The sequence below is a fragment of the Silurus meridionalis genome, chromosome 10, assembly GCF_014805685.1.
Source record: "Silurus meridionalis isolate SWU-2019-XX chromosome 10, ASM1480568v1, whole genome shotgun sequence".
In the NCBI taxonomy this organism is placed as follows: domain Eukaryota; kingdom Metazoa; phylum Chordata; class Actinopteri; order Siluriformes; family Siluridae; genus Silurus; species Silurus meridionalis.
In genome coordinates this window covers 25467648-25539736 of record NC_060893.1, presented here as the reverse complement: position 1 = coordinate 25539736, position 72089 = coordinate 25467648, and the positions used below count along the sequence as shown (strand labels likewise).

The following is a 72089-nucleotide window of genomic DNA, read 5'->3' as shown; positions in this document are numbered from 1 at the left end:
GGATTTAAATGTTTAGCGGTCCCCTTCTGCTTTCCAGATCATCTTGATGCCTATTTTATCTGAATGGAGGTCTCTTTACTTGGTACCACTTACATCTGCTAAAAATGGTCTCTATGTAGACTCTAAAAATACATCAGATTAATGTGGATAGTGGCCATGAAGGTCACCTTGAAATTCAAATAGTAGCATGTGATTTTTTCCTGTGGGGCTCGGCAAAGGACATGGTGTGCAGGACAAAGCCTCACACACTGGAGGAGTGCACGGTTTCAGGAGGTTCTCAGCAATATCCCAAATGAGTTCCCATTCAGGAACTTGAGCTGCTCTCTTTGTTCCCTGATCGGATGCCTTGGCATAGGAGGCCACGCTGTTAGCCCTGCCACAGGATGTGCTTTGGAGCGCCACCTCCCTCCAGCGGATGTCCCCCTCCATTTTCCGCCCAAGAGATCGTGGCAGTTGGAGTAATCCCGTCACCTCTCAGGAGGTTCCAACGGCTATAGGGCACTGCTCCAGCCACTCTGCGAGGGTCAAAGGTCAGCCTTGAGAGGCTCCCTTGAGGGATTTCCTGGCAGCTTGGGAAGAGCTGCCAGACATATCTCGGTGGGTCCTGCGTGCAATAGAGAGGCACTACTTGATTCGGGTCCTCTCCACCTCGGTTCCACGGGTTGAACTACTATCAAGGTTTCGAGGCAAGCTCTTTGACCTTTCATATATGAAGGGAACACACGTATCTGTCTCAAGGCCCCGTCCTGGGAGTGCCTTGTCATCGCATAATGCTAACGACAGATGTATCCCTCACAAGGTGGGGAGTGGTCATGAGTGGCCACTCTGCCCAAGGTCGGTGGGACGAGCTACATTGTTCATGGCACATAAACTGCCTGGAGATGATGGCTGTGCTTTTGGCACTTAAACACTTTCTGCGAGACCTGAGAGGTCACCACGTGCTGGTCCATGTGTACAACACGTTGGTGGTCTCGTACATCAAATGCCACGGGGGTCTCTGATCTCGCCCCCTGTACAGGCTGGCATGCCGGGTCCTCCTGTTGTCCCAAGAGGAACTCCTCTCACTGAAAGCCATTCACATCCCAGGGCCGAGGCCCAGGGAATGGAAGCTCCACCATGAGGTATTACAGAGCCCAGGTAGATCTGTTTGCGACTCTGGAGACCTTGCACTGTCCCCTCTGGTTCTCTCTCTCTCACCCAGCCCCACTGGGGTTGGACGCCATGGTCCAGATGTGGCCGAGGCTTCATCTGTGCACCTTCCCTCCCATCGCGCTGCTCCCGGGAGTTTTGAAGAGTACATTTCCCCTTTGTGGCACCTCTTTGGCCCTGTACCCCACAGGAGAAGCAGATTCGACTGTGTCCATTGCGAGCACTGAATACGTACCTCCACAAGACGAGTCCTTGGAGGAAGTCAGAGCAAATGTTTGTCTGCTTTGGCCCTCATTGGATTGGTTTTCCAGCCAATAGGCAGACTCCCAGCAGGTGAATAGTGGATGCGATTTTCTCTGGTTATGAGTCCTCTGATCATCCCACTCCTTTCGGCTCATTCGACCTGGAGTATGGCCCCTCTATGGCCTGGTCCGCAGGGGTGCCCCTGTGTAACGCTGCGGGTTGGTCCTTTTGACCTTTGTCAGGTTTTACAACCTTGACATCAGAGCTACTCCTAGCTCCTCTGCCCTGCACGCTGGTGGTGGCCAGACACACTAGGCAGGGACTAGTTTGTATGGTGTGATGGTATGTTTGTTCCCAAATTGTTTTGGCACAGCTCGAGTTCCTGAAAGTGAACGTCTCCAGATAACGTATGTAACCCTAGCTCCCTGAAGGAACGAGATGCTACATCTCGAGCCCTACTCCTTGCATCCCTGCATGTGCTTCCCTTCTCTTTCGTCAGAAGCTAATGTTGCTACCATCGCTTAGCCGTTTTGTAGATTCCTGGTTTACGCGCCACTGATGATGTGACGACTTGCCTATTGGCCGGATTTTACACCTGATTCAGAGCATGGACAATGTGGGGGCATTCCCAAAGTGTTTTGACCCAGCGTCTCGTTCCATCATGAAACTCAAATAAAATTTAAAATTTTATTCATCACATACACATACATACAGGGTACGACATACAATGAAATGCTTTATACGACAGTGTGGCATAAGGGAATAGGATGGGGAAAAAGAAAAGAAGGCAGATAAATAAAGTATAAAGTATAAAAAAAACTATATAAAATAAAATATAAGAATATAAAGATATAAAAGATATATAAAGATATATGTATGTGAAACAAAGAGAAAAATGTATATACAAAAAAATTCTTATAGCAGTAGACAGTGAAACAGTAAACAATGTGTAACAAAGTGTAAACAATAGACAATTTTTGTGGTGGGTTGTCCATAAAGTGTCCGTGTGTTGTGTGGTGTGGTGTAAAGTGTCCATAAAGTGTCCATGTGCAGTATGGTGTGGTATAAAATAAAATAAATATAAAGTGCACTGTATAGAACGGTGCAGGTGTAGAAAGTCTTAAGCACCTGAGAGGGAAGTTTAAAGTCCTTTAAGCATCTCAGATGGTACAGACGCTGCCGGGCCTTCTTCACCAGGCTGTTGGTGTGACAATGAAATGTTCCTGTGTGATCCTGTGTGATTTGAACACCCAGGTACCGGAAACTGTCCACTCTTTCCACTGGGGTCCCGCTGATGTTTAGCAGTTGGTTAGACCACTTCCGCTTTGTGCTGAAGTCCACGATTAACTCCTTAGTCTTGCTGATGTTCAGGAAAAGGTTGTTCTCCTGGCACCATCTCTCAAGGTTTTTAACCTCCTGTAGGTAGGCCATCTCATCGTTGTTGGAGACCAGACCCACCACAACAGTGTCGTCAGAAAACTTGATGATGGTGGTGGAGTTGGATGTGGCCACACAGTCATGTGTGTACATTGAGTAAAGCAGGGGGCTCAGAACACAACCCTGGGGAGCGCCAGTGCTGAGGGTGAGGGTGGATGAGGTGTGTTTTCCCACCCGTACGGCTTGTCTGTCTGTCAGGAAGTTAGAGATCCATTGACACAGCTCTGGTCACCGTGTACAGACCCCCAGGACCCTACGCTGATTTTCTTCAAGAGTTTGCTTGTTTTCTATCAGATCTCTTCATCAATTTTGATAAAGTGCTGCTTGTAGGAGATTTTAATATTCATGTAGATGATGTAAACGATGCTCTAGGATTATCATTTGTTGACTTATTAAACTCTTTTGGGGTTAAACAAAACGTCACCAGACCAACTCATCGCTTTAACCACACACTAGACTTAATAATATCCCACGGAGCAGACGTCACTGATATAGATATTTTACCTCAGAGTGATGACATCACAGACCATTACCTCATACTGTACACACTACCGGTAGAGCAGATTAGCCGTGTTGCACCACGTTATCGACCTGGTAGGACTATTGTTCCAACCACTAAGGACAGATTCATAAATAACCTGCCTGATTTATCTCAATTTCTCACTAAACCCATAACTACTAATAATCTTGATGAGATAACTAAGAACATAGACCTTATCCTCACTAGCACATTAGACACCGTTGCCCCTATCCGGTTAAAAAAGGTTAGAGAACAAGCACCTGCACCTTGGTATAATAGTCATACATGCCCTCAAGAGAACAGCACGTAATCTGAGAGAAAATGGAGGAAAACTAAATTGGAGGTATTTAGAATTGCGTATAAAGACAGTATGCTCAGCTACAGACGGGCGCTAAAAGCTGCTAGAGCTGAACACCTGAGCAAACTTATAGAAAACAACAAAAACAATCCCAGGTTCCTTTTCAGTACTGTAGCTAAACTAACTACAAATCAGGGCTCTGAAAATTGTGTTCCATCACAGTTTAGTAGTGAGGACTTTATGATTTTCTTCACTGAAAAATAGATAACATTAGAAAACAATTGTGGCAGTTCAACCTCTGACAGCATCTCCTGAGACAGTGTTACCTTCAACTCCACAACTCCACTGTTTTACATGTATAGGACAGGAAGAGCTGTATAATGTTATTGCCAAAGCTAAATCAACAACATGTCAGTTAGATCCAATTCCTACTAAATTACTGAAGGAAGTGTTATATACAACTGGTGAACCTCTTCTAAATATTATTAACTCCTCACTATCTTTAGGTCACGTCCCTAAATCCCTCAAGTTAGCAGTTATTAAGCCCCTCATTAAAAAACCTAATCTGGATCCAAACACGTTATCAAATTACAGACCAATTTCAAATCTCCCATTTATGTCTAAGATTTTAGAAAAGATTGTCGCTGCCCAGTTATGTTCCCACCTGCAAGAGAACAATATCTTTGAAGAATTTCAGTCAGGTTTTAGGCCCCATCATAGCACAGAAACTGCTCTAGTTAAAATAACTAATGACCTGTTTTTAGCTTCAGACCAAGGCTTCATCTCGCTGTTGGTTTTACTAGATCTTAGTGCTGCATTCGACACTATAGACCATGATCTCCTCCAAGATCGCTTACAAAATTACATCGGCATTTAGGGACAGGCATTAAACTGGTTTAAATCCTACCTGTCCGATCGTTACCATTTCGTAGATTTAAATGGAGAGCTATCCAGGCTAATGCAAGTAAATTATGGCGTGCCGCAAGGTTCAGTTCTAGGACCCCTGCTCGTCACAATATACATGCTTCCGTTAGGAAATATTATTAGAAGGCATGGAATTAGCTTCCATTGTTATGCTGATGATACTCAGCTATATATTTCATCTAAACCAGGCGATATAGCTCAATTAACCCGGATAACTGAGTGTGTTAAGGAACTAAGAGATTGGATGACCCATAACTTTCTACTTTTAAATTCTGATAAGACTGAGATTTTGCTCATCGGCCCAAAACTAGTATACAGACGCTCCAGCATCTCAACCTGCATTTAGACGGATGTTCTGTAACCACTAGTTCAACGGTAAAAGACCTGGGTGTTATTTTAGACAACGACTTGTCTTTCAAAAATCACATCAATCAAGTTACAAAAACAGCCTTCTTTCACCTTAGAAATATTTCTAAGCTAAGAAATATGTTGTCCATATCCGATGCAGAGAAGCTCGTCCATGCGTTCATGACCTCCAGAATAGACTACTGTAATGCGTTACTAGGTGGATGTCCTGCATCATTAATAAACAAGCTTCAGTTAGTCCAGAATGCAGCAGCCAGAGTTCTTACAAGGTCAAAAAAATATGATCACATAACCCCGATCTTATCGTCCCTACATTGGCTTCCTGTTAAGTTTCGAATAGACTACAAACTATTACTTCTCACTTATAAAGCACTAAATGGTTTGGCTCCCATGTATCTATCCAGTCTTTTAACACGCTACAATCCGCCATGCTCCCTGAGATCTCAAAACTCTGGGCTTCTAGTAGTTCCTAGAATAGCAAAGTCCACTAAAGGTGGTAGAGCATTTTCACATTTAGCTCCTAAACTCTGGAATAGTCTTCCTGATGATGTTCGGGGCTCAGACACACTCTCCCAGTTTAAGTGTAGATTAAAAACATATCTTTTTAGCAAAGCCTACACATAACATACGTCTCACATCATAACCTTGTGCTCCAGAACATCTGATCACATGCACATTATCAACTTGTGCTGTTAATATCATGAACAGCAGCTACGCTAATTCCTCTTCACTGCTTCTCTTTCTCTCCCCATCCCGAGACACCCTGAGGTTTGGCCAGCTCCAGTCACCTCCCACCTCGTGATGATTACAGACCTTTGAAGAAGTAGATGCCGAACTAAAAAACATCCCGAACCATCTAGAGACGTACCAGTGCCATTTGGATCCCGCTACATGTGTGGAGTTTTGACATTGGACCTCCTGGAGTGTTTAAAGGCTCTGGCATGGAGAAGCTGATGTTGGATCTGTGGTGATCACAAATGCTGAGCTCATAAAACTCGGAGCTACTAACCATATAGACTGTATAAGACTGCAGAAAGAACATCACTTATAATCTTATACTCCAGTAATCATGTTAGTTCTCATTGTCCAGTGTTCTGTATTGTTGAAAGATTTATGATCAAACTCTTGATGTCACCCAGATGAGGATGGGTTCCCCTTTTGAGTCTGGTTCCTCTCAAGGTTTCTTCCTCATAACATCTAAGGGAGTTTTTCCTTGCCACAGTCGCCACGGCTTGCTCATCAGGGACAAATTCACACCATTCACCTTAACTGTTGATTTGTGTAAAGCTGCTTTGAGACAATGTCTGCTGTGAAAAGCGCTATACAAATAAACTTGACTTGACTTGACTTGACTTGACTTGACACAGCGGACCTCCAACTTAGAGGTGAGTGTGGAGGGAGTTATGGTGTTACACGCTGAACTGTAATCCACGAACAACATCTTTGCATAATTCCTGTTTCGTTGGTCCAGGTGGCTCATCGTGGTGTGGAGGAGATGAGCAATGGCGTCGTCAGTAGAACAGTTCTGACGGTACACAAACTGTAATGGGTCCAGTGTGTCTGGAAGTGATGGAGTGATGAAGTCTCTGACCAGTCTCTAGAAGTACTTCATCACTACTGAGGTCAAGGCTACAGGGCAGTAGTCGTTAAGGCAGGCGGGCTGCGGTTTCTTCGGGACAGGAACAATGGTGAACTGTTTAAAACATGAGGGGACAACAGACTGTTCCAGGGAGAGGTTGAATATCTCAGTGAAACAGGTGCTAGCTGGTCAGCGCAGGCTTTCAGAACCCGACCTGTGATGCGATCTGGTCCTGCTGCCTTCTTGGTATTCACTCTCTTGAATGCCCTCCTCACGTCATGCTCTGAGATGGTAAACGTGTTTACCTCTCCGGCTCTCTCGGCATGCATGCTGGTTGTGCCGCTAGCACCGCTAGCATGGTTAGCTGCAGCCTCGAAATGAGCGTAAAAGGTGTTTAGCTCGTCTGCCAGAGAAGCGTCCGCATTCACCATTATAGAAGATAGTGTTTTATAGTCTGTTATTGTCCTTAGTCCCTGCCACAGGCTCCTAGAGCCACCATGTTGAAACTGTGACTCTAGTTTCCTCTCGTAGCAGCGCTTTGCATCCTTCACCGCTCTGCGAACACTGTAAGATGCAGCCTTGTATTCATCCATGTCCCCGGTGTCGAGCCCCGTGTTGTAGGCGGCGAAGCGGAATCTCAGAGCGTCGCGGATGGTTTTATCCACCTACAGCTTCTTGTTGGGAAACGTTCTGATAGTGGTTTTCTGCACTGTATCATCCGCTAGTCTCCCGATGAATCCCATAACCGCTTCCGTAAACATGTTGACGTCATCAGAGCTGCGCCACCGATTGGTCAGTCAAGTCAAGTCAGCAGCCATATCACCCTGTAGCCCAAGACAGCTTGCCCACTGAAGCTAAGCAGGGTTGAGCCTGGCCAGTACTTGGATGGGAGACCACCTGGGAAAAACCAGGTTGCTGCTGGTAGAGGTGTTAGTGAGACCAGCAGGGGGTGCTCACCCTGTGGTCTCTGTGGGTCCTAACACCCCAGTATAGTGACGGGGACACTATACTGTAAAAAAAAAAATAATAATAAAAAAAATAAATAAATAAAAAAAAGCACCGTCCTTCGGATGAGACGTTAAACCGAGGTCCTGACTCTCTGTGGTCATTAAAAAATCCCAGGATGTCTTTCGAAAAGGAGTAGGGGTGTGCCCCGGCATCCTGGCCAAACTTGCCCGCTGGCCTACTAATCATCCCCTCATATTAATTGGCTATATCACTCTATCTCCTCTCCACTAATATGCTGGTGTGTGGTGGGCGTTCTGGCGCAATATGGCTGCCGTCGCAACATCCAGGTGGATGCTGCACATTGGTGGTGGTTGAGGAGAATCCCCCCTTTCATATGTAAAGCGCTTTGAGTGCTGCAGAAAAGCGCTATATAAATGTAACGAATTATTATTATTATTATTATTATTATTATTCAAGTCAAGTCAAGTTTATTTGTATAGCTGCTTTTCACAACAGACATTGTCTCAAAGCAGCTTTACAGAAATCAACAGTTAAGGTGAATGGTGTGCATTTATCCCGGATGAGTAAGCCGTGGCAACTGTGGCAAGGAAAAACTCCCCTAGATGTTATGAGGAAGAAACCTTGAGAGGAACCAGACTCAAAAGGGGAACCCAACCTCATTTGGGTGACATCAAGAGTGTGATCATAAATCTTTCAACAGTACAAAACACTGGAGAGTGAGAACTAACATGAGCACTGGAGTATAAGATTATAAGTTATGTTCTTTCTGCAGTCTTATACAGTCTAGTTTTATGAGCTCAGCATTTGTGATCATCACAGATCCAGCATCAGCTTCTCCATGCCAGAGCCTTTAAACACTCCAGAAGGTCCAATGTCAAAACTCCACACATGCAGTGGGATTCAGTTGGCACTGGTACATCTCAAGATGGTTCGGAATGTTTGCGAGTTCGGCATCTACTTCTTCAAAGGTCCATAATCATCACGAGGTGGGAGGTGACTGGAGCTGGAGGAACCTCAGGGTGTCTCGGGATGGGGAGAGAAAGAGAAGCAGTGGAGAGAAATTAGCGTAGCTGCTGTTCATGATATTAACAGCACAAGTTGATAATGTGCAGGTGATCAGATGTTCTGGAGCACAAGGTTATGATGTGAGACGTGTTATGTGTAGGTGTTGCTAAAAAGATATGTTTTTAATCTGCATTTAAATTGGGAGAGTGTGTCTGAGCCCAGAACACTGTCAGGAAGACTATTTCAGAGTTTAGGAGCTAAATGTGAGAATGATCTACCACCTTTAGTGGACTTTGCTATTCGACGAACTACTAGAAGTTCAGAGTTTTGAGATCTCAGGGAGCGTGGCGGATTGTAGCGTGTTAAAAGACTAGATAGGTACGTGTGAGCTGAACCATTTAGTGCTTTATAAATAAGAAGTAATAGTTTGTAGTCTATTCGAAACTTAACAGAAAGCCAGTGCAGGGATGATAAGATTGGGGTTATGTGATCATATTTTCTTGATCTAGTAAGAACTCTGGCTGCTGCATTCTGAACTAACTTCTTCTTATTCTTTCGGCTGCTCCCATTAGGGGTCGCCACAGCGGATCATCCGTCTCCATACCACCCTGTCCTCTACATCTGCCTCTTTCACACCAACTACCTGCATGTCTTCCCTCACCACATCCATGAACCTACTCCTTGGCCTTCCTCTTTTCCTCCTACCTGGTGGCTCCATCCTCAGCATTCTTCTACCAATATAATTCACGTCCCTCCTTTGCACATGTCCAAACCATCTCAATCTCGCCTCCCTCACCTTGTCACCAAAACATCCTACATACGCTGTCCCTCTAATAAACTGATTTCTAATCTTGTCCATCCTCGTCACTCCCAACGAAAACCTTAACATTTTCAGCTCTGCTACCTCCAGCTCCATCTCCTGTCTTTTACTCAATGCCACTGTCTCTAATCCATACAACATCGCAGGTCTCACCACAGTCCTATAAACTTTCCTTTCATTCTTGCAGATACCCTACTATCACAAATTACTCCTGTCACTCTTCTCCACCCACTCCACCCTGCCTGCACTCTTTTCTTCACTTCTCTAACACACTCTCCATTACTTTGCACTGTTGACCCCAGGTACCTGAACTTCTCCACCTTTTCCAGCTCTTCTCCCTGCAACCGCATCACTCCACTGCCCTCCCTCTCATTCACACACATGTACTCTGTCTTACTCCTACTGACTTTCATTCCCCTTCTCTCCAACGCATATCTCCACCTCTCCAGGCTCTTCTCAACCTGCTCCCTACTCTCACCACAAATCACAATATCATCCACAAACATCATAGTCCAGGGAGACTCCTGTCTGACCTCGTCCGTCAACCTGTCCATCACCACTGCAAACAGGAAAGGGCTCAGGGCCGATCCTTGATGCAGTCCAACCTTTACCCTGAACCAGTCTGTCGTACCTACTGCACACTTCACTGCCGTCACACTGTCCTCATACATGTCCTGCACCACCCTCACATACTTCTCTGACACACCTGACTTTCTCATACAATACCACAACTCCTCTCTTGGCACTCTGTCGTACGCTTTCTCTAAATCCACAAATACACAATGCAATTCCTTCTGTCCTTCTCTATACTTCTCCATCAACATCCTCAAAGCAAATAAGGCATCTGTGGTGCTCTTTCTCGGCATGAAACCATACTGTTGCTCACAGATGGTCACCTCTTCTCTCAGCCTGGCTTCCACTACTCTTTCCCATAACTTCATGGTGTGACTGATCAACTTAATTCCCTCTGTAGTTACTGCAAGACTGCACATCTCCTTAATGCTTAAAGATCGGTACCAGCACACTTCTTCTCCATTCCTCAGGCATCTTCTCACCTTCCAAAATCCTGTTAAACAACCTGGTCAAAAACTCCACTGTCATCTCTCCTAAACATCTCCATGCTTCTACCAGTATATCATCTGGTCCAACCGACTTTCCACTCTTCATCCTCTTAATCGCTGCTCTCACTTCCTCCTTACTAATCCTATCTACATCCTGCTTCACCAACTTCACATCGTCCAACCTTCTCTCTCTCTGATTTTCCTCATTCATCAGCTGCTCAATACCTGTGCCAGTCGTTGTTAACCCTGGCCTCGACCGATCCAGTATGAAATTCTCATTTGTGATCCGCATATTTGATTTGGCACATGTTTTACGCTGGATGCCCTTCCTAACGCAACCCTCCCCCCAACCCACCCTCCATTTACCCGCGCTTGGGACCGGCACTAAGAGTGCACCGGCTTGTGCATCCATAATGGCTGGGTTGCATTCTGAACTAACTGAAGCTTGTTTAATAATGACGCAGGACATCCACCTAGTAATGCATTACAGTAGTCTATTCTGGAGGTCATGAACGTATGGACGAGCTTCTCTGCATCAGATATAGATAACATTTTTCTTAACTTAGAAATATTTCTAAGGTGAAAGAAGGCTGTTTTTGTAACTTGGTTAATATGACATTTGAAAGACAAGTTGCTATCTAAAATAACTCCCAGGTCTTTTACCGTTGATCTAGTGGTTACAGAACATCCGTCTAAATGCAGGTTGAGATGCTGGAGTTTCTGTATACTAGTTTTTGGGCCGATGAGCAAAATCTCCATCTTATCAGAATTTAGTAGTCGAAAGTTATGGGTCATCCAATCTCTTATTTCCTTTACACACTCTGTTATGCTAGCTAATTGAGCTATATCGCCTGGTTTAGATGATATATATATAGCTTAGTATCATCAGCATAACAATGGAAGCTTATTACCTGCCTTCTAATAATATTTCCTAACGGAAGCATGTATATTGTGAAGAGCAGAGGTCCTAGAACTGAACCTTGCGGCACGCCATAATTTACTTGCATTAGCCTGGATAGCTCTCCATTTAAATCTACAAAATGGTAACGATCGGACAGGTAGGATTTAAACCAGCTTAATGCCTGTCCCTGAATGCCGATGTAATTCTGTAGGCGATCGAGGAGAAGATCATGATCTATAGTGTCGAATGCAGCACTAAGATCTAGTCAAACCAACAGCGAGATGAAGCCTTGGTCTGAGGCTAAAAACAGGTCATTAGTGATTTAAAACCTGACTGAAATTCTTCAAATATAATGTTCTCTTGCAGGTAGGAACATAACTGGGCAGCGACAATCTTTTCTAAAATCTTAGACATAAATGGGAGATTTGAAATGGGTCTGTAATTCGATAGCTTGTTTGGGTCCAGATTAGGTTTTTTAATGAGGGGCTTAATAACTGCTAACTTGAGGGATTTAGGGACATGACCTAAAGATAGTGAGGAGTTAATAATATTGAAAAGAGGCTCACCGGTTGTATATAACACTTCCTTCAGTAGTTTAGTAGGAATTGGATCTAACTGACATGTTGTTGATTTAGCTTTGATAATGACACCATACAGCTCTTCCTGCCCTATATGTGTAAAACAGTGGAGTTGTGGAGTTGTAGGCGAGATAATGTCAGGAGATGCTGTCAGAGGTTGGACCGCCACAATTGTTGTTCTAATGTTATCTATTTTTTCAGTCAAGAAATTCATAAAGTCCTCACTACTAAACCGTGATGGAACACAATTTTTAGATACCTGATTTGTAGTTAGTTTAGCTACTGTACTGAAAAAGGAACCTGGGATTGTTTTTGTTATTTTTCTATGAGTTTGCTCAGGTGTTCAGCTCTAGCAGCTTTTAGCACCTGTCTGTAGCTGTTTGTATACTTATTTGCAGCTGTATCATACAAATAAATAGTTAAAAAATCGTATGTTGTGATTTCTGGATTATTTTTTTAGATTATGTCTCTCACAGTGGACATGAACCTACCATGACAATTTCAGACCCCCCCATGATTTCTAAGTGGGAGAACTTGCAAAATAGCAGGGTGTTCAAATACTTATTTTCCTCACTGTATATCAGTGACGTCTGCTCCGTGGGATATTATTAAGTCTAGTGTGTGGTTAAAGCGATGAGTTGGTCCGGTGACGTTTTGTTTAACCCCAAAAGAGTTTTATAAATCGCCAAATGATAATCCTAGAGCATCGTTTACATCATCTACATGAATATTAAAATCTCCTACAAGCAGCACTTTATCAAAATTTAGGTCAGTCCAGCATGCGAACTCCCTCTGAACCGGAGCTTCCTGTTTCAGCCTTTGTTTGTAAACAGGCATGAGGAAGATGGCTGCATGGTCTGATTTCCCAAACGATGGACGTGATTGTGCCTTGTAGCTGTTCTGAATGTTGTATAGCAATGGTCCAGGGTCCTTTCACCCCTGGTGGGGCAGATGATGTGCTGGTAAAAGTTCGGTAGTGCGCACTGTTGAAATCTCCGACCACACAAGAGTTATTGTCTCGTGTAAATCCCATACTGCAGTGTCCGTGTCCGCTTGAGGTAAAATATAAACGGCACTGACTATGACCGAACTGAATTCCCGAGGTAGATAAAAGGGCCGACATTTGATGGTCAGTAGTTCCAGGTTTGGTGTGCAGAAGCGTGAAGGAGGAACGATGTTCGCGCTGTCGCACCAGTGGTTGTTCACCATCAGACACACTCCACCTCCTCTTGACTTCCCCGACTCCAGTGTTCTGTCCATGTGGTAAACCGAGAAAAACTCGGCCGCCTGGATAGCGTGGTCCGGTACCGCTGGGTTCAGCCATGTCTCGGTGAAGCAGAGAAGGTTGCAGTCCCGAATGTCTCTCTGGAACTTGACCCTTGCCCTGAGGTCGTCAAGCTTGTTTTCCAGTGACTGGATGTTGGCTAACAAGATACTAGGTAAGGGAGCGCAGTGTGCGCTTGCCCTCAGCCTGTTCCTGACGCCAACTCGTTTCTCTACGGGTCGCGTCCTTTGTTCTCCCTCAAGATCTCGCTCAGCCAGCATGGGTCCGGATTTAAAAATGGCGAAAGGTGAGTGCATTATACACCAGTAGATATAAGAGTGTCTCTGTCATACCTAATGATGTCCATCTTGTGTAGGTGGAACTGTAACTACTTAAATGAAAGTATAAAATAAACAAAAAAAGGCCGGTGCCATCTTGGACTCTTTAGGGTTACAGACGTAAGACGTTCCTTCAGAAGACATTCCATTCTCAGCTGTTTGAGAAATCTGTTTGACGCCACATTAAAATTAAAAGATTTGCTTACAAGTACAATTTGTTTCAATAAATTTGTATTCGAAATATAGACTTTATTACCAATTTTTAATGCCTAGATACTTTTCACTCACCCTTTATGACGGGTAACAAAATACCCTTCATAGTTATTTCAGACCACACAGTTATAGAAGTACATTATTTCTAATTGTAAATTTTGTTGGGGATGAGGTTTGTTTTGAATCTGGAAAGTTAACAGCTACACTTAAGGGATTGCAGGAAGATCTGATATGTACTGATTATCTGCATGTGATAGTATCTCTCATTTTTCCCAACTGGACTATAGGGTTGGTGGTTAGAGTTTATGGTTTTCTCCAAAACAAAAACAAAAATGCATCTTAATGTGGAAAAATGGTTTATTGACTGATAAAATAAAATCCAAAAGGTATAAAAATTCATATGTTTTTGTGCAAATAATAAACATCATCAACAGAATAGTAAGTGGCGTAGTAAAAACAAAACGTACTTTAACAAAGTATTGGTTTATGAGGGCATATACTTATGCTTAACAATGTTTTCCTATCTTTCTTTTTTTCCCTAAAAATTCTGATTGTTATTTACTTAATTTGCTCGAACTGATAACAAATGGGAAGAGAAAACTCTTCTCGATTTTTATCTTGATTTTATTTTTTAACCACACATGGCATAATCCTGCTGTATTATCAAGGCTATGAAACCTTTTTTTATTCATCGCTCAATCCATTGTTAAAATGTGCTGAACTGCCCCCTGCTGGCTGGATGGAAAAAGTATTTTGTGTAGTGCAGAAGAGCCTACAAGCTTAAAGTTGCCATGGTTACCCTCATTAATTATTTCATATTTTTCATAAATAAATATATAGTAAACATGATTCTGTAATCTGACTGTGTGATCTGATCTCAGATTTCCTGCAAATGGTGAATGAGTTCATATTAAAATTTTGCAGATGATGAAAATGTTTCAAATAGAAAGTCACTTTTTTTTTTTTGTCCTCCACTGGGCGGCAAGGGCCTGACTGCATATTTGCCTTTTCTGTAGCAGTTACGCAACACCCGACCCTTCTTCTATCGCAGCCAGGCGGAGTAATTTATACCCTCCCACAACTGAGCACCAATTGGGGTTTAGGGCCTTGCTCTATGGCCCAAGAGTAGCAGCTTGGCACGGTTTTTTAAATACATTACACAGAGACAATTTGATTAAAATACAAAGGAAAAAACAATCTTTTTCTGTTCCTTTTCTATATTCTTTTCATGTGTATATTATAATAGCAGAATGAATAAATGGTGACTGTGCATCAGTACAATAAACAAAAATGTAACAGTAACAGTAGAGTATAATTTGAGATTGGAACTGCATTACATTACATCCCGATAATGACACATGAGGTAATATGCAAAAAAAACTTTCTTTACAAGAGAAAACCTCAGACTTTACCCCAAGATTTAGCATAAGGTTTTGCCTTATATAAGGTTAATACATTTGTAAAGAAATATATTAATAAAAGTAAAAAACGTTTACCTGGTGTACAGCTAACCTTACCAAAACTACACCAGGTGGCGCTCCCCTCTAACTTTATATGTCCTAATAGAGGAATGTAGAGGGACAATATTACAGACTTCTCTGTCCATGAAGCATGGAAGATATAAGTGGCTTTTAAAAACAGAGATCAAATCAAATCAAATCAAATCAAATTGTATTTGTCACATACATACAGAGTACGGCATGCTGTGCAATGCTTTGTACAACTGTCTTAACATTTAAGCATTAAAAAGGAATAGAATTTAAGGATAAACAAATAAAGTAGATAAATAAAAATAAAAAAGTACTATAGAACTATAGAAGATATATGAAAATGTGTATATACATGAATGAGTATGGCAGATATTGGAAGCACAGACTAAAGTGATTTAGTGATTGTCCTTAAAGTGTCCATGTGCAGTGTGGTATAAAGTGATTCTGTGCTGTTCAAGTCCAGAGTTGAAGTGACAGTCCAGAACTAAGGTGTCATTTTAATGCAAAAAAGGTTGTGCAGAAATGATTGACGATGGAGAGAGAGAGGTCCCGTACTAGTTCCTAGGTGTTTCCTGGTGTAAACTCCGAATGGCCTGCGGGAAGAAGCTCCTCCTCATTCTCTCTGTGTTCGCTTTCAGGGAGCGGAAGCGTTTCTCTGAAAGTAGCAAAGAAAACAGCACATTGTTGGGATGGCTGAGGTCCTTCACAATCTTCCTGGCTCTGGTCCTGCACCGCGTGCTGTAGATGTCCTGCAGGTCAGGGAGCTCGGTGCGGATGGTACGTTCAGCTGAACGCACCACCCTCTGGAGGGCTCGCCTGTCCTGCATGGTGCTGTTCCCGAACCAGGAAGTGATGCTACCCATCAGAACGATCTCAAGGGTGCAGGTGTAAAAGGTCCTTAGCACCTGCAAGGGTAGTTTAAAGTCCCTTAAGGATCTCAGATGGTACAGACGCTGCCAGGCCTTCTTCATCAGGGTTTTGATGTGACAGGACCAAGACAGGTCCTGTGTAATGTGAACACCTAGGTACCAGAAACTGTCCACTCTCTCCACTGGGGTCCCGTTGATGTTTAGCGGTTGGTCTGACCGCTCCTGCTTTGTGCTGAAGTCCACTCCTTAGTCTTGCTGATGTTCAGGAGAATATTTTTCTCCTGGCACCATCTCTCCAGGTTTTTAATCTCCTGTAGGTAGGCCGTCTCGTCGTTAGAGATCAGGCCCACCGCAACAGTGTCATCAGCAAACATGATGATGGTTGTGGAGTTGGAACAGAGTACAGAAGGGGGCTTAGAACACAACCCTGGGGAGCTCCAGTGCTGAGAGTCAGGGTGGAGGAGGTGTGTTTGCCCACCCGTACGGCGTGTGGTTTGTCTGTCAGGAAGTTGGAGATCCATTGACACAGCGGCAGGCTGAGTCCCAGGACCTCAAACTTAGAGGTAAGCGGGGAGGGATTTATGGTGTTGAACAGCATTTTTGCATAATTCCCTTTTCTGTAGTCCAGGTGGCTCATCGTTGTGTGAAGATGTACATGTTAATACAGTGTTTTAGACTTGGGTTGACCTGCTTTGTTCAGCAAAACATCTTCTATGCATTTCCTGATGAAACATGGTTTCAGCAAAACCCTAAAGGAAAAAAATCACTTCATACAATCTAAAAAGTCAGGTAGCAGAGAATCTGGTTCATCTGAGCAGCACTATTTTGTACATCCTGTCCACACCCTGCACGGAAATACCCACGGCCTTATGACTGGCTGCCTGATAACCCTAGAACCTCCACAGACATTCAGATGAATCAGACAATGCAACAGTCCATGCTTTCAGTTCACAAAGTTTGTTGTCCAGAGATAAAATATTTGCCAGTACAATACAGGGAAGTGCATTGAAATGGAAGTTTCAAGTCAGTTGTGGTCACACAGCAGAATCATAAGGCCTAGTCATGTGTTTGCACATAAACATTTGCTCTAAGAAATGTTTTTAGTGTTAAACAGTTTTCAGTGAAATTCATGACATGTTTATGAACAATGTGCATTGAAAAAAATGTAAGAACCATTGCTTAATGCCAGAAATTGCGCATTGTGATATGAATACTTTACCTAGTAAAGCACCAGGATGTGGGATGTGGTTTTTCGAGGTTAATAACCGCAAAAACGCTAAAGTTTCAGTCAGAGACACTCCCAGTTAGTTATTAGTGTACATGTACAATATGTTCAATGTTGCTCTGCCCTGCAGATAAAAAAAAATAATAAAATAATTTTTATTGAGCACTTATGAATAATAGCATTAAAGACAGAATGGATTTCCATTGAAACAGGTAGAAAATAACACACTAGACGTGATGCTTTTGTTTCCATATGCATTCACTGGTCAGAATTATTATAACAGTTTTCTTTGCTTGTATAATATTTAGCAATCCAGCCTGTGGAAACAGTTAGCACAAGTAAAAAATATATACAGTACCGACAATATCACATTGTTCAGCATGTTACCAGAATCGCACCGGGGTGTAGAACATGAGGCCTCTGGATCAAATTGTCCTTCTGGATAAAATTTTAAAAAGTATTTTCCACAACCGAAAAACAGAACAATAATGTCAGCTACAGGATTATTATAGAAAAAAATAATATTTTTTACACTATTAATACAGGTGTATAAACTCTATACTAATAACAATTAGAGTTTTTTTATTAATAGCTGAGTTTATAGTAATTTTTTTTCAGGTATAAAAAAATGAATGTAGTTCCTAAAAACCTAAAATAATTATTTAATTGCAACATCACCCTATAAAATGTAATATATACACACACATATCTCGCTTAACCCACTTATCTCGACCTCGGTTCACTCGCCAACCTTATTAAGTCGACGTTTTTGAAGTTGAACCGCCAAATTCCCTCTTTGTCTTAGCATTTTCTCATCCTTTATGTCGTTTCTTTTATGTCTCTGAACCCTAATATCTCGAACACAAGGGGGGGGCAAATTTGCCACTTAACGTCGTTTATCTCGATCCCCATGACCAATCGCCGGCTTTTGAAAATGTTAGTTATCGATGCCACTTCACCGTCTCACTACCGTATTTTCGCTTATATAAGACGCGTCTTATACAAAGTTTTCCGTACCCCTCACCCAGAGTGCGTCTCATATTAGAGATCAGCCTGGAATGACGTGAAAAAGAAAACAATTTCAAACTGCTGGATGCTCTGTGTCATTCAGGATATTTCCGATGATGAGTTTCAGGCACAGTGCCCTGCAGCCGCAGAAAAACTTGCGGAAGTGGCGGAAAAATAAAGACTTACAGATGCGATGTTGGAAGTGGAGGCACAGGAGTGTAGGACACACATCACTGATGGCATGGAGGTGCACTTGTGCTTTTCAGAGCTGTGTGTCAGAGTGAAATGACTGGAGAATTTAATGTTGACACTGGTTAGCTTTTTGTAAAAACGAACTACACCCCGCACATTTTTAGTGATTTTGTGAGCGATCTTTGTGATGGCAATGTTGGAGAATATAATAAAGGTTTGTATGGAGAATGGACGGTGGTTTGTATTGTATACTGGTGAATCTCTGCTGTTAGTTGGTGCACTTATGCCTTTTGTTGTTAGCAAACATGTACATTTTTATAGCATGCCTTCATCAAACAAATCACGGCAACGCTGTTGTGTAAAAAAAACTCCAAAAACACGTGCATGCACATTCTCATTTATTAACGCACATCATGTACATAAAGAAATTTCAAGCACGTTAAACAAAAATCAAAATATCGGCAGTATATTATCTCGATCATCGGTTATCTCGATGCTTTTTGGCGTCCCCCTAGGACATCGACATAACCGGGTTCCACTGTATATATATATATATATATATATATATATATATATATATATATATATATATATATACACCACATTCGAGGTGTCATGACATATACAATTTCATTTTTTCATTTTTATCTTTTATTGTGGAAAACAAATGTAACAATTGGATGAGAAGGTAAATAAACAAGTGCAAGATAAAAGTATTAATAACAAATTTTTAATATATAACTGATGAAAAAATGCTTGAGATTACGGTCATTTCTTCACACACACACACACACACACACACACACACACACAAGCCCCAAACCCCCCTTCTCCAGGCCCCAGGTTGCCTTTGTCTAGACACCATGCTGTCTGAATGACAGAATTTATTACAGGATTTATGTGGCTGTTGTTTTTGCAAGAGAACAATGAAGACGGTTTCTTACATTAGTGCTGAGGATATTAAGGGGAATATTTTTATCTTCTATGAAAATAATCATGTAAAACTTGGCCACATCATGTGTGTGTTTATTTTTATATTGGGGATTTTCAAGGCCAGGCTATTGGATCTTATCCAACACACACTGACAAATATAACTAAGGGAATAAAAATGTATGCATATATTATTTGCTCATGCAATTCAACACACACTGTTTATTAACCATAAAACATTGTTATTATAAGCAGAGTGAGAACAGATTGTTGTGCATTTTCTTTCTGCATTTCTTTTATTTTTGTATTTTTCTATGTAATTGTATGTGTCCATTATGGTCATTGCAATAAGAAGTTATTTTCTACTAAGGCTGCACTGGGTAACGACAGACAAAGGCCTTAGTGTACACATACTGCACCATGTGACTTACATGAACATTTATTTAATTCCCCCTCCCTCATATTCTCTCTCTCTCTCTCTCTCTCTCTCTCTCTCTCTCTCTATATATATATATATATATATATATATATATATATATATATCTTTCTTTTCCAGTAGCAGACACTACATCAGAAACAGAATCAGAAATAGCTTTATTACCATGTATGCTCACACACACAAGGATTTTCACTGCGCTTCAGGCGCTTCCAGTGCGGGAGATTTACAGACATAATATAACAGAAAAGTAAACCAGACAGTTAAATAATGCAGTATATACAGAGTAAAAATGTGTTAAATAAATGTACAGATGGTAATAACAAGTGTGCTGTTTACAAAAAATAGATAACATTAGAAAAACAATTGTGGCAGTTCAACCTCTGACAGCATCTCCTGAGACAGTGTTACCTTCAACTCCACAACTCCACTATTTTACATGTATAGGACAGGAAGAGCTGTATAATGTTATTGCCAAAGCTAAATCGACAACATGTCAGTTAGATCCAATTCCTACTAAATTACTGAAGGAAGTGTTATATACAACTGGTGAACCTCTTCTAAATATTATTAACTCCTCACTATCTTTAGGTCACGTCCCTAAATCCCTCAAGTTAGCAGTTATTAAGCCCCTCATTAAAAAACCTAATCTGGATCCAAACACGTTATCAAATTACAGACCAATTTCAAATCTCCCATTTATGTCTAAGATTTTAGAAAAGATTGTCGCTGCACAGTTATGTTCCCACCTGCAAGAGAACAATATCTTTGAAGAATTTCAGTCAGGTTTTAGGCCCCATCATAGCACAGAAACTGCTCTAGTTAAAATAACTAATGACCTGTTTTTAGCTTCAGACCAAGGCTTCATCTCGCTGTTGGTTTTACTAGATCTTAGTGCTGCATTCGACACTATAGACCATGATCTCCTCCTAGATCGCTTACAAAATTACATCGGCATTCAGGGACAGGCATTAAGCTGGTTTAAATCCTACCTGTCCGATCGTTACCATTTCGTAGATTTAAATGGAGAGCTATCCAGGCTAATGCAAGTAAATTATGGCGTGCCGCAAGGTTCAGTTCTAGGACCCCTGCTCTTCACAATATACATGCTTCCGTTAGGAAATATTATTAGAAGGCATGGAATTAGCTTCCATTGTTATGCTGATGATACTCAGCTATATATCTCATCTAAACCAGGCGATACAGCTCAATTAACCCGGATAACTGAGTGTGTTAAGGAACTAAGAGATTGGATGACCCATAACTTTCTACTTTTAAATTCTGATAAGACTGAGATTTTGCTCATCGGCCCAAAAACTAGTATACAGACGCTCCAGCATCTCAACCTGCATTTAGACGGATGTTCTGTAACCACTAGTTCAACGGTAAAAGACCTGGGTGTTATTTTAGACAGCGACTTGTCTTTCAAAAATCACATCAATCAGGTTACAAAACAGCCTTCTTTCACCTTAGAAATATTTCTAAGTTAAGAAACATGTTATCTAAATCTGATGCAGAGAAGCTCGTCCATGCGTTCATGACCTCCAGAATAGACTACTGTAATGCGTTACTAGGTGGATGTCCTGCATCATTAATAAACAAGCTTCAGTTAGTCCAGAATGCAGCAGCCAGAGTTCTTACAAGGTCAAAATATGATCACATAACCCCGATCTTATCGTCCCTACATTGGCTTCCTGTTAAGTTTCAATAGACTACAAACTATTACTCCTCACTTATAAAGCACTAAATGGTTTGGCTCCCATGTATCTATCCAGTCTTTTAACACGCTACAATCCGCCACGCTCCTGAGATCTCAAAACTCTGGGCTTCTAGTAGTTCCTAGAATAGCAAAGTCCACTAAAGGTGGTAGAGCATTTTCACATTTAGCTCCTAAACTCTGGAATAGTCTTCCTGACAGTGTTCGGGGCTCAGACACACTCTCCCAGTTTAAGTGTAGATTAAAAACATATCTTTTTAGCAAAGCCTACACATAACATACGTCTCACATCATAACCTTGTGCTCCAGAACATCTGATCACATGCACATTATCAACTTGTGCTGTTAATATCATGAACAGCAGCTACGCTAATTCCTCTCCACTGCTTCTCTTTCTCTCCCCATCCCGAGACACCCTGAGGTTTGGCCAGCTCCAGTCACCTCCCACCTCGTGATGATTACGGACCTTTGAAGAAGTAGATGCGAACTCACAAACATCCTGAACCATCTAGAGGCGTACCAGTGCCATTTGGATCCCGCTACATGTGTGGAGTTTTGACATTGGACCTCCTGGAGTGTTTAAAGGCTCTGGCATGGAGAAGCTGATGCTGGATCTGTGGTGATCACAAATGCTGAGCTCATAAAACTCGGAGCTACTAACCATATAGACTGTATAAGACTGCAGAAAGAACATCACTTATAATCTTATACTCCAGTGCTCATGTTAGTTCTCACTGTCCAGTGTTCTTTATTGTTGAAAGATTTATGATCAAACTCTTGATGTCACCCAGATGAGGATGGGTTCCCCTTTTGAGTCTGGTTCCTCTCAAGGTTTCTTCCTCATAACATCTAAGGGAGTTTTTCCTTGCCAGCCACAGTCGCCACGGCTTGCTCATCAGGGACAAATTCACACCATTCACCATCACTGTTGATTTGTGTAAAGCTGCTTTGAGACAATGTCTGTTGTGAAAAGCGCTATACAAATAAACTTGACTTGACTTGACTTGACAAATGGATCATTTGGATTCTATGTACAAATGTGACAGTTATGATAAACAATGTGTAGTTATGAATATTTTAATTGTTCATGCTGATTATAGCCTGTGAGGAAACACCCCCCGTAAACAGAGAGAAGTACATGACCTCCAGAAACCTCCTTCAGAGCACAGCATCCGCTTAATTCTACTTAAACTGACCCTTTTTTTCTCTGATTCTCTCTGCATGCATGTTATTAATGCTTTAAAAAGGAATCATCTATAAAAGAAAATATTTCAGTTTTGCAAAAGCACAGTTCATTTCGTTCCTTTTCTGGAACTTGTTTACCAGCTCACAGTATATTTCACACTCGCAGCTCAACACAGGAAATGTTTACATGCAGCTGGTAAAATGACAGGATGTGGTTAAAGTTGAAACTGTGAAGACAGAGTTTTAAAAACTTTTCCTCCATATGTTAATCTGCAGTAAAGATAAAATAAAATACACATTTTAATTGCACAAATCGCACTGGATTTAATAGTGTGATACTGTCAGGGATCCTCCTGCCATGCCTCCCTCTGCGGCTCGCTCTCTCACCTACACCTGTCCCTCGTTACCATTCCCCTTTATAAGCTGACGTCTGACGTCACTCGCTGTCGGATCTACTAAATCATGCCAGTGATCTACCAGCTTCCTAACCATCAGCATTCCCCGCTGGTTCCAGCTCCTTTTCCCGAATGCATGGCTTACTCTTGCTGTAAGGATTACACCCGCCGTACGGATATCACTTGCTTTACGTATTATACCGGCTGTACAGATATTACTCGCCTTATGGTTTATACCCGCTATACCGATCATACCCGCATTCGGGATTCTACTTGTGTTACGGTTCGAGCCCCTCCTGGACTCTTGTTTGTGTTTGAGCTACTCCCTTTCCCTACGTGTGGTCATTGTCCTGACAGATACTTTAACCCTCTGATAGCAGGTGTTTTTGGTGTGCTGTGAGGCTCAGCATACAAACAACACTAAGAAGTTGTAGTTATGATCATTTAATGTTTCTCTGATGGAAAATAGAGTCGTATTCTTTGGGCTACAGTCATGTGGGGAGTTCAGAAGAAAAACACTTTATTATTGCAGGTTGACTGGACAGTAGTTATGGTGGGTATAAGCACAGGAATCATTAGTAACTTATTACATTACAGTACACGGCCCACTGTATAATTAGTTGTATAAAACGCTATAATACATCAATACAGTAATGTTCATGGTCCCCATATTTATGTAGGATTTAATATAATGCCATTATGTTTATCTCTAATCATCTATCTATCTATCTATCTATTTATCTATCTATCTATCTATCTATCTATCTATCTATCTATCTGACTATCTATCTATCTATCTATCTATCTATCTATCTATCTATCTATCTATCTGTCTGTCTGTCTGTCTGTCTGTCTGTCTGTCTGTCTGTCTGTCTGTCTGCCAATCACATGACAGCTGTTTAACATATGAAGTTCAGCAGATACACGTCTTCACTTGTCTGGAAAACAAAAAAAAACCTCCACTGAGCAGCAGTGCTGTGTGTAGGACAAGACAGAGGATAATGGTCAGTTGTTTGCACTGACAGACTTCCCAAAACTGGACAGCTGAAGAAATGTGTAGAACTACTGAGTGAGAGAGAGAGAGTACGACAGTAGTGTAGTACTACTGATGATTTTGCTGCCATTTTAGCAAGTGAACAAAATTCCTTTTATTTGCCTACACATTATGACATGTAGACATTTCTGTAAACAGATGCAGCTGTAGACTGATCTAAAACCTCTCTGTATAAAACCTGCTACTGATATATATTCAGATATATTTGTACTGACTCACTTTGGCATAATTAATATTGCTTTTATATAAGTGGCAGTTTAGTGGTTAAGATTTTGTACATGAGTTTAATCCCCAGCACCACCAAACTGCTACTGCTGGCCCCCTGAGCAAGCCCCTTCACCGTCAGCTGCTCAGATGAATTTATGAGATAAATGCAAGTTGCTCTAGATAAAGGGGATCTGCTAATGGGTGATAATGGCTGATATTTCCTGCTCTACTCAGTAGGCCATGTCTTATAAATAACAAGCTTTTTAGGGCACAAGTTTTAGGGAACTAAAACTCAAACATATTTCAGTCCCTTAAGTAACACATGCTCAGTTCCTTTTTATGAAGACATGCTGTACTTTACTGCAGTGGTCACATGTTCATACACAAATCTCTCAAAACTGCTTGCTTCCTCACAGGGTTTTTTTTTTCATTTTAAAGTTCAGCAAATCCCACTTAGGTCATGTCCTAATTTACAGCAGTAATGAGCTACTAAATATTGCTGATAGAAGGCCAAACATCTGAATTCACCATAAAATAAGGTTTTAGCCATCAGAACTACACCCGCACTTAACATGAATTTAAAGCCCTCTAATGTGGAAGTTCAGTCATGGGGGAAAATAAAGGCCTATGTGACAGATGTGCGGTCCTCACAAACTTCTACAAACAACTGTGCGGTCCTCATAAACGTCTATAAACAAACAAATAACAAGTGACAACAAACATATTTCAATGTTTATGCATCCCAGTTCACCAAAACATTATAATTACGATCCTGAGGGGATACTGTAATTTATCTACAGTAACACCATTATTGTCTTATTAAAGTATCCCAGAAACACCAGGCTGTTAGAATAACAGGGAAAATAAATCATTTAAAGATGAAAGCTAAGACCAAGGGAAGGTTTTATTTATTCATATAGTTCGAGATTTTAAGACTAAATTTAAAGCTACTGCTAAAGCAAGAAAACAAAACAATAGATTTTAATGTGTAGGCATTTTTATTTCCCTAAAAGCAAACTTATACATATATACTATACTTTATAATATATGATCTACAGCCAGTGTGGATGATTTCTGCTCATCTGCTCTCTGGATATATGGTGTTTGGTAACTGTTTGTGGGGTTTTACCTGTTGTGCAGTGGAACTATTAATCATTTTCCTCTTGAACATGAGTCATGTTTCAAGAATAAACCAAAAAGAAGATGTCATAAAAATCTCCATATATATGTTGAGATCATTGTTAAAAGTGTTAGTTTCATAAGGTTAATGTGGATGAAGTACATTTTTGCATCTTCTGTGTATGAGCCCAAATATAATCTATTTTTTCCAGTCTGGGTGGCAGTTAAACCAGAGCCCTTCCTGGAGGTACTGGAGGTGTGAGCCTATGTGTACCACATAGGCCATGTGACCAACCATAGTACATAAAGCAGCTGCCCAATTATGTTTTTTACCTTTGGGTTTAAAAAAAATATATACACAGCTTCCAAGATCAGAATCTGCTTTTTCAAATATTTATATAATTAAAAACATGATATTTACAAGCCATTATATTAATAAGTATAATTACACATTCATATTTGGTCCCAAAAATAATCAAGTGGAGAATACATGTTACATGGGTGGGGTTTATATTCAGAACGAAAGCACCTCCTTCTAGTTTCAGTTTTAACAGGCCGTTATTTCTTAGAAAAAAGGGAGGGTTTTTTCCATGAACTGTGTTCTGATGCACAGGAAACATCACACCCTCGTTTCTAAGCTAGATTAAAAATAAAAACACTTGTATTCAAAGAATTTAGCCATAAAGCTCACAGGAGATGTCATTTTCTGCTTGGAGGTTTGATGTAAACATTAACTCAAGCTCTGGATCTGTAGTTGTGTGATTTTCTGCATTGTGCTGTCTGGGTTATTGCAAGAATAAAAAGTAGTGCAGGTATTTCTAATAAAAAGGCCAGTGCTTGTATATTTTCAATTGTTTAAACATTACTTGAAAATTCAAACTGTAGGGTTTTACCCCAAGGAGTTATAACCTAAATACAGTAGGGGAAATAATTATTTGTCCCACTGCTCATTTTGTACATTTACAAATGAAATCCAGAAAAAAAAAACATCAAAAGAAGGTTATAAATTAATTTGTATTTGATCGAGTGAAATAAGTATGTGTTCCTGTACCAACCAGCCAGAATTCAGCACCGGCTCCCACAGGCTCAAATTATTCCTGTACCTTTAGGAAAGTTCTCCTAATATCGACTCTTATGTGTATAAAAGAAAACTGTCACAAAATCAACCTCTTCTATTTAAACCTCTCCACCACCATTGGAAAGACCAAAGAGCTGTCAAAGGATGTCAGGGACAAGATTGTAGACCTGCACAAGGCTGGAATGGGCTACCAGACCATCAGCAAGAAGCTTCATAAGACAGAGACCACTGCTGCCACGATAATTCTAGAATGAAAAAAATATAAGAGAAGTCAATCGCCCTCGCTCTGGAGCTCTGTGCACACCTCAAGGGGCATCTCACCTCAAGGGGTAAGAATGAGTCTGAGAAAGGTAAGGGATCAGCCCAGAAAATCATGAAAACCATGAAAATCATTGGTAATGTTATGAGGTCTTTCTGCGCAAGAATGCACATGAACAGACCCATCTGAAGTTTGCCAACGAACACCTATATGATTCAGAGTAGACTTGGGAGAATGAGATGTGGTTATATGAGACCAAAATTGAGCTCTTTGGCGTCAACTGGACTCGCTGTGATTGGCGGCAAAGAAATGCTGTATATGACCCCAAGAACACCATCCACACAGTCAAACATGGAGGAGAAACATTCCTTCTTGGTGGCTGTTTCTCTGCTAAGGGTACAGGATGACATCACCAAATGAACGGGTCAATGCACTGTAGAATCTTGGATGAGAACTTCCTGGCCTCAGCCAGAACACTGAAGATGGATGGTTGACGGGTCTTCCAGCATGACCCAAAACATACGGCCAAGCCAACAATCTGTTGGTCTTGTAGCCCATTCCAGCCTTGTGCAGGTCTACAATCTTGTCCCTGGTGTCCTTCGAGAGCTCTTTGATCTTGCCCATGGTGGGGGAGAGGTTTGAAAGGAAGAGGTTGATTCTATGACGGGTGTCTTTTATATACACATAATGGGGTGATATTAGGAGAACTTTCCTAAAGGGACAGGACTAATTTAGGTGTGTGGGAGTCAGAATTCTTGCTCACTTTATTAAAAAAATAAACCAATACAGGTGCATAATGTGTCCTCTGAGTGGTATTAAAGCATGGATCTATTTTCAGCTGCATGTCTGCCAAAGAGCTGCAGGGTAAACAGCTGTTGGTCCAGGACCATGTGATTTAGGGGAACATAAAGCTCAACCTGTAACCCAGCCATTATGGATGCACAAGCCAGTGCACTCTTAGTGCCGGTCTCAAGCCCGGGTAAATGGGGAGGGTTGCGTTAGGAACGGCATCCAGCGTAAAACATGTGCCAAATCAAATATGCAGATCACAAATGAGAATTTCATACCGGATCGGTCGAGGCCCGGGTTAACAACGACCGCCACAGGTATCATTAGCCGTCAGGGTACCGGTGGAAATTGGGCTACTGTTGGCCGAAGGAGGAGAAGGAGAGGAGGAAGACGTCTACAGAGACAGCAGGGAAAGGAGCAGTGTAGGAGAATGGAGGTTCAGGTTGGTACTTTAAATGGTGGTACTATGACGGGTAAAGGGAGAGAGATGGCTGATATGATGGAGAGGAGAAAGGTAGATATGTTGTGTGTTCAGGAGACCAAGTGGAAAGGGAGTAATTCCAGGAGCATTGGAGTTGGGTTTAAACTGTTTTATCATGGTGTGGATGGAAAGAGAAATGGTGTTGGGGTGATTTGGAAGGAAGAGTACAGTAAGAGTGTAGTGGAGGTGAAGAGAGTTTCTGATAAGGTGATGATCATGAAGGTGGAAGTTGGAGGTATGATGATAAATGTCATCAGTGCCTATGCTCCACAAGTTGGCTGTGAGATGGAGGAGAAGGAAAGATTCTGAAGTGAATTAGATGAAGTGGTAGATGGTGTACCTAGGAAAGAACGATTGGTGATTGGGGCAGACTTTAATGGTCATGTAGGTGAAGGGAACAGAGGGGATGAGGAGGTGATGGGTAGGTATGCTTTTAAGGAGAGGAATGTGGAAGGGCAGATGGTGGTAGATTTTGCTAAAAGGATGGAAATGGCAGTGGTGAATACATATTTTAAGAAGCAGGAGGATCAAAGGGTGACGTATAAGAGTGGGGGAAGGTGCACACAGGTGGACTATGTGCTATGCAGGAGATGCAACCTGTAGGAGATTGGAGACTGTAAGGTGTTGGCAGGGGACAGTGTAGCTAGACAGCATCAGATGGTGGTCTGTAGGATGGTTTTGGAGGCGAAGAAGAAGAGGAGGAGAGTGTGGACTGAAAGAAGAATAAGATAGTGGAAACTGAAGGTGGTAGAATATAGTGTGAGGTTCAGGGAAGAGGTCAGACAGGGGCTCGGTGGTGTTGAAGAGGTGTTGGATGATTGGGCAACTACTGCAGGAGTGATGAGGAGGCAGCTAGAAAAGTACTTGGTGTGACATCTGGAAATAGAAAGCAAGACAAGGAGACGTGGTGGTGGAATGAGGAAGTGCAGGAGAGCATAAGGAGAAAGAGGTTGGCAAAACAGAAGTGGGATAGACAGAGTGAAGAAGAGTATGCAGGAGTACAAGGAGATGTGGCAGCAGGTAAAGAGGGATGTGGCAAAAGCCAAGGAAAAGGCATATGAAGAGCTGTATGAGAGGTTGGACACTAAGGAAGGAGAAAAGGATTTATACCGATTGGCCAGGCAGAGGGACCGAGCTGGGAAGGATGTACTCCAAGTTAGAGCAGTAAAGGATGGAGAGGGAAATGTGTTGACTAGTGAGGAGAGTGTGTTGAGAAGGTGGAGGGAGTATTTTGAGCAGCTGATGAATGAGGAAAATCAAAGAGAGAGAAGGTTGGATGATGTGGAGTTGGTGAAGCAGAATGTAGATAGGATTAGTAAGGAAGAAGTGAGAGCAGCAATTAAGAGGATGAAGAGTGGAAAGTCGGTTGGACCAGATGACATACCAGTAGAAGCATGGAGATGTTTAGGAGAGATGGCAGTGGAGTTTTTAACCAGATTGTTTAACAGGATTCTGGAAGTTGAGAGGATGCCTGAGGAATGGAGAAGGAGTGTGTTGGTACCGATCTTTAAGAATAAGGGAGATGTGCAGACCTGCAGTAACTACAGGGGAATTAAGTTGATCAGTCACACCATGAAGTTATAGGAAAGAGTAGTGGAAGCCAGGCTGAGAGAAGAGGTGACCATCTGTGAGCAACAGTATGGTTTCATGCCGAGGAAGAGCACCACAGATGCCTTATTTGCTTTGAGAATGTTGATGGAGAAGTATAGAGAAGGACAGAAGGAATTGTATTGTGTATTTGTGGATTTAGAGAAAGCGTACGACAGAGTGCCAAGAGAGGAGCTGTGGTACTGTATGAGGAAGTCAGGTGTGTCAGAGAAGTATGTGAGGGTGGTGCAGGACATGTATAAGGACAGTGTGACGGCAGTGAAGTGTGCAGTAGGTACGACAGACTGGTTCAGGGTGAAGTTTGGACTGCATCAAGGATCGGCCCTGAGCCCTTTCCTGTTTGCAGTGGTGATGGACAGGTTAACGGACGAGGTCAGACAGGAGTCTCCCTGGACTATGATGTTTGCGGATGATATTGTGATTTGTGGTGAGAGTATAATTAGTTGTATAAAACGAAATAATACATCAATACAATAATGTTTATAGTCCCCCTATTTATGTAGGATTTAATATAATGCCATATTATGTTTATCTGGATCTATCTATCTATCTATCTATCTATCTATCTATCTATCTATCTATCTATCTATCTATCTATCTATCTATCTATCTATCTATCTATCTATCTATCCAATCACATGACAGCTGTTTAATATTCGAAGTTCAGCAGAAACATGTCTTCAGCAGTTCTGTGGGTAGAAAAGCCTTGTTATAAGACAAGACAGAGGATAAAGGCCAGTTGTTTGCACTGGACAGCTGAAGAAATGTGTAGGACAAGTGTAGTACTACTGATGATTTTACTGCCATTTTAGCAAGTGAACAAAATTCCTTTTATTTGCCTACACATTATGAAAATGCAGACGTTCCTGTAAACAGATGCAGCTGTAGACTGATCTAAAACCTGTCTGTATAAAACCTGTGATACTGCATGCTACTGATATATATATTAAAATATATTTGTACTGACTCATAATTGATATCGCTTCTATTTAATAGTAAGTGGCAGTTTAGTGGTTAAGATTTAAGTCAAGTCAAGTTCATTTGTATACAGAAATCAACAGTGAAGGTGAATGGTGTGTATTTATCCCTGATGAGCAGCCATGGCGACTGTGGCAAGGAAAAACTCCCTTAGATGTAATGAGGAAGAAACCTTGAGAGGAACCAGACTCAAAAGGGGAACCTCATCCTCATTTGGGTGACATCAAGAGTTTGATCATAAATCTTTCAACAATACAGAACACTGGAGAGTGAGAACTAACATGAGCACTGGAGTATAAGATTATAAGTGATGTTCTTTCTTCAGTCTTATACAGTCTATATGATTTATCTTTATAGTAGCTCCTAGTTTTATGAGCTCAGCATTTGTGATCATCACAGGTCCAGCATCAGCTTCTCCATGCCAGAGCCTTTAAACCAGTGGTTCTTAACCTTGTTGGAGGTACTGACCCCCACCAGTTTCATATGCGCATCCACTGAACCCTTCTTAAGCGGGGCGTGTCATCACAAATCATATGAGTCGGATGTGTGTCTTGACCTCCGCCGAACCCCTGAGACTGACTCACCAAACCCCTGGGGTTCGATCAAACCCAGGTTAAGATCCACTGCTTTAAACACTCCAGGAGGTCCAATGTCAAAACTCCACACATGTAGTGGGATCCAATTGGCACTGGTAAGTCTCTAGATGGTTCAGGATGTTTGCGAGTTCGGCATCTACTTCTTTAAAGTCCATAATCTTCATGAGGTGGGACGTGACTGGAGTCAAGTCAAGTCAAGTCAGGTTTATTTGTATAGCGCTTTTCACAACAGACATTGTCTCAAAGCAGCTTTACACAAATCAACAGTGAAGGTGAATGGTGTGAATTTATCCCTGATGAGCAGCCGTGGCGACTGTGACAAGGAAAAACTCCCTTAGATGTTATGAGTAAGAAACCTTGAGAGGAACCAGACTCAAAAGGGGAACCCATCCTCATTTGGGTGACATCAAGAGTTTGATCATAAATCTTTCAACAATACAGAACACTGGAGAGTGAGAACTAACATGAGCACTGGAGTATAAGATTATAAGTGATGTTCGTTCTGCAGTCTTATACAGTCTAAGCTGGCCAAACCTCAGGATGCCTCGGGATGGGGAGAGAAAGAGAAGCAGTGGAGAGGAATTAGCGTAGCTGCTGTTCATGATATTAACAGCACAAGTTGATAATGTGCATGTGATCAGATTTAGGACTTCAAAGCTAAAGGGCATGAGTTTAGTTCCAAGCAAAACCTAACTGCTACCGCTGACCCCTTGAGCAAGCCCATTCACCGTCAGCTGCTCAGATGAATAAATGAGATTAATGTAAGTTGCCCTGGACAAGGGGGATCTGCTAATGGGTGATAATGGGTTATATTTCCTGCTCTACTCATTAGGCCATGAAAAACATTTTATGTCTCAATGCACATCAACAAGGAGCTGCCAAATAGGATCCAACATAAAACATTGTGTTCTTCAGTCCGAAACCTTTGGAGGAAAGCTTTTCACCATCAATTTGCAACTTAATATTTCAGCTCCCTGGGTAACAACACATGTAGTTGGGCTGCAGAACCAATACTGTCAAAGAGCATCACTCCTTCAACAATCTCACTGTGAAAATGTCCTGTCAAATATATATAATTGTCAAAATATTCTAGACCAATACATTTACTACATTCTTTTCCTACATGAGCACATTCAGGCAACTAACCATTCAATAGTACCCTATTATGACTGAAAAATTACAGAGGACTATGACACGCAGCAATATTAATCTAAATTAATCAAGAAAGTAAGTGACTGATGAACCAACAGTGAATGAAATAATGAACAATGAATAAAGCCTCCCAACTTTAAAACTGGAAAAAAAAAAACATTTAAGTATTTTCACTCAAAAAACAACAAAGAACAACAGCAATGCAGAAAAACAGTGATCACATATACTGCTAAGTCCTACAGACCACAGATTTAGTTTTTTAGTTCAAGAACTTTGGGAGAAAGATTTCCACCATCCATTTGCAGGAGCATTTTTTGAACGAACTCGTGGTAGTGTTTCAGCTCCTTAGGGTAAGAGATGTTCAGTACATAGATGACTCCTAGCATCAGTGCACAGGCTTGGGCTGAAAAGCCAATGTTGTCCATAATTATTACTCATTCAACAAAAATGTGAATGACTTCATAATGTCCAAGTTCCCCAACTCCGTTGTTGATGACATAAAGGCCCATTACAACGACCAGAAATTAAAAGATGCACAAATACATTATTAGTACATTTTAAGATGACAACACTTAACCAGCTTGCCCACACTACTGTTTGTTGTCCATAAAAGTCACTTAATAAAGCCATAGGAAACCAAACATATTAATATTTCTTGCATTAAACAAACAGCACACATTTAACAGCTCTAGTAATTATAGAACTGAATCTATGATGAGTATGCTAAACTACAGTTGTGTTCAAAATTATTCAACCCCCACTGAAATTGATTGTTTTGGTCGGTTTGACATTGATTATGATCATTCAGTCATCCTGCTTACAATTAAATCAAAGAGGCACGTGTAGGTCAGACAAATATAACATAACATTTATAATGAAATAACCACAAATGTCTTTTCTGAGCTCACATCATTATCAGTTTTATTCAACCCCCAAGTGACATTCAATCTTAATACTTAGTACAACATCCTTTACAGTTATAACAACTTTTAAACGTGAAGCATAGCTTGACACAAGTGTCTTGTTGTCCTGTTGAAAGGTCCAACGTCTTCCAAGCCTCAGGTTTGTGACGGACTGCATCACATTGTCATCCAATATCTCCTGGTACTGAAGAGAATTCATGGTACCTTGCACACGCTGAAGCTTCCCAGTACCTGCAGAAGCAAAACAGCCCCAAAGCATGATTGACCCCCCGCCATGCTTCACAGTAGGCAAGGTGTTCTTTTCTTCATAGGCCTTGTTCTTCCTCCTCCAAACATAGCGTTGATCCATGGGCCCAAACAGTTCTAATTTTGTTTCATCAGTCCACAGAACACTATCCCAAAACTTCTGTGGTTTGTCCACATGACTTTTGGCATACTGCAGTCGACTCTTCTTATTCTTTGGGGACAGCAAGGTGCGCCTGGGAGTTCTGGCATGGAGGCCTTCATTACGCAGGGTGCGCCGTATTGTCTGAGCAGAAACTTCAGTACCCACATCTGACAAATCTTTTCTCAGTTCCTCAGCAGTCACACGGGACTTTTCTCCACTCTACGCTTCAGGTAGCGCACAGCAGTCGAAGTCAGCATCTTCTTTCTGCCACGACCAGGTAGCGTTTCAACAGTGCCCTTTGCCTTGAATTTGCGAATGATGCTTCCTATGGTGTCTCTTGGTATGTTTAACATCTTTGCAATCTTCTTATAGCCATTGCCCTTCCTGTGAAGAGTAATCACCTGTTCTCTTGTCTTCCTGGACCATTCTCTTGACCTCACCATGTTTGTAACCACACCAGTAAATGTCTAGAAGGAGCTGAGTATCACAGTCATTTTAAAGCTGCCTAATTGGTGCTTATTAGGCTTTATTGCTGCTCCCTGATATCCACAGGTGTTTTCAATACCTGATTGAAAACACTTCATTGAACCTCTGTTCTTCAGAGTGGTAGTCTTTAAGGGGTTGAATAATTATGTCAATGAAGAATTCACAAAAGAAACATTTACTACTGTATTACAAAACTAATTGATGTCATTTTAGTTGCATATCGTTCTTTAAGAAGTCCTTGTAGGATTTCATTCTGAATACAATTACAAATGTACACTAAATTCCCTAAAACCATTTACAGCATTGGGGGTTGAATAATTTTGAACACAACTGTAAGTGAAAAGGTCATGCTAATCAGAGAATGGGTAACTTCAATAACCTTTAGTTTAGTTCTAAGATAAATAAGAATTAGTCCGGATCAGCATATACATTACTACGGTATTTTACACAATTAAACTGCAAAGCCACCCAAAATTAAATAGAAACCATGTTGTTAAAACAAGAAAAGAAAAAAATTGGTGTTTTGTCGAGTGGCTGGAGGTAGCCCAAGATTTGGTGGAGACGGTCAGCTCTTTATTTTCTATGCAACAAGATTGTACCAATAACATGTACAGTAGCTCTAACGTTAGCTGAACTTACACTTAAGCTAAGCTATATTAGCTAAAATGAATATATCATAGCATAAGGTAATCGCCATGACTACTCATTTAACATTTTAAACACATTTTAATGGTATATATTATAGTGTTGTTTTAAGTTTCCTAACCAATTCTTTTGAAATCCAAGTGCACGAGTCACGAGAGAAAAAATATTACCGCTCAGGAACATGCAACAGTGGCAACGAGACGGCAAGTATGTAAGTAAAATGCGCAAACCAGCACGTGTGTATAGTTACTGTTGAATTAATGAAATTGGCTCATTTTAAATTTGGACTATATAATTTAGATAAGAATAAAAGGTAGTACTGGTATTCCTAATAAAGTGGCCAGTGCTTGTATATATTTTCAATCATTGATACATTCAAAATGTAGGTTTTCACCCCCAAGAGGTTGTACAGTCTACAACATTTGTTTCTGTATATTATATAAATTTTTTAATGGGATTATAAAAGAGTCGAATGAAATAGTATTTTAGTCACGCATTCACACAAACAAGGAAAGTAGTTTTGCTTATTTTTATATAAAAAAAAAAAAAATAAAAAAAAACAGGAGCATTGTGCTTTCTGTGAGTGTTATTGTAGCATTGAGGGGATTTCAGCAGCATGTCTGCACAGAGCTGCAGGGGGAACAGATACTGCACCAGGACCACGTGAATTAGGGGAAGCTCAAGCTGCCCTCAGGAAACCTGCTTCAGCACACTTTCAGTTATACAGAGAACCAGACCTGAAACAAGGAGTCAACAAGGAGGAATTCTTCATTCTATTTTCATCTGTTACTTCTAGACTATTATTATTATTATTATTATTATTATTATTATTATTATTATTATTATTATTATTATTGGATAATTATAAGGTTAAAGATGTCCTCAGGCTTTCACAAGGCTGCAGTGTCTCTTTTTTCATGTCCTCATTATTAAATATTATGGCACTGGTTAATGGTGCACCTTTTACACACACTGTATTTTTTACTGTGTATCTTCCTGCAAAAAATAAATAAATAAAATAAAAATCCCGCCGTCTAGTCTCCACTCCGACACATGCAAAAGTATGGACTTGTTCATGTTTTGGATATATAATATATAATAATGTGCTACAGTATGATGCGTCTAATCCAGTTACATATTCCTTATTATAATGATTGATACACACGCAGCATGTGGAAACATGTATAGTAATATAAAGTATGTATAGTATGTGCACGTGTGTGTAGTGTGTACAGTGTAATGAGTTTATAGTGCATAGAGTGTGTTGTGTGTGTGATGTACAGAGTGTGTAGATAGTGTGTATAGTGTGTGTACAAACAGAATGTGTATAGATTTAGTAGTGTGTGTGTGTGTGTGTGTGTGTGTGTGTGTGTGTATATAGTGTACAAACAGAATAGTGTGTGTGTGTGTGTGTGTGTGTGTGTGTGTTCAGTGCGCTGCAGTGAAACACTGCCTTCAGGCTCCGCCCCCCCGCAGGCTGTATAGAGACTTGCGCAGTGACGTCAGCATTTGATCCTGCTCATCCATCGTCAGAGTCGGTAAGAGAACAGGTTCATTATTACATTATTAATTACATACTTAGGGCTATTTTTATATAATAAACAAATAAACAACAAATAAATAACAGTTTACAGAACTAACAGATAATTGAAAGTGATCTAAAAGCGTTTGTTTTATAATAATGAATTTTATTATAGATAAAACATTAACACACACAGCTTTCCTCAGTTCTCGTGTTGAGAATAGTGACGAGGTGTTTTATAATCTAAGCAAACAATTTTACATTTTGTTTTTATACAATTAATATATAATACATTTTAATTTAGGATAAAAAACTGTTTCTGGTGTCAAACGTGTGTTGTTTTAGTGTTACAGTGTAAAGATTAATGTGAAGTATGAAAGTATAGAAGCATATAAGCAGAACCATGTGATAGATGTTTATAATGTTGATCAGACATTATTTTCAAAAAGCCTGAATCCTGTTTTTACTGAATCCTGACAAGTAATAAGAAAAATAAACTGGATATTAACTACAGATAACAAATTCTGTACAATCCCTTTACTCTCACAAACAAGAAAAGAGGAATTTAGGGTCACTTGTGAAATTTCTCATTTTACCATAAAAGGAGAAATTTCACAAGTGAAACTGTTTTTTTACAGTAATGTGTATCAGCTGCCAGAAAGAGTGTAATGGTCTTGACTATTTTTATTTATTTTTTTCAAATTATACCCTGATAACCAACACATATGAAATCCACCATAAAAGCACTCGATTGTTAATAATTTCTATGTAGAATTTTGAAAACAGCAGGTTTTGAGTTGAGTCACATTACTGTATTAAACACAATAGCTGCAGGATTTAAAACCTTTTTAAAAATTTACATTTTTCACAAATAATAGAATATCAAATAAATTATTCATTTTCAGTCCCCACCTAAAGCTACAGCTGATATTTTACTATCAAAGCAATAAACTCTATACATACACATAATACTTCATTTATTATACTATTTATTAAAACTTATATACAGCCAATGTGGGTGATTTCTGTTTTTCTATCTTTAAACATACAGCGGGGAAAATAAGTATATGACACCAGCATTTTTATCAATAAGGGGATTTCTAAGTGGGCTATTGACACAAAATTTCCACCAGATGTAGCCATCAAGCCAAATATTGAATTCATACCAAGAAATCAGGACATTTAAGTATACAAGTTGAGTAATAATAAATAAAGTGAAATGACACAGGGAATAAGTATTGAACACACTTTATTTAATACTTGTTGGTGATTACAGCTTCTAGATGCCTCTTGTATGAAGATACCAGTCGTCTGGCATTGCTCAGAAGTGATTCTGGCCCATTCTTCCACACAAATGGTCTTTAAATCTTAAAGGTCCCCTGGTGGTGTTTTACCCATTGCACAGTGAAGAGAGGAGAGAGAGAGAGAGAGAGAGAGAGAGAGAGAGAGAGAGAGATAAGGTATTAGTTTAATGGATGAAGTGAAATTGTACATTGTGTTTTTTATGTTGAATATGATATTTAAGCCCAAATATACAACTTATTAAAAACAATTTGACTTGAAAGGCGGTGAATGTCATGAATCCAGTTTAAACCTTAAAGAGCACTGAGTATTTATTTATTTATTTGTTTATTTTGTGTATGACACTAATACCATCATCAGGTTCTGTTTCTTGCTACAGTAATATATAAAAACATCATGCCCTTCATAGGGTGGGAATTCAAACCAGGGCTGATGGTGTGAAACTCAGAAACATTTGGGATGTGCCACAGGGGGGCATGTAACACAAGAGGCAAACACAGATAGGATGAAATTTCCATGCTTGTATTATTGGGGGGGTTGGAGCTCAGTGGTTAAGGTATTATTTTGTATTATTGGGGAAGTGGAAACAAAATGTAGACCACACAATGTCAAAAACCAAGCAACAAGTGACACATGGGAAAATGAATACACACAGACAGTGACGCAAAGGTGACAATACTAAGCTTTAACAAGAACAGGGGAAAAAAACAACACGAGAAAAAATGGTGAGATCTGGTAGAAAATGCAGAAAATGATTTTGACAGTGTAATGATTCAATCAATGAGCATTTATTACAGTATGTATACCATCGTATGCTCACTAGTTTGTTGTTTTGGGGCTTTAATATTGTCCTACAGTACTACAGTATTTATTAGGGAGTAATTTTTATTTTTTTCTTGAAAATTATTATTATTGTTATTCATATTATATCAATAAATGTAATAGTTTTAAATGTACACTATAATTAGAACCTTTAATGAATATTCATAGTATATATTTTCAGGTATATGGTTGGTATGATGGAATAGAACATATATTTGGACTCTCCTGAATACTCGTACACGTGATATTTTATTGTTGTATCTTGTATTTTTTGTTTTAGAAGATTTCCACACACTTCTCCAAACTATTAGGACATCATGACCTTTTTTTCCATCTGCATTATATTGAGTGCGGTGCATGTGAGTAAGTAACATTTTGTTATATAACCATTATATAATCTATAATCTATAACATACATGCATATATATATATATATATATATATATATATATATATATATATATATATATATATGTTAGGAATCCACCTGCCACGCCCCCTTCGGTGGCTGTCATTGCCTCCTCGTTCTCCCAAGCTCTCAGCCCGAATCACGCACAGCTGGAGCTAGTTATTCACTCACTCCCAGCTCCAATATAAACCGCTCACTCACCCACACTCCCCGTCCGTTATTGCACGTTCATGCCGTCCACGTATGTTCCTGTGTGTTCGCGTATGCTCATCCCCAAGCTTCCCAAGCGCGGTCCAGTGGATTACTTTACACAGACTGCCATTTGCGTTCACAGGACTACACCGCTACGCTGTATGTGTGTATTCTCCTGCTTTGTGCATTAAAGACTTGTTGTGCGTCTACTTCGGCTTCCGCCTCATTCTCCGCATCACAGAATAACGGATCCGAATTTCGGAGGCAGGATTTGTACCGCCGCGATGACGCGACCACTAAGCTCCGCCCCCGGGAAAACCCGGAAATCCGCTGCGGTTTCGCGCGGCTCATGCTCGGCAGCACCACGCCCCCGTGTAGACGCTTTTCCGGTGACAGAGCTGAATGGGGGGAATTCTTACGGCGCGTGAATCGGTACATGGAGTTGAATTCGTCCAGCTACCCGATGGAAAGAGCAAAAATCGTGATCCACATTTTTCTGCTGTCTGGAAAACCTCTCTCTCTTGCCAGTGAGTTGTGGAGCGTGACTGGAGGCGAGTTCAGCTCATGCGGCAGGTTCATTCAGCTTCTAACCAGGGAACTCGGGATACTCCTCCAGGGGATCTCCACTCTGCTTCAGGTCCTCCAGGACGGGTCTGCTCCGCCTCAGGACCTCCTGGAGATCTCCGCCCTGCTCCAAGACCTCCAGAAAGGCCTGGCTCCGTTCCAGGTCCTCCAGGAGAGCCCAGCGCCATTCCAGGTCCTCCACGAGATTTTAGCTCCGTTCCAGGTCCTCCAGGAGAGCTCAGCTTCGTTCCAGGTGTCCATAGAGAGCTCCTCTCCGTTCCAGAGCGACCCCGAGAGCTCCTCTCCATTCCAGAGTGGCCCCGAGAGCTCCTCTCCATTCCAGAGTGGCCCCGAGAGCTCCTCTCCATTCCCGTGTCCCGACGAGAGGTCCGTTTGGCCCCAGGACCTCCATGAGTGCTCGGCTCCGCCCCAGGACCTCAGTAGTGCTCAGCTCTGCCCCAGGACCTCCCAGAGAGCTCAGCTCCGTTCCAGAGCTTTGAGGAGAGCTCCGTTTGGCCCCAGGACCTCCGTGAGTGCTCGGCTCCACCCCAGGACCTCCCAGAGAGCTCGGCTCTGTTCCAGAGCTTCGAGGAGAGCTCGGCTCCATTCCAGGACCTCCGAGACAGCTTGGCTCCGTCCCAGGACCTCCCGGATATCTCCGCCTCGCTCCAGGCCCTCAAGGAGAGCTCCACTACACTCCAGACTCTCCAGAGGAGCCCCACTTCGCTCCAGGTCTCCACTGTAAGCTCCTCTCTGTCCCAGAGCGAGCCTGTGAGCTCCTCTCTGTCCCAGAGCGACCCCGTGAGCTCCTCTCTGTCCCAGAGCGACCCCGTGAGCTCCTCTCTGTTCCAGGGCGACCCTGTGAGCTCCTCTCTGTCCCAGAGCAACCCCGAGAGCTTCTCTCTGTCCCAGAGAGTCCCCGAGAGCTCGGTCCCGCTCCAGAGAGTCCCCGAGAGCTCGGTCCCGCTCCAGAGAGTCCCCGAGAGCTCGGTCCAACTCCAGAGAGTCCCAGAGAGCTCGGTCCCGCTCCAGAGAGTCCCCGAGAGCTAGGGCCCACTCCAGAGAGTCCCCCAGAGCTCCGTTCCGCTCCAGAGAGTCCCTGAGAGCTCCGTTCCGCTCCAGAGTCCTGAAAGGCACTCGGCTTTGTCCCAGGGTCTCCAGGCGAGCTCCTCTCTGCTTCAGGGTCTCCAGGCAAGCTCCTCTCCACTTCAGGATCTCCAGGCGAGCTCCTCTCCGCTCCAGGGTCTACAGGCAAGCTCCTCTCCGCTCCAGGGTCCCCAGTCCGCTTCCTCTCTGCTCCTAGGCTTCCAGGCGGCTTCCTCTCCACTCCTAGGCTTTCAGAAAAGCTCCTCCTCGCTCCAGGTCTCTAAGGAGGGCTCGGCTTCGCTCCCGGTCCCTGAGGAAGGCTTGGCTTCGCTCCTGATTCCCAAGGGGAGCTCGGTTCCATCCCAGGACTTCCGGAAAAGTTCTGCTCCGCTCCAGCGTCCCAAGGAGAGCCCGGTTCCGCGCCAGCGCGTCCCCACGAACACCTCTTCACCCAAGGGGATCCCGGAGCACTCAACTCACCTCCGAGACTGCGAAAGGGAAGTCGTCCCGTTGCCCCTGGGCTCCACCGAAGGCAACGGCTCGCCCCACAGTCTCCCAAGAGGTGACGGCTCGCCCCACCAGCACTCAGAAGGTAAAGCTACATCACAGACCTCCTCCTCGCCCAAGGGGTCCCCAGAGCACTCACCTCAGCTCCGGGACTGCGAAAGGGACGTCAAACCGCTGCCCCTGGCCTCATCCGAAGGCGACGGCTCGCCCCACAGTCTCCCAAAAAGTGACGGCTCGCCCCACGAGCACTCAGGAGACGAAGTCTTGCTCCCGAGCTCCTCTCACGGCGACGTCTCGCTCCCGAGCTCCTCTCACGGCGATGTCTCACTCCCGAGCTCCTCTCATGGCGACATCCTGCCTCCAAGCTCCCTGGACGATGACAGGTCACTCCTGAGCTCCCTGGAAGGTGACATCGCACTGAGGAACCCTGCCACGGTCATCATTTAGCCTCAGGTCACCGCCAGGGACGTCACGCCTTTCCAGGTCCCCGCCGTGGGCGTCACCCCGTTCCGGGTCTCCGTGGTGGCTGTCTCCGAGCTCCAGGCCTCCGCCGAAGACTCCGTCCAGCCTCGGGTCGTCGCCAGGGCCGTCTCTCAGTTCCGGCCGGGACCTCTTCGGCCCTGGAAGATTGGAGGGGCCCTCCTCTGAGTGCCCTGGCCCGGAGGGCGGTGAGTGGGTTGGGACGTCCGGTGCCGCCCCATTGGGTGGCTGTCATTGCCTCCTCGTGCTCCCAAGCTCTCAGCCCGAATCACGCACAGCTGGAGCTAGTTATTCACTTACTCCAAGCTCCACTATAAACCGCTCACTCGTTTATGCCGTCCACGTATTGTTCCTGTGTGTTCGCGTATGCTCATCCCCGCTACGTATCATTCGCCTCGGACACTCTCTCTCACTTCGCGTGGACTGCGCCTCTTCCCAGGCGCACCAGGGATTATATCTTCCTTTTTCTCAGACTCTGATCTCTGGATTATCCCTGCGAACGCAGGTATTTGTGTTTTTCCACGAGTCACGCTGTCTGCACTGCTATCTCTCTGCTGCTGCCAGCGCCACGCTTCCCAAGCGCGGTCCAGTGGATTACTTTACACAGACTGTCATTTGCGTTCACAGGACTACACCGCTACGCTGTATGTGTGTATTCTTCCTGTTTTGTGCATAAAAGACTTGTTGTGCGTCTACTACTACTACATCACTATATAATATATATATATATATATATATATATATATATATATATATATATATATATATATACACACTCATCGGCCACATTATTAGTGAACTCATTGTCATGTTCAAAAAACCAGTCTGAGATGATTCGCGCTTTAAGATATGGAACGTTATCCTGCTGGAAGTAGCCATCAGAAGATGGGTACACTGTAGTCATAAAGGGATGGACATGGTCAGCAACAATACTCAGGTAGGCTGTGGCATTGACACGATGCTCAATTGGTACTTATGGGCCCAAAGAGTGCCAGGACAATATCCCCCACACCATTACACCACTACTACCAACCTGAACCGTTGATAAAAGGCAGGATGGATCCATGCTTTCATGTTATTGACGCCAAATTCTGACCCTACCATCCGAATGTCGCAGCAAAAATCGAGACTCATCAGAAAAGGCAACGTTTTTCCAATCTTCTATTGTCCAATTTTGGTGAGCCTGTGCGAATTGTAGCCTCAGTTTCCTGTACTTAGCTGTCAGGAGTGGCACCCGGTGTGGTCTTCTGCTGCTGTAGCCCATCCGCCTCAAGGTTCGAAGTGTTGTGCATTCAGAGATGCTCTTCTGCATACCTCGGTTGTAACGAGTGGTTATTTGAGTTACTGTTGCCTTTCTATTAGCTCGAACCAGTCTGGCCACTCTCCTCTGACCTCTGGCATCAACAAGGCATTTGTGCCCACAGAACTGCCGCTCACTGGATATTTTCTCTTTTTCGGACCATACTCTGTATACCCTAGAGATGGTTGTTGGTGAAAATCCCAGTAGATCAGCAGTTTCTGAAATACTCAGACCAGCCCGTTTGGCACCAACAACCATGCCACTTTCAAAGTCACTTAAATCACCTTTCTTCCCCATTCTGATGCTCGGTTTGAACTGCAGCTGCCTAAATGCATTGAGTTGCTGCCATGTGATTGGCTGATTAGAACGAGCAGTTTGACAGGTGTACCTAATAAAGTGGCCGGTGTGTGTGTGTGTGTGTGTGTGTGTGTGTGTGTGTGTGTGTGTATATATATATATATATATATATATATATATATATATATATATATATATATATATATGCATATTGTCAGGGATCCACCTGCCACGCCCCTTTTTGTGGCTTTCATGCCCCTCCGCTCTCCCTGGAGCTCCAGGCTTAACCAGGCACACCTGGGGCTCAACATCACTCCACCCCGCTTCTACAAAAGCTCCTTACTCTCACTCCCTCCCTTGTTCGTTATTGTATGTATGGGTTCTATGTTTAATGCAGGACTCCTTGCTTTCTGTTCCGTTCGGACTCCGCCATCCTGTACTGGCTGTGCTTCTCCTCCCCGTGCATCTCGGATCAGCTACGCTTCTCCCCAAGCACACCTCGGACTCCCTCGACCTAAGGACTGCCGAGTGCGTGTGTGTGTGCGTGTGTGTGTGCGTGTGTGTGTGTGCTTGTGTGTGTGTGTCTCTTCCTCGCTCCCGTTATTAAGACCCAAGCGAGCTGTATTTTGGCTTCCGCCTCCTGTTTCACTCGCACTCTGACACATATACATATCCGTATATGTTTTATGTCCAGCTTTAGGAATTTCTCTTAAAACGATAAAATCCAGACAATTCCACATTTGGAGGCAGTAAATGAATGAATGATAGAAGGAATTAAGACATTTGTGTATTACCCAAATAGGAGCTAAAAAATGTAAACTATTTAATCATTCCATTTATTTCATTTTATTTAATCAGTTTCATTTGTGTCAGTGTAATACAAATAAAAAAAATTATTGTATTAATTTGATTTATTATACCTTTTTTTTTTTTTTTTTTTACCAAACAGGTATTTAATTGTTTTAAAAATGTAAACTGTTGATCACATATTTTAATTATAATAATAAACTCAGCCATTTTATATTTTGCATTTTGTGTACTGTTACACCAATTGAATATGTACCGTATTTTTCGGACTATAAGCGGCTACTTTTTTTCCACGTTTTGTACACCGCGGCTTAAACAACAAAGCGGCTTATTTATACATTTTTCCTGGGTTTTTCCCAGTTTCACAAACTTCCAAAAAACTGAACCCCATAACATTATACCAATTAAATTTCCGAACGGTAACGAAAAAATGCCTGTGTTCTGAGATGCACGGCATCAGGAAAAAAATAGTTTTTTTTAAACATGATGATGCCAAAAGATAAACTCCCGAGAGAAATAGTTGTGAAAGGAAGGAGGAAGACAGTGAACAATGACTTTCTTGGTCGGCTACTGTTTAGATACAAGCCGTTGTAACGCGTTGAGTCTGGGTGAAGGGATAGCGGCTTATTTATGTTCAAAATAAAAATCTTTGTCAAATTCATTGGGTGCGCTTTATAGTCCGGAAATTACGGTATATGGTATATAATGTTTGTGTGTTTCTAATATAACACAAACATATGGCATCCAATACAATAGCATTGTTTAAAATGTGATTAATTTTATTTAAATTTTCTATTTCAGGTCTCCACTCTGGAGAATCAGTGATCAGTGTATCTGGTGATTTGGGATCTACAGCTGTTCTGCCATGTGAACTGGAGAGTGTAGGAACTGAAACACTGCATATTAAGTGGAAAAATAAAGCTAAGGTTGTGTTTGAGCGAAAGGGTGAGAGGTTCACTCCAGGTGATGGATATAAGAATCGTGTGGATGTTCCTGAGGAAGAGCTTCGTAAGGGGAACTGTTCTTTGGTGTTGCGCAATCTGACACCTAATGATAAAAATGTCTACACGAGCATCCAGGTAGTGAGCCGCACCAAGAGATCTCTCACTAATGAAGAAAAGAAGATCAGCCGTGTTTCTCTCTCAGTCAGGGGTAAGTGAGTTATTATCAGTAGAACACACACTGAACATTACACACAGCAGAAACCAAAGCTGCAGATCTGAAATCTGTGGAAAGACACTAAACGTCCTGTAGAACAAAAGCAGCTCATGTGTCCAATGTGAGCATAATGTCAGTGTTTTCAGTACTAGAGGAGAAATTGTGCACTGAACAGCTCATTTTAAAGCTCTTCATGTGTGTGTTAGATGATCCAGGAGAACACAGAACACCTGAGCATCTTTATATTAGTGTTTCATCACACACTTGGAGATTCCCTCTGCCATCTTTAAATGGAAATCATTTTCATGACACGAGTTTGCAGTAGAGCTGGAAATCAGAAAGTCTTTACCCCAGACAGCAGGAACAGTGTAGCACTAATGATCTTCTTGCTGATTTCTACACTTTATTACCTTTAAAATACAATTTCACTGCTTTTCACTGCTTATGAAAATATGATCTTCTCTATTATACAGTAATCACACTAGTTATAGTATCAGTAATGTGAAAGATTGCAGAGATGATTCTTAGTGATTAGTACTGATCCTGATCTACACGTGATCCTGATCTACACGTGATCCTGATCTACACGTGATGCTGATCTACACGTGTTCCTGATCTACACGTGATCCTGATCTACACGTGTTCCTGATCTACACGTGATCCTGATCTACACTTACACAGTAAATCACTTTAGTAGCAGTGAGAGAGGAAACACAAAGAGCTCTGATTGGACCAGGATGATTCAATATTATTTTCCTCTTACAGAAAAACCTCCTGAGGAGAAATCAGATGAAGTGTCGAGTCCCACAGGTGAGATACAATTGTGTATTTTATTATCTGCACATTTCATTTCTTATACAACCAATAATTCAGTTCATTTCAGGATCTTCAGTGAACTGGACTTTTTACTGGAATTCTGTTCATTTCATTTCTGGTTATTTTTGGTTTTATTTTAAACCAAAAATGACTGAAAGTATGTGGACAATTCACAATCAGACCCGTATGCGGCTCTGATTTTGAATAAATGAAGAATTGCAGTGATGCTTCCTGTAGGAGTGAATGGACACAAACCACTGATAAACTGATAACAGATGGAATCAGTTTTTTCCTTTATTTGTCAACTACCTCTGTATATATGGATGTATATAGTAAATCTCACTGCTTATAATTTATAGGTACAGTTTTGTAGCTAAACTAAATAAATTAATTGATTTCTGTATATTTTTTTTTCCAGATGATGCACAGATAAAGTTTCCTCACCCGCTGATCCTGGTCTTGTCCCTGCTAGCCTGTGTTCTCTTCCAGTCTTTCTTAAGAGAACCATGAGTGTGATATGGTGCAGTGCTTAGCATTGTGCGTTTACATGTGTTCATTACTTCCTTTCATCTTTTATTTAATATCCCAATTAATAGATGAAGAACTTGGTGTGGTGAAGTAGCTTGTGTAACATCAGATTAATATATGATCATGATGTGCAGCTGAACTACAATCAGAGCTGCTGTTATAAAGAACATTTTATATAATCAGCATCTTTTTGTCCAATTCAATTACATTTTATGTGTAGAGCACTTTTAACAAGAAACATTAACACAAAGCAGAAATAAATTATGTCAGAATTCAAAAGAATGCAGACTTCAAATTCCTTTCAAAGAGGAATACCAATGTTGATATTTAATTAAATATATAACAAAAACTAGCATCTATTTTTAAGGTAAGAATTTAATAAATTCTAAAAACAGTAAAAAACAGTAAATTGGCACCTTTACAGTAGACAAGCCTGTGTGTAGTATTGCACTTGTAAAAAATGTTAGCTAATAGGAAAAAAAGAGAATATTTACTTATAGGTGAATAAAATAAATAAACTCAAATTAATTAAGTTTATTTTTGCCAAACATGTAAAAGCATAATTCTACTCTTAAGCCCTATTCGGACAGGATTAAAATCACAAAGTACGTCTCAAAGTATGTGCACAGACGTGGGAACAGAAAGGTGCAATTAAGGCATGTAAAAGGATTGTTTATGCTTAGCAGTAATAGAGCTGAAAACATCTTTAAATAAGCAACACATATGTACAGTATTTATAAGAATACAGGCTAAATGTTTTTATATATTTATTATAACATTTTAACAAATGACAAAATTGAGGCCTAGAGATGAAGTTTGAGGGATGGTAGTGTTGTACCCAGTGACAGTTCACAGTAGGTGGAGCAGGCAGGAGCCATATGTGTTTTTATAGGGCATGTTTTAACATTTATTTTATTATATATTTTATTATTTTAACCTCATATTATCTTTCAGTTCATTTTCACTGTTATTTTTTACTCTGCCACCTATACAAAGTAAGCTATTAAAATAATTTCCACCTAAATTATTGTTTTTATATTGATTTATTTATACATTTACATTTGGGGCATTTTGCAGACCTCCTTACCCAGAGTGACTTCAATTCTCTTCTTTATACAACTCAGCAGTTGAGAGATAATGAGATCATGATTTTAGTTTCTTTGTTTATTTTGTGTGTGCACTTTTATTCTCCTCGGCTTTACATAAAAAAAAAAAAATGTCTGTCACAAATCACAAAACAAGAGTATAGACGTAACATTAAAAACACAAACACATGACACAGACCAAAATAAAAGCACATGGCTACATAAACACAGAAGTGAGCATTATCGCTGCACACTGACAAATGTTCAAACTAGACCCTCGATTTGGAAGTAAGAATTCTCTTTTTTAAGTCATATTTCTGGAACAGGTGGTTATGAAAAGGGGCTGTGCTGCTAGCCCCTGACATGAGCAGGTTGTGGGAGGAGGCTGTGCCATTTTGCCCCTGGTATGAGCAGGTCATGGTAAGTGGTCTTGCACATCCCCTGGTATGAGCAGGTTGTGGGAGGTGGTTGCGCTGTTGGCCCCTGCCGACTTGCCAGCCTCTGGCTGGAGAATAACTTCGGAAGCTGCCTTGCCAAACTCTGACTGAAGCATGACTTGAAAGGGACCCCTTTAGTAATGGTACAGTATATAAGTTATACAAAGTTTACTTTTTAGCTCAGACTCATATTAGATGCCAACTGTTGGCTTTAACCAGTATAGCTCACTAAATTGTTTTCAATCTTCTCTAATTGTTTTGTTTTGAATATCTTGAAATCTGGAAAATCTGCCTAATTACCCAATAAATAGGTAATTTCCTAGAAAAGAATATCCATATATATTTAGTGGTTTAATATCAGTTTTATATATATTGTACTGTTCTCAACATGTGTTAGTGCCTTGACAGTCAGATAAACTCCCTTCCCTCACATGACTCTGAAGACAAGAATTTATTTGCTCACAGGTTTAATGGTCTTTGGTATCGAGTGGTATGGACACTTTATGGACACTTTACACCTCACCATACCGCACATATACACATACAGCGGGGAAAATAAGTATATGACACCAGCATTTTTATCAATAAGGGGATTTCTAAGTGGGCTATTGACACAAAATTTCCACCAGATGTAGCCATCAAGCCAAATATTGAATTCATACCAAGAAATCAGGACATTTAAGTATACAAGTTGAGTAATAATAAATAAAGTGAAATGACACAGGGAATAAGTATTGAACACACTTTATTTAATACTTGTTGGTGATTACAGCTTCTAGATGCCTCTTGTATGAAGATACCAGTCGTCTGGCATTGCTCAGAAGTGATTCTGGCCCATTCTTCCACACAAATGGTCTTTAAATCTTGAAGGTTCCTTGGGCCTCTTTTATGAACTTTGATCTTCAGTTCTCTCCATAGATTTTCTATGGGATTTAGGTCAGGTGATTGACTGGGCCATTCAAGCGACTTGATTTTCTTTCCTTGAAACCACTTCATTGTTTCCTTGGGCTTGTGTATGGGATCATTGTCTTGCTGAAATGTCCACCCTCTTTTCATTTTCAGCTTTCTGGTAGATGGCAGCAGATTTTTATCCAGAATGTCCTGGTACATTTCTCCATTCATCCTGCCTTCAATAATATGAAGTCTGCCAGTACCCCTTGCTGAAAAGCAGCCCCAAACCATAATGCTTCCACCCCCAAACTTAACTGTTGGTATGGTGTTCTCGGGGTGGTGGGCAGTGCCAAAAAGTTCAATTTTGCTTTCATCTGACCACACTATAGTCTCCCAACAATCCACAGGCTTCTCCAAATGCTCTTTCGCAAACTTTAACCTGTAATGCGAGAAGCTGAGGCGGAAGCCGAAGTGAAGCAAAGCAATGTTTAATGTCAAAGTATAGACAATGCCAATCACAGAACACATGCAAAAGGATATCCAGTGGTGCGCTAACATGGAGCGCGGCCCACAGAGTCCCGAACCGCAAAGCAAGGCGGCTCGTGAATATAAATCCCCAAGGTGTGCGAAGGGAAGCGCAGAGCAGAGTGCAACGAGAAGCGTAAGCGAAACCACAGGAGGGAAACCAAACACATGTACGATCAATAACGGACGGTGAGTGTGAGAAGGTGAGGGGTAGATATAGGCAGGTGATCAGTGGTTGAATGAGCCGCAGGTGATCCAAATCAGTAGTCGGGTAAAGAGCTCCGTGCGGGCGGGGCACGCACGAGAGACGGAGCAGGGAACTCCCTGACATAACCGAGCCTCAACATGCTTTTTGTTCAGCAATGGAGTCTTGCATGGTGAGTGTGCACGGATGCCATTGCCGTTCAGTGCATTGCTTATATTTTTCTTTGAAACAATAGTACCTGCTGATGCAAGGTCTTGCTGAAGTTCTGCCTGAGTGGTTCTTGGCACTTGGTGAACTCTCCTGATTATTCTTTGGACTCCTCAGACAGGGATCTTACGTGGAGCACCTGATCGTGGCTGGTTTATGGTGAACTGATGCTCTTTCCATTTCTGGATAATGGCCCCCACAGTGCTCACAGGAACATTCAGCATTCTGAAAATGCGCCTATAACCATTCCCATCAAAATGCTTTTCAACGATAAGATTACGAAGATCTTGAGAGAGTTTTTTGCTTTTACCCATCATGAAGTCTTTCCTGTGTGCCTCCTGGGTAATGAGAAGCCTTTATAGGCCATCAATTAGGACTAAAGCAGCTGATATCAATTAGTACTGATAGGGGCAGGGTTTCTCTCTCAATACTGACAGATTTCAGGTAAGCTTCTGGCTTTCTATGCCATTTTGCACCTTGTTATCTTCATGTGTTCAATACTTATTCCCTGTGTCATTTCACTTTATTTATTATGACTCAACTTGTATACTTAAATGTTCTGATTTCTTTGAATGAATTCAATATTTGGCTTTATGGCTACATCTGGTGGAAATTTTGTGTTAATAGCCCACTTAGAAATTAGAGAACAGTTAGATGTAGTGGTAGAAAGTGAACTTAGGAATGAAAGATTGGTGATTGGAGCAGACTTTAATGGGCATGTAGGTGAAGGGAACAGAGGTGATGAGGAGGTGATGGTAGGTATGGTTTTAAGGAGAGGAATGTGGAAGGGCAGATGGTGGTAGATTTTGCTAAAAGGATGGAAATGGCAGTGGTGAACACTTATTTTAAGAAGAAGGAGGATCATAGGGCGACCTATAAGACTGGAGGAAGGTGCACACAGGTGGACTGTGTTCTATGTAGGAGATGCAACCTGAAGGAGATTGGAGACTGTAAGGTGTTGGCAGGGGACAGTGTAGCTAGACAGCATCGGATGGTGGTCTGTAGGATGGTTTTGGAGGTGAAGAAGAAGAGGAAGAGAGTGAGGACTGAAAGAAGAATAAGATGATGGAAACTGAAGGAGGAAGAGTGTAGTGTGAGGTTCAGGGAAGAGGTCAGACAGGAGCTCGGTGGTGGTGAAGAGGTGTTGGGTGATTGGGAAACTACTGCAGAAATGATGAGGGAGACAGATAGAAAAGTACTTGGTGTAACATCTGGAAATAGAAAGGAAGACAAAGAGATGTGGTGGTGGAATGAGGAAGTGCAGGAGAGCATAAGGAGAAAGAGGTTGGCAAAACAGAAGTGGGATAGACAGAGTGATGAGAAAAGTAGGCAGGAGTACAAGGAGATGTGGCAGCAGGTAAAAAGGGATGTGGCGAAAGCCAAGGAAAAGGCATATAAGGAGCTGTATGAGAGGTTGGACACTAAGGAAGGAGAAAAGGATTTGTAGCGATTGGCCAGGCAGAGGGACCGAGCTGGGAAGGATGTACTGCAAGTTAGAGCAATAAAGGATGGAGATGGAAATGTGTTGACTAGGAGTTGTTTTGAGGAGAGTGTGTTGAGAAGATGAAGGGAGTATTTTGAGCAGCTGTTGAACGAGGAAAATGAGAGAGACAGAGAAGTTTGAAAGGTGTGGAGATGGTGAAGCAGGAATTGGATAGGATTAGTAAGGAGGAAGTGAGAGCAGCGATTAAGAGGATGAATAGTGGAAAGTCAGTAGGACCAGATGACCTAGATAGATAGATAGATAGATAGATAGATAGATAGATAGATAGATAGATAGATAGATAGATAGATAGATAGATAGATAGGCAGGCAGGCAGGCAGGCAGGCTGGCAGACACAACTTTATTGTCATTGCATTGTACAGAGGCGTGGTCTGTATCTGCTTTCTGAGAATTCAGCTAGCACTAGTGATTAGCTGCTTACTGGACACTTGACTAAACAGGAACTGAAGCACAGTAGGAACACTTTAACTTAAGTGAATCATTTTGAAAAAAACATCACCAGAAATGGCAAATCTCCTGGATATGTTTATACTACAGCTGCTGTCTGGTGAGTTTCTACATGCAACATACATCATAGGAGTTTATTATACATTATTAAACATGTACTGTACATGAGGAGGAAAACAAAAGTACATATTCATATCATCAATTTTATCATCGGAGAAACTGTATCTGAATGTAGTTTATTATTAAACAGTTTAAATATACCAAATATTCTGAAATCACACCAAACAGAAGCAGGTAATGAAGGTAGAAATGCTAATTGATTTGTCTATTCACTTAATATTCTGTTCTTTCAGCTTTCTTCACACCGTGTCTCCTTCACATCACTTCATCTGACTTCATATCTGTCCATCCTGGAGAGAACATCACCCTGCTCTGTAACATCACTGATTATCCTGAGATATTGTGGTATCAACTGAGATCTGACGAGGTGAAGCTGCTGATATCTGCTGAACAAGGGCTGCTGGAGAAAACCTTTTCCCTCAGTTATAATGTAAATAAAAGTCACTTTGACCCAACAGAAAGCAGCAGTTCAGTCAGTTTAGTGATTATTGGAGTTCGAGAGACGGATCTGGGGTTTTATTACTGTGGAGGACGAAATGATGATAAACACATTCAGTTTGGGAAACTCATCAGACTGAACTTTAACATTACAGGTCAGTAAATAAACTTTATGATTCTGATTATTGCAGTCTTTATGTGTAGCCTTAAATTTGTTTGGTGTGACAATTTATCCCTTAATTTCACACTTATTTTTAATTAATACATTAAACACTTTAATAATCATCTGTAAATAGATTAATATAATAGATTTAGAATAGAAGATAATAATAGATTTTAAAATAAAAGCATATACATTCTTATAAATGTAAATCAGAAATATTCAGGCTTATATAGTTATTATATAATATATAGTTCTGATTATCAATATATTTTACCCTCACTCTCTAGCCTTTATTTATTTTTATTATAAGTTTTTCTTCCAAAAGTGCAGTAAATCAAAGACTAAAGAGACAATAGATGAACTTTTATGATCTTTCCACTTCTCATTCAAGGTGATCAACTGATCACAATTTTAAAGCAGATAATTATTTCAGTATTAGAAATTTTACAAAGCAGAAATGAGGTTATGTGTATAGAGCAAACCTTTGTGAACCCTCAAAAATTAGCAGAGTTTTTAACTGATTCCTTATAAAATGTGGTTTAACATTAATCTCAGGCACAATTAGAGAGAAACAATATTTAGATAAACTTATATACTTATTATCAAGCAGACGGTGTAACCATTCAGGAAAAAATAAGTAAACCTCTTTGCTAACAACTTTTCCTAAGATAACATGAGTCCAGTTGTTCTGTCTCATTTGTGCTTCAAGAGTAATCAAAAGGAATATCTACCTTATATTAAACTGATTCATGTAAGAAAGGCTGGATGTATGTGTGCCTTCTAAAATTAAAATAAAAGATGTGTTTACTGGACACATTACAAAACAGGATGTAGGGGCAAAAAGCAATCTCTAACCCATAACCTGATAACTCCACAAGGTTAACAAACTGATTTTTGTTAATGTACAGTGAACTTATAAACAGTGGTAAAAAGACTGAAGATATAAACTGGATTAAATAACATGTCTGGCTTCTCAATTATACAAACACTGATTTACATTTTTATAGCTATTGAATATTTTAAAGCAATATGTAATAAAATATGATCATCTGTGTCACTGTTTGTGTATTTCAGATAAACCGCATGAACAGCATAATCATAGTAACTTCTCTGGGTGTACAGATACACAGCAGTCTACAGAAACAAGGTTCTGGATTACAATGAGTGTGTGTGTGGCCTCTGTCCTACTGAACCTCATCTGCATGTGTGTGTTTTGCTACAGACTCAAAGGTGCAGTTATTTATCTTTATCATCTCTAAAAGGGCATCATTTAGCAATTAGCTCTAAAAATAACTCTATAAATCTGAGTTGTATGAATTCCTCAGCAGTTTATAGACTATTCAGTTTCACAATATAAAATCATCCACTAATTAAATCTCAACCTGACAGAATAAACTCTTTAATCCAACATTAATAAATAAGGCAGAGTGAAACAAATGCACCAGCAGCAGAACATATTTTTTGGGTGTTAACTATCTATTATTAGATAAAAACTGATATAGTGTGCAGTGACTCACTGCTTCTTTCACACTGAACCATATATGGCTGTAAAAGTCAGGTGACCCAATACCTTTGGACATAAAATGTTTATATAACATATAGTTTGCAAATATTTTCTTGTTCAATTCTATTAGTTGCTTGTTTTAAAGTATTAAGTAATAAACAAATAATAAAATAAAATGAAAAATTAATTCCCCCTCGCACAGTACACATTATGTAGGCTCATCCTTTTACACAGAACTTTTAGGTGATATAGCAAAACACACACACACACACACACACACACATATATAGATTAACATTGAATTCCGAATTTTTGTTAATAATTTTGTATTAGAATTTAATTAATGTGTCATTTTAATATTAAATAATTGTCCCTTACAGGAAAGTCAGTATCATCATGTAGCAGTTCCACAGATGCTCCTGAAAAGGTACCAGAAATGTTCTATTACTATAAAGTGTTTAAATAACACAAACATATCGTCTTCAAATTCAAAGTAACTTTTATCTTTAATTTTTTTTTTATGATTTGACAGACAGACAGACAGACAGACAAACAGATAGACAGATAGATAGATAGATAGATAGATAGATAGATAGATAGATAGATAGATAGATAGATAGATAGATAGATAGATCGAACTTTATTGTCATTGAATAGTACAGTAGCAATTGTGCAAAAAGTGCAGATAAATATGTAGCCTATTTACAGCATGTGATATATATGTAAGCATATGTACAGTGAATAAATATAAATGGTGTAACAGTGCAGAGACGTGTGGACATCATTAAGAAGTACAGATAAATGGTTCTAAGGCTATGGCATTGAAGAGGAAATGTGCAGAAGGGAAGGTTACAAGATTATGGCATTTAAGAGATATGCAAGCTGAATAAACACTATATACTGAATAAACCACTATATATATATATATATATATATATATGATGTAAAATTCCAAACTTCTGTTTGAGTGTAACACCCTCCCCAATAATTTGCAGAGTTAGGCCCTATGTATTTACATTCAATTGTATATTACAATCACTTGATTGTAGAGGTCAGTTCACTTAAGTAGATTTCTCTGGTATAAGTATTTTACTTCACTATTTATTTTTCAGACAACTTTTTACTTTCACTCATTAAATTTTAATACAAATATCTGTACTTTCCACTTCAAAACAGACTCGTTACTTTAATCTGTTTGGTGAAATGTCAATATTTTTTCTTCTATTCTTTCTCTGCTTGTGTTCTATATGGTGGATCCTCAGCCTGGATACATTTATTAGAGAACAACATTTTAAGTATGTTATATATATATATATATATATATATATATATATATATATATATATATATATATATATATATATATACATACACACACACAACCCAGCCATTATGGGTGCACAAACCAGTGCACTCTTAGTGCCGGTCCCAAGCCCAGGTAAATGGGGAGGTTGCGTTAGGAAGGGCATCCAGCGTAAAACATGTGCCAAATCAAATATCACGGATCACAAATGAGAATTTCATACCGGATCGGTCGAGGCCCGGGTTAACAACGACTGCCACAGGTATCGTTAGCCGACAGGGTACCGGTGGAAATTGGGCTACTGTTGGCCGAAGGAGGAGAAGGAGAGGAGGAAGACATCTACAGAGACGGCAGGAAAATGTGCAGTGTAGGAGAGTAGAGGTTCGGGTTGGTACTTTAAATGTTGGTACTATGACGGGTAAAGGAGAGAGGTAGCTGATATGATGGAGAGGAGAAAGGTAGATATGCTGTGTGTTCAGGAGACCAAGTGGAAAGGAGTAAGGCCAGGAACATTGGAGGTGGGTTTAAACTGTTTTATCATGGTGTGGATGGGAAGAGAAATGGTGTAGGGGTGATTCTGAAGGAAGAGTACATTAAGAGTGTAGTAGAGGTGAAGAGAGTTTCTGATAGGGTGATGATCGTGAAGGTGGAAGTTGAAGGATGATGATAAATGTCATCAGTGCCTATGCTCCACAAGTTGGCTGTGAGATGGAGGAAAAGGAAAGATTCTGGAGTGAATTAGATGAAGTGGTAGATGGTGTACCTAGGAAAGAACGATTGGTGATTGGGGCAGACTTTAATGGGCATGTAGGTGAAGGAACAGAGGTGATGAGGAGGTGATGGGTAGGTATGGTTTTAAGGAGAGGAATGTGGAAGGGCAGATGGTGGTAGATTTTGCTAAAAGGATGGAAATGGCAGTGGTGAACACGTATTTTAAGAAGAAGGAGGATCATAGGGTGGCGTATAAGAGTGGAGGAAGGTGCACACAGGTGGACTATGTGCTATGCAGGAGATGCAACCTGAAGGAGATTGGAGACTGTAAGGTGTTGGCGGGGACAGTGTAGCTAGACAGCATCGGATGGTGGTCTGTAGGATGGTTTTGGAGGCGAAGAAGAAGAGGAGAAAAGTAAGGATTGAAAGAAGAATAAGATGGTGGAAACTGAAGGAGGAAGAGTGTAGTGTGAGGTTCAGGGAAGAGGTCAGACAGGGTCTTGGTGGTGGTGAAGAGGTGCGGATGATTGGGCAACTACTGCAGGAGTGATGAGGAGGCAGCTAGAAAAGTACTTGGTGTGACATCTGGAAATAGAAAGCAAGACAAGGAGACGTGGTGGTGGAATGAGGAAGTGCAGGAGAGCATTAGGGGAAAGAGGTTGGCAAAACAGAAGTGGGATCGACAGAGTGATGAGAAAAGTAGGCAGGAGTACAAGGAGATGCGGCAGCAGGTAAAAGGGATGTGGCGAAAGCCAAGGAAAAAGCATATGAGGAGCTGTATGAGAGGTAGGACACTAAGGAAGGAGAAAAAGATTTATACCGATTGGCCAGGCAGAGGGACCGAGCTGGGAAGGATGTACTGCAAGTTAGAGCAATAAAGGATGGAGAGGAAATGTGTTGACTAGTGAGGAGAGTGTGTTGAGAAGGTGGAGGGAGTATTTTGAGCAGCTGATGAATGAGGAAAATCACAGAGAGAGAAGGTTGGAGGATGTGGAGTTGGTGAAGCAGGATGTAGATAGGATTAGTAAGGAGGAAGTGAGAGCAGCGATTAAGAGGATGAAGAAAGGAAAGTCGGTTGGACCAGATGACATACCGGTAGAAGCGTGGAGATGTTTAGGAGAGATGGCGGTGGAGTTTTTAACCAGATTGTTTAACAGGATTCTGGAAGGGGAGAGGATGCCTGAGGAATGGAGAAGGAGTGTGCTGGTACCGATCTTTAAGCATAAGGAGATGTGCAGACCTGCAGTAACTACAGAATTAAGTTGATCAGTCACACCATGAAGTTATGGGAAAGAGTAGTGGAAGCCAGGCTGAGAGAAGAGGTGACCATCTGTGAGCAACAGTATGGTTTCATGCCGAGGAAGAGCACCACAGATGCCTTATTTGCTTTGAGGATGTTGATGGAGAAGTATAGAGAAGAACAGAAGGAATTGCATTGTGTATTTGTGGATTTAGAAAGCGTCGACAGAGTGCCAAGAGAGGAGTTGTGGTATTGTATGAGGAAGTCAGGTGTGTCAGAGAAGTATGTGAGGGTGGTGCAGGACATGTATGAGGACAGTGTGACGGCAGTGAAGTGTGCAGTAGGTACGACAGACTGGTTCAGGGTGAAGGTTGGACTGCATCAAGGATCGGCCTTGAGCCCTTTCCTGTTTGCAGTGGTGATGGACAGGAGTCTCCCTGGACTATGATGTTTGCAGATGATATTGTGATTTGTGGTGACAGTAGAGAGCAGGTTGAGAAGAGCCTGGAGAGGTGGAGATATGCGCTGGAGAGAAGGGGAATGAAAGTCAGTAGGAGTAAGACAGAGTACATGTGTGTGAATGAGAGGGAGGGCAGTGAAGTGATGCGGTTGCAGGGAGAAGAGGTAGAGAAGGTGGAGGAGTTCAGGTACCTGGGGTCAACAGTGCAAAGTAATGGAGAGTGTGTTAGAAGTAAAGAAAAGAGTGCAGGCAGGGTGGAGTGGGTGGAGAAAAGTGGCAGGAGTGATTTGTGAAGGGAACGTTTATAGGACTGTGGTGAGACCTGCGATGTTGTATGGATTAGAGACAGTGGCATTGATTAAAAGACAGGAGGTGGAGCAGAGCTGAAGATGTTAAGGTTTTCGTTGGGAGTGACAAGGATGGACAAGATTAGAAATGAGTTTATTAGAGGGACAGCACATGTAGCATGTTTTGGTGACAAGGTGAGGGAGCTGAGATTGAGATGGTTTGGACATGTGCAGAGAAGGGACATGAATTATATTGGTAGAAGAATGCTGAAGATGGAGCCACCAGGTAGGAGGAAAAGAGGAAGGCCAAGGAGGAGGTTCATAGATGTGGTGAGGGAAGACATGCAGGTAGTTGGTGTGAAAGAGGCAGATGTAGAGGACAGGGTGGTATGGAGACGGATGATCCGCTGTGGCGACCCCTAATGGGAGCAGCCGAAAGAAGAAGAAGACGATATATACACACACACACACACACACACACACACACACACACACACACATACACATTATACACATAAATGAATGTGAAATGTTGGGTAGAATGTATAGTGGGGATATAAATATACATATAGATAAAAAATATTGCAGATGTAATGAGGAGTAAAAAGATATACAGTCCCTGACAAAAGTCTTGTCACTTATCTATTTTGTAGAAACACCTGCTATTAACCTGACTTTTAATTAATCAATTGGTGTTAGAAATAGCTCATATGAAAAGCTAAAACCCTCTTAAATGATGTTTAATGCACTGAAATAAATTAGTTTCACTAAAAAAAGATTTATCATTTAATCAAGACAGAAAGGTCAAATTTTGGCAAGACAAAAGTTTTGTCGCCTATACAGAAAGTGAACAAATTTACTGCAAATACAAAAATATGTCAGCAAATTAAGTAGTGGTGCCGTGAGATCCAAATGTAATATCTTGTATGACTTCCATGAGCTTGAAGGACTGCATCCATGCGGTTTGACAAGGATTCATACAATTTATTGATGAAGTCATCAGGAATAGCATAGAAAGCAGTCTTGCATGCCTCACAGAGTTCATCAATATTCTTTGGTTTCGTCTTCCATGCTTACTCTTTCATCCTACCCCACATATGCTCAATGATGTTCGTGTCTGGTGACTGGGCTGGCCAATCCTGGATCATCTAGATCTTCTTCGCCTTGAGGAACTTTGATGTGGAGATGGAAGTATGTGATGGAGCACCATCCTGCTGCAGAATTTGGCCTCTTTTATGGTTGAGAATATAAGAGGTAGCTGAGATTTCTTGATATTTTAGACTATTGATGTTGCCCTCCACCCTGCAGATCTCTCGCACACCCCCATACTGGATGTAACCCCAGACCATGATTTTTCCGCCACCAAACTTCACTGTTTTCTGGGTGAATCTCGGATCCATGCAGGCTCCAGTAGGCCTCCTGCAATATTTGCGGTGTAATTCAACAGAAGATTCATCTGAAAAATCCACCTTCTGCCACTTTTACATCGTCCATCCTTTTAGCAGGCTGTGGGCCTTGGCAAATGCCACACGGTTTTTCAATTGTCTTTTGTTTAGTGCTGGCTTTTGGGCACTGATTCGACCATGGAGGCCATTTCGAGAAAGAATCCAGCAAACTGTTCTGGTTGACACAAGGACTTCAGGTGACCAGGCCTTGTGGAGCTCTGCTGCAGTGAAAAATGGGCTGGCCTTGGATTTTCGAGTCAACAAACGATAATCTCGAGCAGGTGTCTTGCGGGGTCTGCCTGACCTGGGCTTGTCAAAAACATCTCCAGTCTCTTCAAATCTTTTTTTTTATCTTCTGTACTTGACGCTGAGACACATTGAAGGTGTCTGCCACATCAGCAGTGGATCTGGTCTTTAGCCTCTTGATAATCAAAACTTTAGTCTCAGGGTGAATCTTAGGCATGTTTGCAGAGGTCTAGTTGCAGTTGATGTGAAGGTCTAATGTACTGGGGTTCTTTTTATACACACCTGAGACCTAATTGATCCATTATTAGTCACAGGTGAAGCTCATATAACAAGGCGACAACGCTTATGTCTTTGCAAAAATTGACTCAATGCTGGAGGCACTCAAATGTACAGGACGTCTTTAAAATTGTAATAAAATTTAGCATTTATTTGAACTTGCAAAACCCAAACCTGTTCCAGCATGGCAATGCTCCGATGCACAAATCCAGGTCCAAGAAGATCTGGGTTACATGCTTTGGAGAGGAAGATCTTCAGTGGCCTGCTATAGAGCTCTGATCTCATCCCTACTGAACACCTTTGGGATGAAAGAACACTGGCTATACAGTATAGGGTATACAGTAGGTTTACTGGTCAGTGCTATTTTGTATTTTGTATATATTTGTCCCACACTGTCTTGTGTTGTCTGTCTGCACTGTTTGCACTTGGTGCACTTTATGTAGCATAATTTTGTGTGATGTAGCTCTATGTTGTTTTGTGTAGCACCAGGGTTCTGGAGGAACGTTCTCTCATTTCCATTGTGTACTGTGTCAGATATATATGGTAGAAATGACAATAAAAGCTTCTTAATTTGACTTGACTGCATCCCAGGCCTCTTCACCTACATCAGCACCTGACATTTCTGTTCGACCAATTTTACTTAAAATAATTATAAATAAATAAATAAATAAATATAAAAGATGCAAAATTGTAAACTTCAATACAACACACATTTATTCACATCCTTTCTACACTCAGAATAGAAGAAAAACTCCACCAAAAATATTTTTCAATTAATATAATAGTAATCAAATAATATTTGAGTCTCAATTCAGCACCAAAATCCACCATGATTCACACATCCGACAATTAAAACCGTCCGTGTGGAAACATAGCAAAAGTTCTAATCTAATTACTTTAAAACATTTACAAGAATATTTTGTCATTATCCTGTATGTTGAGTTTGTATTCAGTAAAAGAAACATACATTTTCTAAATTATCCAGATTTGTCCATGGCCATATTGATTAGAGTATTAAACACATCAGACCACAAGACATGGTTCTAGTAATTCATGCTCATAGACAGGTTGTCTTCAGCAAACTGTGGACTTTCTTGTGAGCAGCTTCAGAAGAGGCTCCTTCTGGGATGACGGGCTGCAAACTGACCTGTTACAGTGTGCGGCGTACGGTCTGAGCACTGACAAGTGGAGCTTCCGCTTTTGCAACCTCTAAAGCAATGCTGCAGCACTCATGAGTCTGTTTTTTGTAACAGCTTCTGCACCAGACGCACAGCAGGAGGACTCAACTTCTTTGATGGACCCTTGTGAGGTCTGTTCCAAGTGGAACCCGTCTTGGAAACATCTGTATGACCCTGACCACTGTACTGTAACACAGTTTCAGGGTGATACTGATGATCTTACAGGCTCAGCATCTTTATGGAGAGCAACAATTTTAATTCTGTAATCCTCAGAGACTCTTTACCATGAGGTGCAGTATGAGAGAATTGAACTCAAAGCACCAAATTTTAACTGCTCTAATACAAGATACACATATTTATATAGTCCTGTAAAGTAGACAAAAACATGAACATGATGAACAGGATGTGTGGCTTTGAAGGGTTGCAAGGTTTACATTTTGTAGCTGCATGATAAAAAGAAATGGAGCCTGCAAATTAAAACCCCTTTGTCTAATTTTGTGTTTATATTAATGACAAGTATGTTGTAATCACATTGAATTGTTCACATAAAAAATGTTTCAATAAACTGTTTCCAATTTTAATTTAGAATAAATTTAAGTTGTTGTTTTATAATGTTATGAAGCCTCTCTCTCTCTCTCTCTCTCTCTCTCTCTATAGGAGGAAAGCATGCATTATGCCAGCATCCAGCATGGAGATAGGCCCAGAGCAGCTGCTAAGAAAAACACAGCGACAGATCCGGACTGTGTGACCTATGCAGCAGTCGCTTCACAACAGCCTCGGAGACGCTGATCAGGTGTCACAAACAGACGACTCTTTTTTTGTTATAAATAGAGAACTGAGTCTATGGCCACATTAAACTGGGTACATTTCTAAACACTTAATCTAGCTCTTATTTTCCCCTATTTGTTTTATGTCTTTATGTATTTAAAAAAAAAAAGCGTGTTATAATTCCTCTAAACAGAGTTTTAGGCTGATGGTATTCATTATAATTCATTAATAGAGCCTCAAAGCACTTTTGTATGCTGCTCTGGATGAGGGAGACTGATAAAAGCTGTAAATATAAATCAATAAAACATTTTAAAGTTAATTTAATAATCAATGTAATGCACAAACTGAACACTTGGTCATGTATATGTAAAAATGCACAAATAAACTAAAGTGATTAAAAAACATGTTTGTTCCTCATTAACAGATACAGATATAAAATGCACTTTATCAGGGGTCTCCAACATTTATAAACGATGGTATACACAGGTATACCCTGGTATAAATATATGCTATACCTGGGGTCTCCAACCATACAACATATCAGATAGCACTGTAGGTAAATTTGGAAAGTGGTTGTTAAAGAGAAAAATACACAGTTAACAATACAGTGTCATATCCATTGTCCCAGAGCGGGGAGGGGCAAGGAGAAGCCCGTTGTCGCAAATTTTTTGCCAATTGGACAGCATCACCCCTCTGTAGTGCCAGAAAGCTTCACACAGTGAAAAGCAAATCATCTACAATCAATAGAACCGTGTGGTATCAAACTATCAATCAGCTCAGAGACTAAACAAATCTGATGAAGCAGAGGAGTGGATGCACCAAATATGTCAGATTTTTATTGTTTCAGAATTGTGAGAAAAAAGTCAGAATGACAAGAAATAAACTCTGAATTGAGAAAGAATTTTCGCAATTGTGAGAAGAAAAAAAAGGGGGAATTAGGCAAACTTTTTTTTATGTGGTGGAAACAGGCTTCCATATGACTGTGACCAAAGAAAGAGACCAAAAGTTTCCAAAGTCTATGTAAAAAAAAAATATACAGTGGAACCCGGTTATGTCGATGTCCTAGGGGGTCGCCAAAAAGCATCGAGGTAACCGATGTTCGAGATAAAGGAAAATCAAAATGGCGGCAGTATATTAACGTGCTTGAAATGTCTTTATGTACATGATGTGTGTTAATAAATGAGAATGTGCATGCACGTGTTTTTGAAGGGTTTTTTTACACAACAGCGTTGCCGCGATTTGTTTGATGAAGGCATGCTATAAAATTACATACAGTACATGTTTATCTGTCAGGAATCCACCTGCCACGCCCCCTTCGGCCCCTTCAGCGTGGCAGGTGACTTTTCGGCCGCTTTCTCTGAAGCTCCGCTTCAATCGCGCACATATGGAGCTCGTTTATCATCATCACCAGCTCCTATTTAAACTTCCACACTCTCACTGTCCGTTATTGTTGGTATATGTTGGTTCACGGCGGTCGTTGTTATTGCTTATGCGTATCCCGGTACGTGTCTTCCCACCGGCACTCTCTCAACGGCTGCGATTTTCTTCCCAAAGCGCATCGCGGATTCCCCCCCGATCTTGCCGGTGTTCATTCTATGCTTTTGGATGGTCATCACACGTTCCGCGCCGCCAAGCGCGGCTTTCGCCTCCCGTTCATCGCATAACATTTAACAACAAAAGGCATATGTGCACTAACTAACAGCAGAGATTCACCAGTTGTCAGGAATCCACCTGCCACGCCTCTTTCAGAGGCTGTCATTGCCTCCGCGCAATCATGCACAGCTGAAGCGCGTTACTCACTCACTCCCGGCTCCCATACTAACCGCTCACTCACCCACTCTCAGGGTCCGTTATTATATGTGTTCATGCGTGGTCGCGTGTATCCTCACTCACTCCACGGCTGCGTTTACCTTCCCCAGCGCACCTCGGACTTTCGACGCTTCCCCGTCGCTTCCTCTGCGCCACGCTTCCTCGATAACGCACCGTTGATGTTATTATTGGACTGCCGTTTGCCGGATTATCCCGATCTACGCGGGTATTTTGCTCTGCCTTTGTTAAATAAAGTTTCTGTTTGCCGTTACTCTGTCTTCCGCCTCCGCACCACGCCTAACACTAGTATACAATACAACACCTGTAGCAGCTGTAAGACTTGATTTTTCCGCCACTTCATGAGTTCTTCTGCGGCTGCACCGAGATAACCGACGTTAAATGGCAAATTTTTCCCCCCTTGTGCTCGAGATATTAGGGTTCGGCGACATAAAAAAATTCGACATAACCGATAAAAAATGCTTAGAAAAAGCGAGAATTTAGCGGTTCCACTTCAAAAACGTCGACTTAATAGGGTTGTCGAGGTAACCGAGGGCGAGATAACCGGGTTCCACTGTATATATATATATATTTTTTTTTTATTTATAATTTATATAATATTGCATTATAAATAATATGTATTTATACTACTTGTATTTGCATTTTGATGTAATATGGCAATTAAATGCACCAAATGGGTTTATTTTTTACAGATATTCTTGTGGGCAAACAAGTGACAATCATTTTACTCTTATTTAGTGTTGCTCTTTAATAAAAAAAAAAGTACTTCTTTATCTGATTACTCGATGAATCGATGGACTAATCGGTAGAACACTTGACTACTAAAATAATCAATAGTCACAGCACTAAATTTCAGTCTAAGTAGGTGGGCTTCTGATTTACAAAACAGCACTAATCACATCCTGTCATCCATTCTTGTTCTAGGGTTTAAGATTTCACTGAATAATTACAGCATAGGTATTTAGCTTCCATAAACATTAAGCTTATCTTCCTGTTGACATGGAAACTATACTTTGTGAAAACCTGACCTTCACACCCATATGGAATTTTTTTAATACTTTCTCATTGACCACTGTCCTGTCAACACTTACACCCATTATTATAAAAATGTGTACACATACAAATAATATAAAAATGCCTTTGCAGTTGGTTTTACATTCACTGTATTGTGTTGTTTGAACAGGCGCACTTTATGCAGTTCTTTATTGCTGCATTTAATTCAGTGTTGTTTTATGTTGTATCTTTGGATTGATTTACTGGGTACTGTTCCAACTAACTGTACAGTTGAAATGACAAACCCGACATTGACCTAAAAAAAGATATTATTTATTTATTTTTATTTTTTTGTTAAAACCACTACAATTTAAAATTGTTGTCATTTTGAGCTGGGCCTATTTTCTTTTGCCCAGGAGTATAGGTACAGTTCTTTTCTGGTCCATCTTATTTTGTCACTGCAGGAAAATAAGGTATGCCCATTTACATGTCTCACATAATAGTATATTCCCAATATTCCATATTCTCAATAAATGTTTCTGTGGTCTACAGGGATTTCAAGGACTACTAATCTCATATCCAGGTTTTGGGACTTTCATAGGCAGGGTTTTCTCTCAACAATGTTCTATTTCCTAAACCAAAATGAGAAAAAGGAGACAGTTTAAACTGCTATATTGCTTCACCCCAGATCTAAATCTGTGACTTCCTTATTCCAGGGAATGCATGTCTTGTTAAACATGTCTAAAATAAAGTGATGTACTAACCCATTGGAAACAAAGACAAATGTGTGAGCTGTTTAATGTGCAGTGTTTGTAGTTATTACACAATCAGCAGATACAGAAGTGTGCTATTATTTTTTTCACACATGAGAAAGAGAACTTTGTGGTCAGTCGTCTATATTTACTCTGAAACAACATCTTCCATTACCCTGCCTGTGAGGTCCATTCACCCCTTACACTAGTGCAGAATTTGACTGAATTATTTTTAGGATTTATAATGTAACTTACTCCAGACAAAATAATAAGTTTTATATAAAGTTTGTTCAAAGAAATAAACATTATGCAATTAAAAGTTATTTTGGTTGTTGTTTGTTTGTAACAGAATATTTAGCATTAGAAATGTTCATTTGAAAAGAGAGAACAACTATTCACACAATCTAAAACTACATATTCCATTTCACTGTCAGTCAGGTCTCTTCCCTATTTACTAACTTTTCTATGCCTTTATACTAGCTCTTAACTACAGAGAGGGCATCAAAATATCTATCATAGTGTGGTATCACGTTACCGCAGAAATACTGGCTTCATAACCAGTGTTGTGCTAGTTATAGTAACTAGTTACAGTTACTCGTTACTCGTTACTCGTTATAAACTGAATATATCACAAGCATTTCTGAAATAAAGAACAAAACAAGCTGAATAATATATTCACAATCAAAAACTAAAGTGGCTTCTGCATCATAAAAGCTGTTGTGTTGAGCTCTTAAACATGTTCCTTTCACAGCTGAAGTATGAAAACTATCAACAATGTAGAACAGAACACCGGGTTAGCTTCTAGCTTCTAGCTTCTAGCATGGAGTACCTGGAGAAGCTTCGACAGATTGGAGTTGCTGTTTATCACAGTAGATACGAGCTTCGAACCAGAAAGACACAACTTACATTTGACTAAAAGTTTTTGTCTTTATACTCAATTAAAGTGAAATAATGAGCATATTTCCACTTTGAGAAACTCGTCTTGCTCTCGCCTCGATTCGCCATTAATGCCGCACAGACCTGACTAAACGGAAAGACACCCCCTTGTCCAGAGCGACGTACAGAAATGCTTTGAGTCTTTAGCAATGAATTTTTCCATAATGACCACTCTTTAGCCTATAAAGATATTAACAGGCTCCTCATTTCACATTCAGGCTTAGTACTGACATAAGAAGTGTTTTACTCAACAAAGCTCTTTTTTATTAGCAATAATGATTAAAAGCAGAACTGGTTTGAACTGCTGTATTTGTTTTGTTGCAATCAAGCCCCAAGTCTGCTGAGAAGGTGACCTTAGGTGAACACGTGGAAGTGTTCCTACATGTTGGAAACAAAAGAAGTAAAGCTCAGGGTTTTTGCACAGAACCAAAAGGTAACAAGAGTGTAAGAACATAACTTCTTAGAAGCTCCAATGTATTTAGTGATGTACTGGTTTACAGGAAACAAATATTTGTGCCTTGATCAGCATTTGTGGTTATTAACACCATCAGTGGACAGTGAAGTGTGTTTTTTCACAACAGCAAGAAAAAAGAGAACTGTGGTAATTCACCTATATTTACCCTGCATCTCTAACTACATTTTCCATTACACTTTCTATTTACTTCAACCCTTATACCAGTTCATGTTTTTCTTTTACTTAAATGTCTGTTTTTTATGGCTTTTAACTTTTGTCTTAAAAATGTTTATTAATTATACAATTGTATGCAAAAGCCCTCCCCTATAAAACATGGTATATGAAAGCCTTCATAGATTATTACCTAATAATTTATATTGCTGGTATGACACCTAAAATCCAAAATACACCAACTGTCAAATAAATACATTCTATTTTTCTTGAACACTAACATAAGCCGTTAACATTAAGGCTTTGACCTCTCACCTTCTTCTTTCTGCATCTACTGCTGTTTTTGCACTACATTGTGTTTATGTTCACAAATACACTCTTGTTAATAGTCCTCTTTTGCACCTCACTGTAAAACCATATACAATAGGTTTACTGGTCAGCATTATTTTGTGTATCTGTCCCACGCTGTCTTTTTTCTGCACTGTTTGCACTTGGTTGTACATGATGCACTTTATGTGGTGAGGACACTCACTTTAGCCCTGAGCTCTGTGTTCTGTTATGTATCTTTTTGTTGTTTAATGCAGAATCAGGGTTCTGGAGTAACGTTGTGTATAAGCAAATAGAAATGAGACCCAACACAATATACTGTATACTGTAACCCTGATGCTTTTAACCATACCTGAAACATAAAACCCTAAAGGTCCTAAAATGCAAAAGATAAAAAGAGTAAAACTGCACAGGTTGTGGCTGGAAACCTATATTTCTCATTAAACCCAAAGGGCATAGTTTTTTAATGAAGTCAATTTTTTAAACAAAAGTCATTTAATGAAGTGCAGGCCAGAGAGTTTTACTTTTGTGGCTGCAAAATTTTCCACACTAAATTGCAATGAGGAAAATCACATTACTATACATTCTAATGTTTGGATGAATAAACCTGCATTATACACTGAAATGACAAATTTCACACCACAAAGAATCGGCTCTATATCAGTACAGAGACATAATTTAGGGAAATAAACCCTCTGTTTTGAACAACACCGCTCCTCTGTGGTATACAGGGATTTCAGGGACTCCTAAACTCATATACATGTTTGGTTTCTCTCAAAAAACTTTCTTTCCTAAGCCAAAATAATTAAAAGGAGAGCGTTTGAACTGCAATTTTTGTTGTGTTTCACTGCAGATCACAGACCCGTGACTTCCTTATTCCAGAGAATGCAGGTCTTGTTGAACATGTCTACATGCTGTTGAGTAGGAAGTTATGCATATCTCATGGAATAAAAATGTAACTTTATAACTACCCACTCAAAAGTATTGTAACAGAATGATCAATAATAAAATAAAAATGAGTTCAACTCTGATTTATAAAGTGATGTACCTACCCCTTGGGAACAGAGTCAAATGTGTGAGCTGTTTAATGTGCAGTGTTTGTGGTTAATAACACAATCAGCAGATACAGAAGTGTGCTATTATTTTTTTCACCCCAGTGAGAAAGAGAGAACTTTGTGGTTAATCACCTATATTTAACCAGTCTGCAATGACATTTTCCATTACCCTGCCATTACCCTAGACTATTTTTAACAACACTGCTTCTTAAGTTCACTAAAATATGCACTTTGCTGCCCAGCCTGATCGACCCACCACAGTTAATAATATCCTTCACTGATGTTACCTAATGAACCACTTCACCATGCACACTGCTCTTTCCAACCTGTACTGAAAGAACACATGTGAGAATTCTGTCTTTGGACTATAGTTCAGCATTACACGTCATTCTGCCATTCAAACTCAATATGAAAATTCAGAAAATGGACCTGGGAAGCTCCCTGTGTAGATGGATCCTACACATTATGTATCTCATATATGAGAATGCCAGCTGGTCACCAGCATTATCACTTCTTTACTAACAATCAACACTGAAGCCCCACAGCAACATGCTTTCACACACTGATGCCTTTCCCCACAACTGAAGCCTAAAACCACATCTCATGCATGCGACTTGAGCTATTTTGGCTGCCAAACTTTCCACTCTAAAATACATTGGTGCTCATCGTATTTTTAGACATCTACAATGAAAGTCAGATGATTAATACTTCTTGATACACTGAAATTAGCTCTCAAGTTGGCATTAAATATGACTGCCATGCCGCAAGCATTTTGCATGCCTTGTTTTTGGCGGATCTGTTAGGACATGGATGCTAACTTGACTTTGTTCCTTGATGCCAGCAAAGTTTACAAACACTGCAGTGGATCCCTTTGTCTTGGTTTTAGAAGCATGCATGGAAATGGCAATCATTCTCTGGACAACAAATATTGCAAGCTGAAAATGCAAATCTCCTGCTAATGCAAGACAAGCGACTGTCTGCATTAAAGACCTCACAAAAACCTGGATGTCTGCAAAGGTTCCAGACTCAGACTTGAGCCCATGGGGTTCTCTGTGCACCATCTTGGAGATGAGCAGAAGGGGAAGGGGGGGTTCTTGTTTTAAAATCCACAACTTGTAGTGTTATTGGAGACATGTATGTACACTCACAGTGTAGCACATGTACAGTATTCTTTTGATGTGACCTATTGGGTCAAATAGAATTATTCAGTGTGTAACATTATATAACATATATTACAGTGCTGTGAAAAAGAATTTACCCCCTTCCTTATTTATTTATTTTTATATTTGTCACATATTCAAGTAAATAGAAAATGCAAATAAAAGATTATTTAATTTATAACAGGAAAAAAGTTGTCCAATCCTCCCTCGTATTATTTAAAAAAAAGTAATTGCCCCAAAGAGACATCGAAACAAAAGAAACTAAAGAATATAAGAAAGAAAATAACCCATGATGTTTTATATTGTACAAAGTAGTTATATTATTTTTGATGACAGCTTTACAAGTTTAAATGTATCCCCAAGTATTACTTACTTTTTATATATTGACTTTGAGAGGATGGTAATTGTTAAAAGTACTATTTGAACTGATTGAACAATTGCTCTACAGGTCATTCTCCCAGAAGTTTTAGGATGCCATATGCAGATTTACTCCATCATGCTCAAGTTCTTGCCTTTATTAACACTGTTATGGTGTTATATATCTCTAGTTAGTGTAGTCAGTGTAAAACGTCAAGTCAAGCAGCTTTTATTGTAATTTCAACCATACATATCTGACGCAGTACACAGTGAAATGAGAGAATGTTCCTCCAGAACCCTGGTGCTACATAAACAACATAAAGCTACATAACAAAAAACACAGAGTTAAGGACTAGTAAGTGTCCTCGCCACATAAAGTGCATCATGTGCAACCTGGTGCAAAGAGTGCAAGACACTCAGCGCAAAGATAACACAAGACAGTGTAAACCAACAAGACAGTGTAGGACAAATACACAACACAAATAGCACCGCCAGTAAACCTACTGTATATTACACAGTGCGGTGTGCAAAAGAGAACTGAGTACAGGAGTGAATCTGTAATTACCAAAATGTAAACAAAAGGTTCGTGCAAAACAGCAATAGCATCAGTCAAAAAGATGTGCAAAAACAGCATGTAAACAGTTCGTAGTAATGAAGTGATATAATATGGGTGTTGTGAGAAATGGATGTGTGACTGAAAAAAAAAACTGTGTGACTGAACTGTATAACCCGGACTCAACACACACTCACACTCACTTCACACATCCATGTCTCACAACACCCATATGCTTCGGCCTGAATGCTTCGAAACTGCTTTCCTAATGGCAGGAGGGTGAAGAGTGTGTGTGAGGGGTGTGTGGGGTCGTCCACAATGCTGTTGGCTTTGTGGATGCAGCGTGTGGTGTAAATGTCTGTGATAGAGGGGAGAAAGACTCAGATGATCTTCTTAGCTGTCCTTACTGAAACCTGAAAAACAGCGAGTCATTATGTAAGACTGCTAGAAGAACTTATGCAGAATGAATCACCTGGGACAACCAGCAGTTTAGTTTTGTTGGGATTTAGATGATTATATGTCCACCAGACATGCTATGACTAAAGCATTGGCTGGAAAAAGGGAAAAATGTGCAGGAAGATGTGCAGCCAAAAATGCACAAATGAAGCAGGTTTATTATTAATGAGCTGCTCCTGTAGAAAATAGGACATAAGGAACTGTATATAGTTAACAGTAATTATAGTTAGCGTAATTATAAGTATGTATGTATTATTTTGCTCTATTTTTGTGTGTTGTATTCTTGTTTTCCTGTATGTAAAGCGCCTTGAGAAGCTACTTTAAAGGCGCTATATAAAAATAAAGTTATTATTATTATTATTATTATTATTATAGTTGAGAGATTACACAAACCTATTGCAGGTTGAGTCAGACAATAAAAAAAGCGTGTGTTGTTTAATTTTATATAACAGCAGCTCTGACAGAAGAGCAAATACAAACCACAGGTTTTTATTAATGTCCTCATTGTAATGCATTACTGTTTCTATAGCAACAGCTCATTCACAGCACTGCCAGTTTCGATCCATTACTAAGATCACAAAGATACTAAACAGAAAATAACCCCAAATTGGCTAATTATTATTAATATACATTATTATTATTATTATTGTTAATATGTGTAATTGAGACACATGACCTTGCTTAATATTTCCAACTTCTTTGTGCAGTAAAGAAATGCTGCAATGTTTATATCTATAATACAAAACACTGACTATAACTTCTCATATAGATTATATATATATATATATATATATATATATATATATATATATATATATATTTTGCCATTTAACGTCGGTTATCTCGATCGGCGCAGTGCAGCCGCAGAAGAACTCGCGGAATTTAATGTTGACACTGGTTAGCTTTTTGTAAAATCGAACTACACCCCGCATGTTTTTTTGT

At 40.6% G+C, this 72089-nt stretch overlaps 1 protein-coding gene and 1 long non-coding RNA gene across 3 annotated transcripts; both read left to right on the top strand.

The window, feature by feature from the left end:
• Positions 1–45322: 45322 nt before the first annotated feature.
• LOC124392959 lies at positions 45323–47690 on the top strand. Its single transcript, XR_006927249.1, has 2 exons — positions 45323–46132; positions 46557–47690. It is a non-coding gene; the product is annotated as an uncharacterized LOC124392959 (long non-coding RNA).
• A 4117-nt stretch (positions 47691–51807) lies between these two features.
• Positions 51808–62502, top strand: LOC124392599. Of its 2 annotated transcripts, XM_046859746.1 has the most exons (5): positions 51808–52067; positions 52321–52680; positions 53763–53918; positions 54573–54619; positions 61996–62502. In XM_046859746.1, exons 1-5 carry the CDS (start codon positions 52025–52027, stop codon positions 62125–62127), a joined length of 738 nt encoding a protein of 245 aa, XP_046715702.1. In that variant the 5' UTR covers positions 51808–52024; the 3' UTR covers positions 62128–62502. The 2 variants fall into 2 exon arrangements, with proteins under 2 accessions (XP_046715702.1, XP_046715703.1); XM_046859747.1 differs by lacking the exon at positions 53763–53918.
• The last annotated feature ends 9587 nt before the right edge of the window (positions 62503–72089 follow it).

Excerpts from the sequence above, each read along its gene's own strand:
- LOC124392599 (XM_046859746.1), top strand. The coding sequence starts at position 52,025 with ATGGCAAATCTCCTGGATATGTTTATACTACAGCTGCTGTCTG. Across the intron at positions 52,068-52,320 it reads TATACTACAGCTGCTGTCTG|CTTTCTTCACACCGTGTCTC; the intron begins GTGAGTTTCTAC and ends CTGTTCTTTCAG. Across the intron at positions 52,681-53,762 it reads ACTGAACTTTAACATTACAG|ATAAACCGCATGAACAGCAT; the intron begins GTCAGTAAATAA and ends TGTGTATTTCAG.